General features: G+C 34.3%; 1 protein-coding gene and 1 long non-coding RNA gene across 7 annotated transcripts; one reads left to right on the forward strand and one right to left on the reverse strand.

Annotated features, from left to right (window-relative positions):
• The first annotated feature begins 6,827 nt into the window (after positions 1–6,827).
• LOC149539557 (uncharacterized) lies at positions 6,828–40,572 on the forward strand. Its single transcript, XR_016356256.1, has 2 exons — positions 6,828–7,272; positions 40,137–40,572. It is a non-coding gene; the product is annotated as an uncharacterized LOC149539557 (long non-coding RNA).
• On the reverse strand, positions 17,855–45,614 carry LOC149539558 (zinc finger protein CONSTANS-LIKE 14-like). 6 transcript variants are annotated; one of them, XM_089800784.1, is made up of 5 exons: positions 44,963–45,614; positions 44,146–44,433; positions 39,265–39,468; positions 18,608–18,945; positions 17,855–18,484 (listed from the first exon to the last, which is right to left on the reverse strand). In XM_089800784.1, exons 1-5 carry the CDS (start codon positions 45,476–45,478, stop codon positions 18,358–18,360), a joined length of 1,473 nt encoding a protein of 490 aa, XP_089656910.1. In that variant the 5' UTR covers positions 45,479–45,614; the 3' UTR covers positions 17,855–18,357. The 6 variants fall into 6 exon arrangements, with proteins under 6 accessions (XP_089656910.1, XP_089656908.1, XP_089656909.1 ...); XM_089800782.1 differs by having other exon boundaries at positions 39,265–39,489; XM_089800783.1 differs by having other exon boundaries at positions 44,146–44,436.
• Between the last annotated feature and the right edge of the window lie 26,475 nt (positions 45,615–72,089).

The raw sequence follows: 72,089 nt of genomic DNA on the forward strand, positions 1-72,089 counted from the left end.
GTATTGACTATAGATAGTTGAACAAAGTGACGATAAAGAATAGGTATCCTTTACCAAGGACTGACAATTTATTTGATCAGATCAAGGGAGCCACTATGTTGTCCAAGATTGATCTAAAGTCAAGATACCATTAGCTTTGCATTTAGGATGCTGACATTTTCAAGACCGCCTTCCGAACTCGCTATGGGCACTATGAGTTCACAGTAGTCCCATTTGGGTTGATGAATGCTCCATCAATTTTTATGTGTTTGATGAATGGAGTGTTTCGTTCCTATCTTGATCGATTTTTTCTTGTGTTCCTAGATGATATTTTGATATATTCTAGATCCTAGAAGGAACATGAAGAGCATCTACAATTGGTTTTGCAGTGCTTGAGAGATAATCGACTTTATGCCAACTCGACGAAGTGTGATTTCTTTCAAACAAATATACAATATTTAGGGCATATCATATTAGGTGATGGTATCTTTGTAGACCCTGTGAAGATCTAGGCAATGGTAGATAGGCTTGCACCCACTACCATGTTGGAAATTTGTAGCTTCATGGGTCTAGCTGGTTATTATCGTAGGTTCGTCTAGAACTTTTCTAGAGTAGTATATCCTATCACTTCCCTTCAGAGGAAAGGAAACAAGTTTATATGGACGGAGAAATGCGAGGAAGCATTTCAAAAGATTAAGGAGCTTTTGACCAGTGCACCAATATTATTAGTACTTGATCTAGTAGGTGAATTTATGGTGTGTACAGATGCTTCTCTAGAGGGGATTAGAGTAATATTGATGGACGATGGATGGGTGATTGCTTATGAATTGCACAAACTAAAGATCACGAGTTGAATTACCCTACACATGATCTTGAGTTAGCTGTGATAGTTCATGCCCTAGTGAGATGGAGACACTTCTTGTTGGGACACCGATTTGAACTTCATAGTGATCATCACAGTCTTCAATACATTTTCACACAACCTAATATGAATGCTAGGAAAAGGCATTGGATGGAGTTCCTTTATGAGTATGACTTCGAGGTGAAGTATATTCAGGGAAAGGAGAATGTGGTAGTTGACGATTTGAGTCGTAGGAGACATGTGACACTATCTTTGACTCTTAGTGTGGATCTGAGGAGCTATATACCTCAAGCACTTCCTACAGATACTTGGTATCAAGAGGTGAGCATGGAGATAGATTCAGGGAGACCATTGGAGGGAAGGTTTTGAGGTTATCTTTTGGAGTTAGATGGCCTTTTACGCTATTCAGGAAGGATCTATGTGCCACTACTGGATGAGCTTCATACATTGATCCTATCAGAGGCTCATCATGCACCTTAATCGACACATCCAGGTGTCAAGAAGATGCATGTAGATTTGTGACGTCTATACTTTTGGATAGGAATGAAGTGTGATATTGCTGATCTTGTGGCTAGGTATCTTGAGTGTCAAAGAGTCAAAGCAAAGCACCAGCACCCAGTAGGGATTTTACAACCTAATATTATTCCTTCATGGAAATGAGATATCATCTCTATGGATTTCATTGTAGGATTACCTTTGATTGCTCATCGTCATGATGCTATCATGGTCATCGTTGATCAGTTAACTAAGGTGGCACACTATTCACTGATGAGGTCATCCTACACAACAACTTTAATAGCTAATGTCTTCATGTGTGATATCATAAGATTGCATGGTATTCCCCAGAATATCATTTCGAATAGGGATTCTATATTCACATCCACATTTTAGACATCCTTGTAGCATGATCTTGGATTGTAGTTGAGCTTCAACTCAACTCATCACCCAGAGACAGATGGTCTGACCAAGAGAATGAATCAAGTTCTGGAGGATATGTTGAGGATTTATGTGATGGATAGACAAACTCTTTGGGAGGACTATCTTTACCTAGTGGAGTTTGCTTATAATAATGGGTATCACAGTTCTATTGGGATGGCATCGTATTAGGCTTTGTATGATTGTCCTTGTCATACACCTTTGAGTTGGGATAGTCTTGAGGATCGCATCTTGTTGGGTCCTAAGATGCTTCAAGATATGGAGCAACAGGTAGTGTGCATCCGTGAGCATGTGTCTACAACATAGGATAGATAGAAGAAGTATGTCGATGCTCATAGGACGGATAAGCAATTTGCAGTGGGTGAGAAAGTTTTCTTGAGAGTGCATCCGTAAAAGAGTCCGAACTGTTATGGAAAGGGTTCAAAGCTAACACCTCGCTTTGTGGGAACATTTGATATTCTTGAGCGGATAGGTCCAGTTGCCTACCATCTTGCATTGCCACCTAGCCTAGCTTTGGAGCCAACTCGCATGCTGCAGCAGCAGGATTTGACCCTCAGGGGTCAAACCATAGAGCAGGTAAGGGTCTAATGGGACCCTACTAATGAGTCATCAGCTACATGGGAGGATGCATCTAATTTATAGGATTTATACCCCCACTTGTTTATAGGCTTCCAGGAGTAAGCCTAAGTCTAGGGGGGTGGATGTAGTGCCTACCCCTAGTTTACTTTTCAGTTATTATTGTCGAACTCTTTTAGGCCAGCTTTATGATTATGTTTGATGATTAGTGGTATTTGCTTTCTAGATTGTTGGATATTATTTCTTGCTCAGTAGATTATATGATGAGATTACTTGGTACTAGTTATTTCATGTATGCATGATTATTCCTTGATGATGAGGATTGTTTACAGTTATTTCAGTTATTTCATGTTGGTTAGATGGATTATTTATACGTGTTTTTTATGGATACTTACCCCATACTTGCATGTGTATGGTGTACCTGTATGTTTTATTTTACGTATGATGTTTCTGGTATGGTTAAGGGAGGGAGTCATAGTTACTTGCTAATCGAGATCTACATGGTGTATCACTTCCTGCCATTGCCTGTTTAGTTTAGAATATATGTGTATGTACATGCATGAGTTTTATGCAGATTGTAGGTACCGAGTTTTGACTTTCCTAAATTTCTAGAATGAGTGTACCCTATCGCAATATCTCAATGGTAAGAGAGGGGAGATAACTCTTGAGTTTGAATCATATCCTTAAACCATTTGTCCTAAAAAGTAGGGCAAGAATCTAAGTTGTCTACCTTCTAAATTCATCAAGTGACGTAAATTTGTGATAATAGCCCTTGAGTTTGATCTAGTTTTATGTACTTTATTATGGGTTTTCTTTTTAGTCTTGTGGGTCTTTGGTGTATTTTTTGTTATAATTAAATCAATTTAATAGAATAATTAATGATTAAATTTAATGAAATTTTTATTAAGAAAGTTTGATATTTAATTATATTTAATTAATTGAGAAATTAATTAAATAAAAGAATTAAATTTAAAGATAAAGTTATAGTTCTAATTTTGGAGTGTAATAATATTAATTTAACTTAATAATAATATATAGGAGATCATTTTTAAATAAATGCTAAATATTATTATTGCTTAAGTTAATAAATATTCCTATCAAAAAATGCTTCAAAAATTAATTAAAAAGAGAAAGAAAATTAATTTAATAATGATATTTTAAATTGCAGAAGGTGTGCATGAAAATGTAAAAGCTAATAAAAATATTTAAAAGAATGATCAACGTGTTCGCTCGCGTGATTACACAATTAGAGCCCCAAATTAGGGGAGAACTCTTTATCAGAGATTTGGAGCTCACTCTGCAAGGACTGGGTTTTGAAGGAACAATTTTTGGGAAGAAGGGTTTAAGAAGAAAGAGGATTTCTTGTGTGCTTCATGCATTTGCGCATTAGCATGAGATTCAGGTAGAATCTTGTGCTTTATTGGCATTTCTGTTCTTCAAATTCCTGTCTTCTTCATGTTTGATAAATCTATTTTTCAAAGTTTTATTTAACATGAACCTTTTGTTGTATATTTTTATTGATATGCATATCAAATTTATCTATATTTGAGAAATTGAGTTTTTGGAACCCTCATTCTGTGAATTTTAAAAGTTGGGTATTTTTAATCGAGAAGGGTTTTGGAAAGAAATTGAATTATAACATGCAAATTCGATTGATTCATTAGGTTTTCCCTATCAGATTAAATCTTAAATTTTTTATTAAAAAAATTTAAAAATAAAATATTTGAGGGGGCATTTTTTTTTATAAAACAAAAAAGCTAAAATAATAATAATAAATTGGTGGGTGGAGGCCACCAACCCCCCCGCCGCCCCCCCGCCCTCCCCCCCTTACCATTTTCTTTTCCTTGCTCAACAAAGAGACCTACTGCCAGCGGCCATTTGAGTCACCACATGACAGACTGTTCTCATGATAGCAGGCAGTACCTATTGTCATGACAACAGAGTTGCCAGCTATAGCCTTTTCAGGCCAGGCTGACGGGCCTTTAAAATCGCAAGGACTTTGTTTTATTTTTTATTATTATTAAAATTTAATTTATTTAAAATTTGATGTATTTAAATTTTAAGTTATTAAATTTTTTAATTTAATTATTAATATGTTTGATTAATAGTTTTCTTTTAATTATTAAAGTACTTCAATTATTAAGTAGCTTCCTTAAAATACATGTTATTAGCAATTAATTTAAATAATTTGTTAATAGAACATTAGAAGGGAATTTATTAATGAAATTCATTTTAATATTTAATAATTATTATTTAAAATCTAAGATCCTTATAGAGACGCCGGTTTGGTGAGTTAGTGGTTTTGGGTGATCAAATTTAGAAGAGGATATGGGTTCTATTTTATGGGGATTTTATGAACTTTATCAAATCAAAAACTTATATCGAAAACTCTCAACAAAATGAAATCTCAAACCTTACTGTAAACTCAAACTGTGTGTTTTCAAAATCAAACAAAACTATGAAACTATACTGTTAATTGTATGTTTTCTTATGTTTTGGGTTTGGGGTTGACTTAAAGTGTTGACTAGTTTAGGACATCTATCAAAGGTCATGAGTTATTGTTTTGAGGATTACATACGATGACATGATTTGGTTTATGTATACTTTCTTAGATAAGTCCTATTGGGATGATCCTATTAGTGATGTGTGTACTTTGACCAATGATTCTAGTACTTGTCAGTTGCTTTTTTAAGAAGTGATGTATGGTATGTGGTCTTTTGAGATCTTTTTTCTTTATTGAGCTTAGGGTATGTTATCTATATGTAATGTCGGGAAGTGGCTTGCAATGGAGCCTGGAGCCCAAAGAGACTGCTTGGGCAACCCATTGTAGGTTGTTTAAATAAGTGATAACATTACATTAAATAAGAGTAAGATGAATTAACAAGAGTCATTGTTTTTCCTCACCCATGCCTTGAGTGCTAGTACATACTAGGATGGGAGTAGAAAGGATGCTTGGTTGCAACCTTGCTTCGTTAGTATGCCTTATCATTATGAAATGATACTAGTGCCACATAGAGTCACTAGGGGGCCGAAATCTAGTTAGGTTGCCAAGATAACCTTAGAGTTGACTCATGCGATGACACTTGCCCACTTACATAGTAGATATCCTACAAGTCAATGTTGCCTCTGGGTTTAGATGTCACTTGTGTCTTGGTACCCTAAATTAGATTGCTTTTAGGTTTTCCATTGACCTATATATTACTTTTGACTTTTGGGATAGTTATATCAAGTTTGGGACTTGAGACTATCTCCTCAGCGCGGTGGGAGTGGACCCTTTTCAGGTTACCACGACGTTGGGTGGTAGTGCCTTTTACTTTTACCATTGAGATCTGTCAGTTCAATGCCATGGCTGGAGTTCCTTGTTTTGCAAAGATTGAATTTAAGTTGCATTCAAATCAAAGTTGTATAAGGCAAAATAAAGTATAGTATCATATGTCAAATTTCAACATTTAAATGAAAAATTACAAAACTTATAATAAATTAGATGCATACTTAATATCAGTTTTTAAGCTAACAAAAATAATATTAATGAATTTTAAAATTTTATTTGAATTTATTTAAAATTGATTGAAAAAGATGCATTTCAACAAGAATTTGAAAAATATCTTTTAATTATGGGTAAGAAGATGTGGTTAAAACAAATGTTTAATTTTGATTTTAAAAGGAGGAGGAACAACAAGAGGTGGAGCGGGCGAAGGAGAAGGAGGAGAAGGAGGACGAGGAAGAAGGAGAAGAAGGAGAAGGATCAAAGAAGTAGAAGGAGGATGAGGAGGAGGAGAAGGAGAAATAGGAGGAGGAGAAGAAGTAGGAGAAGCAAAAGGAGAAGCAAAAGGAGAAGGAGAAGGAGAAGGAGGTGAAGGGAAAGAAAAAGGACGAAACAAAATGGAAGAAGAAGAAGAAAAATGAGGAGGAGAAGGAGGAGGAAGGCAAAGTAATATCGACAACTAATTCTACTTTAGTGAATTGGTTGGATTGCATCAAAATAATTTGTGAAGCCTCTCGAATGTCACCACAAATAGCTGAAATATTATGGATGGTGTAAGCCAAACAAACCACTCTATTCAAATTGTGCAAAATTGCGAAATTGAAATGGTAGAAGAGCTTGTACAAAAATATACCACACAACATGTGAGTTGTTGGAAATGCACTGCATTATACTGTGCAAATTAAAGTACAACAAGTATTAGAAAATGGAAACTTTGTCAACCTTGATATTAAATATTTACTTTTGACATAATCATTACACCTCTTTTTACATGTACTAATATAACGATAAATTATACTTAATAATATAATACAAAAAAATGATTAAAGTTATGATAATTATAAAATACTTTTAATATCTAGAAGGTTCATTAAGAGAGATCTAGTTTTTCATGTCTAGAATATTCGTAAGAGGGATCAATCCCTCTCATTTTAGTGTCTTCAAAATTCATACGGGGAATCGAGATTGAATGGTTTTGACTGAAAACAATTCAAACTTGGAAAAAGACAAATGAATTCTAATAGAGTTGAAGGTCCTAAAACGGATATAAAACTTTTAGAGACAAATGCGAAGGACGCGCTTTTTCACTCTAAACCTATGTGCGCTTAACTCATGAATCGATTAACCCAAAAAAAAAAATTTAAAAATGGTCAAATGACAGAATAAACACTGGAAGGATGACCAGATACTTGGAGGAATTGCTTGAATTTTCAGTGCACCCGTCGATTTTGCACTTGGCTTCAATTTTCCAGAGGACTTGAAGTAATTGCTTGAATTCTCACTAAAGCCATATTCATTCGAGGGGATTCAGATCGACCCGAATTTATCATCGTGAACCAGCAAAGGAAGGAATCGAGCTAATTTGATGAGAAGCATGAAGAGCGCCGAGTAAAGGAATTTAAGCAGAATTGAGAAGTCAGTTGTCGAAGTCTTGGTATGTATTCTTGAATTCCTGCGATCGCATGACAAATATTAAAATTAGAATCCTGGGTAAAATTGTCTTAGCAATTTACAAAAAACCCTAGGCAAACAAAACGTTTTATTTTGATTCAGGTCAAAAGTAGGGTCGTCTATAAATTGGGATTTTGAGTTAGAATTTGGCGATGCGTTATAAATTAAAGATTTATCAGAAACCCTTGGAAAGACAGGAAAGTGGTTTCGCATTAAATTCCTTTCAATCTTTATTCTGGCATTGAAATTGATTTATAGATCCATTGCGGTACCGAAAAAAAATAATGGTGTGAACGTCTAGAGTTTGAATTTAAGATTTAAAGGTCAAGAAATCATAAATCCATAAGAAAGCCGCGAACCCAAAGAGAAAACTTGTCAGGATTTATTTTTCCATGCTTCGTCTAGAAGTAATGAAAACCCCCATCATTGACATTTATAGTATGATCTTGGTAAAGTGAAGGTTCCAAGATGTTTATGCTACGTATAGAGTGGCAAGGGGCACTGCAGAAAAGTTTTGTTATACCTAAATGTACCAACTATATAGAAGCTCCTGAATAAGTGGCCACTCAAAACCAAATACATGTGAAGAAGTCCTCAGACTGGAACACAGAGTTGCAAAGGCATGTAATTTGTGCAGTCAGAAGGCCTTACATCCATAGAATATGGCTGATCACATGATAGATCCATTTACTATTGAGACTTTCAATGAAAACGAACTTAACAAGCTGTTGTCAAGGAGCAGCGGATTTGACAATACACTGATAGCTGAATAAGCCACTTTCGTTTCATGTGCAATTTAGTGCCTATACACATCCATGCTGCCTACAGTTTTGCTGGTTAAATATCTTATGATTTTGATGAGGAGTTAAAGATATTATGCGTCCAATATTTACAAATTTCATTCATAGGTTTGACAAAACGTTAGAGGTGAAAATATATGCATATGATGGAAGGGCATATTACTCGGAAGAAAATCCCCTTCGATTGCGGTTTAGGCGTATATTCGAAAACTATTTGTTACTCTCTAGCATAAAATAAAATTGTATTTGGGAGGGAACGGACAAAGATTGGGAAACACTACAGTTAAACTTAAGGGCCAATAACATTTAATAGTTCTAACAAATCTTAGCTAAAATTGGGTTAAGTATTGGTTGCATTTATATTACACAAATATTACCATTTATAGATCTAAGTGGCCCCTTTGGTATTGGCTCTACATAGTTATATGAGATATTTGTGTTTGGAACTTGTAAGATAGTTGTCATGAAGTATTAAGTGAGAATCGCTTCTATAATCAGGGTAGACCTTGAGCATAAATGGATACTCATTTGAAATGGAAATGAGCTCACCAATGTGTTTAAAGTTACTATGATAGTTAGATTTGTATTTTGTTTTATTTGAATTGGATTCTGGAAGCTACTTTATCAAGTTCACATATTTTTTAGGGCTTTTGTGGATAACTATTTTTGGGTCTTCTAAAGACATTTCACATGACTCCAACAAGCCCCCAAAATAATGTCATTTGCAAGAAGACAGAAAACACTGACAAAGGTGATAGTTTAGTCTTCGAGTATCCAATTTATGAGAAACACAAATTACATCCATTTATCTCAACTACTTTGGACACATAGGTGAGCTCATTTTTGTATTCCAATTGATTTTACTCGATAGATCTAAATTTGAATTTTTTAACAAGGTTATAAAAAATGTGGCATTGGTAGAAGAAAAACTCACCATGTAAAGGGGTTTGAGTGGAAATAGTCCTAATGTCATGTGCAAATATCACATTATAGTACAATTTTTAGATCGCATAAGATCTTTACACAATAGTTTTATCAAAAATGATATGGTAGAATTATGACAACCAACATGTTAAAATGTGCATACTACATACACACCCTTATTTATGTATGTGAAGGGTGCAAGCTAAAAATAAAGAGTTGTAGGTGGTTGATGGGAAACCTAATAAGATAATGTATGAACAAATAAAATATAAGACATTATTCATTCTAAGAAAACCTAACCTAGTGTTAAAAAAAGACAATTGCTTAATGTTAATTGGCCAACATTCTTCAAATGACCTCAGTTTTACAATAGCTTTGCACAAAGACAAGGATATTGAAAATGCATTGTCCTACGACATAAGATTGTTACATGATGAAAATTGGTTATGGCTACAAATTGGCCATAAGGGGTGCGTGGGTTATTAGTTGGATATTGGAGGCTAGTGACATAAAAGGAGTTTGGGCCAATATATTTTGAAACTAGGGGTATCCTTTAGTATGCCACATGCAAACTTGATATAACCTAGGCTTACTGAGTGAAACCTTATGTGCATTCAGCTCCTAAAATTGTGTGAGCTCCTAGACTGAAGGTTGATGCACCATCAAGGCATTCTCAATAAGGATTAGTCCATCAAGAGTAGAAAATTTGAAAGCTTTGTTATCGGCAATAGTCTTCAAAATGACAAGGGTGGTGTGCAAGTTATTGATGAGGCCAAATAATATGGTATTAGTAAAGTTGACCCTTACAACTTAACAGTAGAGGAAAGAGGGGGAATTGTTAGAAACTATGTTTTCTTATTATTAATAAGGTGGGTTCTTGTGTAAGAAATGGTTCTATATGACATGGTGTGATCAAATAACACCTGGAGTTTTAGGGTCAAGCCTTTACACAAAAAAACTACTAGAATTTTCATTGTGTGGATTTAAATGTGAATAGGTAAATGTTGGTAAAAACTAGTCTTCAACCCTATAAGATCTTTATGAATGCAATCTCTAAACACTACAAGATGTATTTATTCTTAAATGTTGGGGAATTAAATTATATATTTTTTAAATGTTGAGTTATTCAACTTAAGAGGGAAAAAATTGAAGTTGAGGAAAGGAGCAATGGATCTCACAAAAGCCCTTGGAAAAAGACAAAATTATCAAAGGGATAGGTCAACATCCTTAGATACACAAGATCCTTCTCCAACATCTCTTGTTAGAATTGGTCCAACTCTTTTTCTAGGCTTAAGGGGTTGGAATAAAAGTTAAGGATATTACTTAATAGAATATAATAGCTCTAAGGACAGAGAAATTTTTAATGGTGCAATATAAATTACCGCAAGGAGAAAAACAATCCCTTAAGTATCATTTCAAGGAGACCATGATTGGCATCCTAGAACCTAGCTTGTAAGAAACTTGAGATTGTGTTTACTCTTATGAAATTCATTCAAGGAAAGCCAGAAAGGATTCACGTGCAAGATAAAATGTCTAGCCAATAGTTTATGATTAAAGGTAAGAAGCCTCTTATATTTGGTTGATTACATATATATAACAAGTAGATCAACTTGGAGTTGGATGAGGATGTCTACAAAATGGTATACCTTTAAAGGTGAGAACTCAAAAAAAAAAAAAACTTAAGTCCATTGAAAAAAAATGTATGATACTAAGCAAAGTGGAGGCACACATTTCCTATATATTGGCAATGTTATAAATGAAAAAATTGATGTCATCGCTTATCTAATAAAATTGCCCGTATTAATGAAGTCCCTAAATCATGCATTTAACTAAAGAATGGGGAATCTTATTTTGATGATGTTGATGCTTCTTTACTTTGTCAACTGATTGTTCCCTCTTGCAGTGTAAGGTGTTTTCTACTTGGAGGAAAGATGCTAATGATTAACATTTGACTTTCTTGGCCTCTAATTCTTTTTGTAGTGAAGAATCACAAGCTAATAATGAGGATAAAGTTCACATTGTCAATTTGGGTGAAGCTCGTGTTGTGAATATGAATGATGCTCCTATTACAAACATGACCTCATCTATCGCTATGGATACTATTTCTCTTGCTCCTATTGATGTGGCCCCTTCTAGTTGTGTAGACCCTACTCAACTTTCTTGTCTCGCTCTTCTCCAAGCTTTAGCTTACAATGTACAATTGTCTTAGCCCTCTACCCCTTGTACTGATAGTTTTCCAAATAAGGTGTCACAAGTTGTTCCTTCTAGTGGTTGGGATCCCAATAATGACAATTGTCTAATGACATAGGAAAATTTGTCTATTAACATTTTCTTCTACTCCCCATGGTACGGGCGAGTTATCTAGTCACACTTAAGGTGGGCTACTTGCCTTCATACTAGTTTTGTTTATATTTTGTAATTGCCAACACCTTTACTGTTAGAGTGTTGTTAATCTCTTTTGACGCTTATGGGTTGTAATTATGTAAGGGTCACCATCCTTGTTATCCTAATGATCTTAATAAAATGATAACAAGTGATCTTCCAACATTTCTAGACTTGAACAATGCGACAGAAGTGATCATATGTTTACATTTCTCATTATCAATGGTATTTATGAAAATAATCAATTAATAGCTCTATGGAAAATGTCACTAAAAGGGATAATCAATGTTTAATGGAAAGGGTCACCACCCTTGTTATGCTAATGATTTTAATCAAAAAGTAACAAATGGCCTTCTAACATTTCTAGACATGAACAATGCACCAAAAGTGATCATATCTTTGAATTTTCAATTTTCAATGATATTAATGAAAATAATCAATTCAATAGCTCTATGGAAAATGCCATTGAGAAGGGATAATCAATGTTTAATGGCTATTGAATTCTCTTTTGATCTTGAGTGGGAGAATATGTTGACAATTTTTTTACATGAATAAGCATATACACCAAATGCAAGAGATTTTAGTCATTGTACTCTTCTCTCTCAATTTATTTATTTCTCATTCTTCTTTCGTTTAGAGTAACATGATTTGTATAGGCACACTAAAATGTAATAGAGTACTTGTATCATAATGTATAAAGTGTACAATGTGAATGTGTACCCATCATTGGTGCTTTAGAAAGTTGAGAACACGTTCCTAACTGTACACCTTAGTATCCACTTAGGGTTGTTTTCCAAAGAGGAATGTGTAAGGAGGGAAATAAAAGGGACAAATGTCAATTACCATTTTAAGAATTTCTCCCTCAATCTATAAATTGTTATCTCAATGTTGAGCTAATGATCAATTTTCACCACAATTGGATGAGGTTTGTCTTTTGCAAAAGGATTGTGAAGACTCATTTTCTCAAATTTTATGCTAATAAACCATAATTGTGTAGCTAAGAGTTTTATGTCAAAGTTAAATTAATGCAAATTGATATTTTCCATAAGGAATTGTCAATCATTGACCCCAACTCATTTATTTGTCTAGTTATTTTAAACTATGGCATTTTGGTAATTTTTACCATAGAATTGGATGTCCTTTGGTATGATATCTTTCACAAATGTTGTTCTACTTTGTTCTTCTCATAAGTAGTTTAAAAATTATCACAATTAGAGAAAATAGTTGGTGGGTAAGACAAATATGAGGTCTTTCAACATGTTTATTTATTTATTAAAGAATCTCAAGATGAAATAATAGAAACTCTTCAGGTAGTTCCACAAATTCATGGTTTAACTTAGACTTGTGTCATATTGCACTGTTAATTCAATTTGGATATCTCAAAATTCCAAGTTGCTAGCATTTAAGCATATGACAACAATAAATAAAACAATATTAATTAAAATGTGAAGTAAAAGAGGCAGAAATAATATTTCACAATAACATAGATTTGACACAGTTCACCAATGTTGGCTACATCAATAGAGAAGCAATAATCCACTTTCTTTTTATTATACAACAAAGAAACAAATTAAAATGTCAAGACTTTTACATTTCACAATCACGTATTCATTAAGCCTTGACGGTGGCTTACATACCAAAACAACAACTAAATCTATTAGTAAATAATGAGGAACCCCCTCCCCCTCAGATTAAATGATTTAGGGAAAAACACGAGTATCATAGTCACCACAATTGAAGCCCAATAACATGATCATTTTCCACCTACCAACAAAAGGAAAATATGGAGCTACATCACTGCAATGGAACACAAAAATTGTGTCATAATATTTAAGATGTCCATATCAATGGCCTATTAGTGGGAAATACTTGACACAAAATGGATATTGACTCAATTTCCATTTGGAATTCATTTTCTTGTGCTTTTTAGGATGAATGCCAACTCATTTATTAAGTTCTACACAATTGAATAATACCATGACTACTTTGGAACTCTCAAAATAACAAAAAAAAAAAAAAAAAAACGCTTCAATACATTAACTTACATTAAAACGCTTCAATCCACACTGATACATCATCATATCCTTCGTGTGTGGATCCAAAAAGTAGTGATGAGTACTCCTATTGCAGTCATGACTAAAATCTCCCTCGATCAAGCACTAGCTATCATAGTTTTGAATAAAACCTCTATTATCTTACTCATCACAACAACCCCTACAGTGGATGTAGCCATACAAGAACTTGGTGCAACTTGTGTTTATATATTGCTCTCAACAGATGCACTCATCCCAACTATATCAATTGTACTTATAACTGCAATAGATATAGCCACATCATCAACCTACTCAAACATAATCTATGGACATAAGAACATCACCAACTATGGCTATAGGAAATTTATCTATGTCTACAAATGGTAAAGACTATGTAATACTTAGCTAGGTGAGTGATCAACATTAACCTCAAAAGCGATATTCCATATGACAATGTTGCGTCCATCTCAAACAAAGGATTGTTGACAAAGAGAACTTCAATGGATGGATCCACTGGTAAGGAAGAAGTTGCTATTGATGTATTTCAAAGAATGAAAAGTGATAGAGATTATTAGTCTCACAATCACATTGAATTGTTGATATTATTGTATCTTCACACACTTCCAACGTAGTTTCATGTCCATCCCAATCCTAATCTTGGGACATATTACAAAGTTTCTGAGTGTTTGGATTTTCTCAAAAGACAATCTTCACAACACTACAAATCATAGCCTAACCTTTGTTGAGCTTGGGCAAGGTCCCTAACTATTTTTTCCAAGCTATTTTACTTTCCCATATCAACACAAAAAAAGTGTTTTGGACACACAAATATTAAGCATGTGAGCTCAACAATTTCTATTATTTCAAACCACTATGGTTGCATTGAAATAGTTCCCAACCCTCTAAGATGGAAGGAAATCACTTGGATACCACTATCCGAATCCTGATGGTTCTAGTTATGTTTCACAATCTCTAGGAGATATGGTTTATGCAAGTTTTATAGTTATTTTTTACTTGTCTAGATTTTTTGGCTTTTGTTTTTGTCTTTTGACAATATATGGTATTACCAAAATTCAAAGGCTAAGCAAACTATTTATTGAACAACCTTATTTCATCATCTCTCTATGAACTATTTACAACAACAAATATGTGCATCAACATTTAATTAATTTACAAAAGACAATGGAACATGTCACTATTCATGCGGAATCATAAACCTCCAAGTATGTATAGTAGCTCTTGGGAAATGAACTCAAGCTAACTGCTACCCAATAAACAATTGCTTCATGCCACCTACGTCTTTTCATTGAAGGTTGTACTCTTTGGAATGGTTGCAATGAGGTAACATCATGCAAGCAATATTACATTTTATTGAAGTAAGTGAAATGATAATTTCTTGATTGGATAGTGAAAAAAAAGTTGTACATATAGACAATCACAAGACTATGTTTCTAAAAGCGAATAGAAAACTAAAATATAAACTACATTTTATTGAAGTAAGTGAAATGATAATTTCTTGATTGGATAGTGAAAACAAAGTTGTACATATAGACAATCACAAGACTATGTTTCTAAAAGCAAATAGAAAACTAAAATATAAACTATGTACTAAAAGTAAAGTAAATACAACTAAATTATCATTAAATAATAATTAAATACTTTAATACATTTCCTTAATGGTCATCCTATCAACTACACCAAGATGCCCCCTAAATTTTACAAACTTGTTTGGGCTTAGAGACTTTGTGAGGATTTATGTAGTCTGATGTTTAGTTGGACCATATTGAAATAATATTGAAGCTTTGTTATAAGCTAGGGTTGCAATTGCACCAAAAGTTCAAAATGTTAATGCTCGATATAACCACTAGACTTATACAACACAAGAGGCGATTAAGTCATGTTACGAATCCCAAAGGTCTAGTAGTTGTAAGATAGATAAGGTTGGCAACCAGTTGGTGAATGTGGATTCATTCACTATGGGTGAATATGGTTTGGTTCTTAGTTTCAACCTGTTCTCCATAGGTGTAGATGAAGGTTTGCAAACATTCTTCCTTAGCTTATCTAGAAAAGACCTAGCATACTTTGATTAAGATATAAACATATTGCCACAAATCTACCAAACCTCTACACCAAGACAATAATGCATAAGTGTCAAATCTTTCATATCAAATGATTGGCACAAATTGTGTTTTAATTGTTCAATCTACACGAGCAACAATGATTAGGTAATCAACATAAATGACAAGGACACTACTAGTGCTCTTGATGTACAAGTTGGGATCGAAAGGACACCTCTAAAAGCCTTGCTTAACCAAGTACTTGCCAATTTTGGTGTACCATGCTCAAGGATCTTGATTGAGGCCATAAAGAGCCTTCACCACAAACATGAAACTTGACAGTTATGTCATGTATACGACTTCCTCTAAGGAACTCTTAACTTCCATCGATGGGCATTCCAACAAAACTCTATTGCAATGGATAGAACATGCCAAATAGTGCTCATCTTTGTTGTAGGAATAAAGGTTTCCTCATAGTCAATGTGTTCTTTCTACAAGAAGTGCTTGCTTACAAACTATCTTTGTACTTATCAAGAGTTCCATTGGCTTTGTACTTTAAAAATTTGTAGATGCATGTGTAGCCAATGGATTTCTTCCATGCTAGAAGATCTAACAAACCACAAGTGTTATTCTTCGAAAGACTGTGATGTTCAACTTTCATATCCTTTCTCATTCAAGTATTCATTAGACTTCTGAATACAACTCAGGCTCATAATCATTGTGAATGTTACCCATAAGATCAAAGTTAACCGTGTTCTTTCTCTTGCCATTGGATAATCTACCCTCAAAGAAGCTCATCTCATGAACATTGTTGATAAGATTTTCCCACCACAATTAGAGAGTAAAACCAGAGTAGAACAATTTGCTTATGATTGGGGTCACCAACAATAAACTCATCTTGATTTTGATCTAGGCTATAATGAGGAAATTCTAGTAAAACAATATCATGTTGAGGAGATTCGATAACATCTAATTAAAAATAATTAGAATCCCTCGCATCAAGTGGAGATAAAGGAAACCAAACACGCAAATCCTTAGCTTTTAAAAAATGACGCTTCTTAAAGGAGTATTGTGCCAAATATCGAATTACCTTGGTTATATTAGGTGTGTTAGATTACTCTTCCAACAAGACATGCAAACTTAAACAAAACTTGTCCATTCATCTTCATCAAATGTACAAAAAGAGAGACATGGAAATCTAGTAAAGTGCCCATCCCTAAGATTTTCTTCGCAAATGATGACAATTCAAATTTCAGTTTCCAAATGTGATATTTATTGGACTTGACATCACACTAATTGTCAATAAAATCAATTCTTCGGTGTGGATTCTCCAAGTGCAAGAGAGGCTTGCTTTTGTAAGTATGAAGCTTAACATCTTGTAAAAATGGATTTCCTTTCGTAATAACATTATATTTCAATTCCAAGATTGCCATTAGACTTTAGTGCAAAATAAGAAAAGGTAGAAGTCATGGGTAGCAAACTTGCCTGTTAATTTCCATGTGTGTTCAAAGTAAGAAGTCCAGGAAATCAAACCACTTCTCCTTGTCTGCTCCTTTGCCACACCCCCTCACCCATACTTCCCATGTGCATAAAACCAAGGAGAAAGAGTGATCACTAATTTCTAGGTTTGCATAAAGCAGTCTAACACAAATCACAGGATAGATCAATCTGAGTTATAAATATGGCTAAGCAATTCTTATTCAAAAGAGATCTAGAAGAGTTTTAAATTCCAACACTTATCTAAACCACTAAGCCAAGGATCTTTGCAAATAGATCCTCGCCTTCTAGAAAGAGTAGAAGACAAAACAACATTAAATGGACAAAAAAGCACATCAAGCAAAGATAATTGTTAGATAGACCTCACTATGAATTTTAGTGAGTGAAAATCTTTCCTAATGAAAACTTCTCATAAGCACAAACAGGATTAGAGGTGCATCCAAAAAAAATCTTGCTACTGTTGTCAATGTTATGCATATTGATTTTCAATTTAAACTTACATAGACATCTGTGCTTGATCATTTCAGATATTGTCACAAAATGGATGCCAACAACAAGAATTTGTGGACATAATGTTAAAACATCCATGGCAAGGGGGACGGCATTTTTAATGAAAATTAGGTAAATGCAACCTGCATTTGCAATGGAAAGATATTCCTACGTGCTTAAATAATGAGGCCAAAAGTCATTACTTTCCCTACACTTTACTAATCTGGAGCCCAAAGCAATGTCAAAAATCAACCATGTCATTAGCAATGTACCAAAAGACCTCAAATTCAAACAACTATCCTATTTGAAGTTGCATGACTGCTTAGATTTTGTTTTGACCTACATCTTTAAATTGGAAGCCTTAAACAGAATTCATGCAAAAGTTATTCCTACCCAATGTACCCGTGCCTCATAAAAATGATGAGTTATAATATTATTCAATAATAGCTGAGAAGGCTAACCCTCTGTGGAAATGGGATTTCAGCGCCTGTTGTCAAATAAGGCTTTCAAGGTTTCTCCTCTTAATAATGGATGAGAACAATTCAATGAAACACAACAAAATGAAATATTGCATCTTTCATCATGATCAGATACAACCATTATAAATGTTTATTACCATATAGAGATGATCAGCAAATGAAGATACTGTACACTGGGCTGACAGTACTAGTTGAGCACAATTTTTTTTGAAGACCACCAATTATGAGCCAAAGTTTTCAGTTCTGCTCCAAAAATCCATCGCACTGCATTTTCACATAACACAATCTCATTAAGGAATTCTGCCCAGAAAATTCCACCCCTTGAAATAAAATGCAATCTGGAATCACATCAATCAAATTCAACATGATTTGCACATGACACATAATTGCATCATAGCTGTGACTCTTCAACTGCTGGGCGCAACTGCATCATCATTCTTATGTTCTCTGTCTGCCTTGACAAAGCGACCCTTAACACGTTTCCTTACATCAGCTCGAGCCTTTCGTGATTCATAACGAATGTGTTTTTCATATCTGTTGACATAACCTTCATAAATCATTCTGATCTTAACATAAAAGCTATTAATGGATACTTTATTATACATAGGCAAAAAAACAACCATATTCGAGTTGGCTTACACTTTTTAAAAGACATACCTCCTTGTCTTTTTCTTCTCCTTGTACCGCAACATTGCATTACCTCTAGCTTGAGCTAATTCTTCAGTGCTCAGCTTGGTTGGGTTTCGTTCTGGGTCCCCTTTGAACAACAGGGAGAGCTCATTATCTTGGCTAGTTTCTATCCCAACCTTTGTTGAACTGGATGCCAAACCTGAGTTGTCTACCTTGACAAAAAATCTTGCATCGTGAGTATTCAGGTCCACTGAAGATCTTTCCAAACAAGCAGTTTGTAATGGAACCTTAGGCGAACCTGGGACTTGAACTCCAGGCCCAGCAAGACTGTCATGAAATTGTCGTGATGGATGTATCCCACTAGCCTGCAAAATGCAAATGAATGAAACTATAGGATCATTGGAGCTTCCAAATCGTTAAGTATTGGTATGCATATTCATCCTACAATAGCAAAGCATAATCAACAGAAAAAATATTTAAAAAAATTATAAACTTTATAAAAAAACATTCACATGCATATTTATCTAAGATACCGGTGCGCTCAGGAATTCCTCGGATGCTGGGGAGGATGCTTAAGGATGCACCGACGCATTTGGGTGCTGCACCAATGCTGACAGGAAGTTCTTTCAGCACCTGCGGATGTGTGCGGGATGCATCCAAGAGCATCCGGAGAGAACCCAGACAGCACCGGGGCACATCTGGAAAGCGCCCAAAGTTTTCCAACACCCAGTCACTTAAGTGACTTTGAAAAGCATGTGTTTAATTGAATTTTTTAATTATATTTTTGCCCCACAACCCCAAAACAACCCTAAAACAACTATGAATGGTGTAGTATCATGCTATGGAATGGTTTATTTTTGTATATTTCTTGCATTTCTTTGCATACATAAATTACTATATTTATATATATAATTTTTTATTTTTTATTTTTTTTAATATATATTTATATACGGACGCACCCAAACACATCCAAGTCCCCCCCACAAAATTGCTCATGCGTGCATCAGCACCCCACACCCGCATCAGCAGCAGTAACTTAGATTAAGATATGTATCATCAAACCACTCTAGGATTAGGAGAATTTCTTCAGATGCACCGGCATTTTTATGATCAAGTTTAAATACTTCAGATAGCACTAGCAAAGGAAATTTGTACATAGTGTTAAATAATAGAAATGGAAGTCTTGAGAAGCAAAAGTGTCACAGTTTGATCTTAGTCAAAGATTTCATTATAATCTTTAAGAGTTTAGGAAATGGGACAACGGCAGGAAGGAGGAAATGAATTATTAGCTTTAAGCAAGGGAAAAAAGATAAAGAAAAGCGGTTGAAATTAGTACAAAAGTCTCACGAGACTTAGAAATACCAAGAATGCAAAAAGCATCCTGAAAATCTGAGATTTTTTTTGTTTTCTGGTGAGATCCTAGAGATCTTCTTGTTCAAACAGTTACCAGGATAACCAGGGTGCTATTTAAACAAGCAAAGATACTAACAGATGAGGGGGGAAAGCATTATAGGGTAAACCAAAAAAGTCATGTAGTGTGTAGTGTGTACACTGAAAATCAGTATTCCAATCAATTATATATAAGAAAATAATTTCCTTTATTTTTTATATTAATAATCATTTACAAATATAATGCACATACAAGCATTAACATGAGACCAATACAAGCTCTTATGAGCACAACAATGAGCAATGAGACTAATGCTAGCTCCTTATGCGCAACCAAACTAAAACCACCCATGGGAGACCAAGAGTCACAACTTAGAAATTCACATATTTAAAAACCACCACCACTCTAGAAGCAAATGAAGAACAAAGAGCCACAACTTAGAAATTGAGATATTTAGAAACCACCTCCACACTAGAAGCCAACTATGGAACATCAAGAGTCACAATTTAGTATTCCATACTAGATGTCCCTTTGAGGATTTGAACTTAGGTCTCCACAATCAGAACTCAATGTTTCAACCAATTAATCTCCCTTGGTCAAAGGGCTTTTCATTTTACATATACATATTAACATAATATGAAAAAGCCTTTATATCATGACACTTTTGTATACCATCCAGATATTTTGTAGTTGATAGCAATCAAGCTCCCTTCAAGTAAATAACATGCGGCTGTCTCATATGTCTAAGGACTCTGCACAATTTCTATATATTCTATCCAAAGTAGAGTAAAATCTCTCAAAAAATTCCAACTGAACTCAGAACACCTATAGAAAACAAAATCAGTCACATGGTTTACAAAGAAGGAATGAGATGGGAAAAGCTAGAACGAAGGTATGTTTATTTTTTTCTTGCTTGTATACATTTTTCTAGTGATTAAAGGAAAATTCAAACCAAGTTCAACACACCCATAGAAAAAAAATCAATCACAATGTTTATAGAGAAGGAATGAAATGTAAAAGCTACGGTACGGGTTTTTCTAGCTTGTCAACATTTTCTAGAAATTAAAGGCCCTTTTTCTCTTGACTTCTCATTTTAAATAATCTAAAGAAGTGGTTTTTTTTTATCTAATGGGTTTTTCTAGCTTGTCAACATTTTCTAGAAAATTAAGGCCCTTTTCCTCTTGACTTCTCATTTTAAATAATCTAAAGAAGTGATATTTTTTTATCTAATGACTTTATCAAATCCCGATGGCTACCAGTTATATGCAAACTAAAACGCTTTCAAGAACTCCAACAATGCTAGATGTGTTAAACATCATAACCAGAAACATACAATGTACTGCCACAAACATTCATGTTCAAATTTTTGAAGCACTCTACATGATTATTTATCCTCGGAAAAGAAGATGCAAAGTTCAATTTACACTCTGTTCAAATTCAAATGTCATGTGTATCCATTTCAAACCAAGTGTGTGCTCTTGCTTTCTGATGTAAACTTCTATCAAAACTTCAGCACTGAAAATAATGAGCTTTGTTTGCTGTCGCAGCATATTTTGGAATTATCCATCATCATTTGCCATTAAATGTACAATAAGCGTATGCAAGATGGATGCTAGCATGCTCATAAGTTTGTAAGTTGTGCCAATGCAGGTTTGCCAAAGGGAGTTTTATTTGGAAAAAGTGAAGATGAATGGAAGGAACAAACTTTTAAAACCATATTGAACACGAAATATAACTATGTTACCCCTGTTGGTTCTGATGCTGATGCGGGTGTGGGTGGCTGATGCACGGATGCGGGAATTTTTTGGGGGGGACTTTGGATGCGTTTGCATGTCCATATATATAGTCATTCCAGGCCCATGCATGTTAGAGACAGTAGTGATAAAATTGATAGAACCTGAAATGGAGGAAACACCTGATAGATAAGGACTAGAAATTGCAGGATCAACGGCTCCTCCAGAATGATTGGTAATACCACTTAGGGGTGGATAGACCGTCCACCCAGTGCCACCACCACTTCTACCAAGGCTGGGGTTGATGGGGGTGACGGCAAAGGCTGAGACGACTGGGAGGGAATGTTATTCAATAGTGGAAATGCCATGTCAGCTATATATATATATATATATATATATACACTATAATTTATGTATGCAAAGAAATGCAAGAAACATACAAAAATAAACCATTCCATAGCATGATACTTCACCATTGATAGTCCAAATTGAAATAACAGTAATAGTCTAATTAGTAAATTACTAAAGTTTAAGATTCCAATGCAATTTGAATTACAAAATCAAAACATAGTTCACGGTTCAATGTTGATCAAACAATTAAACACATGTTTTTTAAAGTCACTTAAGTGACTGGACATTCAAAAAGTCCGGATGCTCTCTAGATATGCCCAGATGCTATCTGGATTCTCTCCGGATGCTCTCGGACACATCCTGCATGCATCCACAGGCGCTGAAACAGCTTCCTGCAAGCATCGGTGCATCACCCAAACACATCCGAGCATCCAAAAGCATCCACACCTGCATCCGAGGGTTTCTTGAGCGCATCGGTATCTTAGAAATATAATAATATAAATGGAAATTACAAAACAATTACTAGTAGAAATTGATCAGAATCAATCAAGCAAACCGTGCAGTTCAATTTAAGGAAAAACAAGTCGTAAACTTCTGAATGATTCCAACTTTCTAAATTTCAATTATGCCTACCCATGAAGAGAAATTTCCAAGCTCCAAGGTAATATTAAGAAAACTTATGATTGCTTTCACTCTAATTTCAATATTTAGTATTTACAGCCGAATAAACAACGCTTGAACAAGCTAAAATGGTGGGGTAATGTCTTATTGGCTTGCATGTGCTTCTTATAAATGACCCTTTTATGTGGTTATAGCCATTCATAGCTGTGTATTGCATAAGATTCTCTACAACACATCCTAAGTACAACTTGCATGTACATTTCAAGGGAATTACTCAGCTGTAGCAAGTAAATAGAGTTTCATTTGGCATGACCACAGATGCTTACCGGTCCAAGACATTCTAGACATTGGCAGTTCTAACTAGTTTTGCAGTATCTTGCAAGAAACCAGAAAAGTAAACATGATTGGAAATAGAAGCAGAGAGGTTTCTGGTAGAAAACAGATACATTTCAAATGTGAGAACACAATGCTTTTTCTATTTCAAAACCTCATATAAACAAACATAGGATTATCTCACACTATTGTCCACGGTGTCATAATTAATATAACATATATGAATAATTTAGTATAGGTCGATCATTGAATATAGTATAAATTTCAATCACTTAATATAGGTCAATTTGTTAAGATATGGTACCATCAGTCAGAATTCAAGGATAGACCTAGCAACTGTATGTGTGTGCATGTATGTATATCAGTTCACCATGTGAACTGATATACATACACACAGACATAAACATTATTCTTGCCATTAGCAAAATCATCCTTGTAATTAACCTTATTGATAAGTAGGAGATAATTTCCACAACTAGTCAAATTGTGATATGAATATCAGGATTTAACTGTGTGATTTTGAGTCAAATTCGATGACCCATGTTTCATGAGTAGTGATTCAACATGAATCCATCTCTCATGAGAATAAATGGAACACTTAGCACTCATTGTATCTAGGTGATGCTCACAGGGGTGAAGCACCGGGACTTCCCGGGAGGTCACCCATCCCAGTACTACTCCAGCCTGAGCGCGCTTAACTACAGAGTTTCCTCCATAGTTAAACCCAAAGCTTGCAACCCCATTTGCAAAACCTTCACCAAGTGTTGTGCCTTATGAACCTAAGTCACAAGGTTCGAATTTGAATTCGAGTTCGACGACTATAAAATTCGAATGAAGTTCGGCAAGAGAAAAAATTCGAAAAAATATTCGAATTAAATTCGTCTTATATAGTTTTAATTATTTTTTAAATATATGTAATATATCCCATAAATTATCAAAATAATTAAAATTGCCTAATAGATTTTAAAACTATAAAACATAATGACACATTTATAAAGTATAAAACATAGTATTTAATATTTATTAAGTATAAAACAAATTTTTTGTTTTACATTAATTTAATAAACTGATTAAATATATATCTAATGACCTATTACTCAAACATTTAAAATTTTAAAGAATCAATTATATTACTTAAAAATAATATATATTTTAAACATTTCATTTATAATCAACAAATTTAATAAAACAAAAACTTATTTATAATGAATAAATATAATATATGTATTATTACATTATAACGAAATAAACCTAAGATTCATGAATATTATTTCATTTGTACTAAATAAATTTTATATAACAAAGAATTCATTTATACGTTACAATGAAATGAACCTAATAAATACATTATTACATAACATTATTAAATAAAGTTAACAAAGACTATTACACTAAAATAAATTAAACAAAACTATTACGTTATTACATGAAATAAATTTAACTATATTATTACATGAAATAAATTTAAGAAGGACATTTGAGGACTTTGGAGATGCGGGAGCCGAAAAATTGCAAGCATAACGAAAACTGTTGTCATTTGCAAGAGCCTGTGCACACTCGTCTACAGGAGCTGGAGATATTGCATGTGCACACTGCACCGCTACAGGACTATACAAACCTCTGTTGCAACCTCTGTTGAATCCTTTGTTTTCAGAACTCTATGCGTTTCAGGGCCGAAAAAATGGTTCCAAAACCCTATAAAATATGTTTCCAAATGCCTATAATAGTAGTTTTCAAATATTTACAGCAATAAAAAAAATTCCCAATTTTTGCTGGCGAACATTGACAATTGTCATCGAATATTTTAGGAAAAATTAACATTCGGCAAAATCCGAATCTCATGCTTGGGATTCGCCGAATCCTGTGACTTAGTTATGAACCATTCATTAGAAAGCCCCTTAAGCTCATCAATTGATAAGTAGGAGATAATTTCCACAGCGAGTCAAATTGTGATATGAATATCAGGATTTAACTGTGTGATTTTGAGTCAAACTTGATTAACCTTATTGTCCATATAATGCCCAGTCTGAAATCTTAACAATCTTTCTTGAATCAAGCATTATTATTTTGCTAAATCGATCAAGCACTGTTCGAGTTTGTGGTCCTTGCTTTATACAGATCGGTGCCTATTTGTTTATCTAATAACACCTAATTAAGATCGGTGTTTATATACGTTTATTTGGTAAACTATAAAGACCCGATTAGGATCTGGGATTTGGAAATAACAAATCATTGTGTCTCTTCAGATTGAATAGACATGTCCGCCCTTGTTATGACCATTGGTGGGTGTATATATATGAACAAAGTCAAGATAAGAACCATCGAAATCAATAAATAGTTCTATCTCTGCCGATTGTACTTCAGATCATACCAGTAAATAAAATCATAAAGACTTATCTCTCAAATCTGAATATTATTTGGTGCATATACATTCTGAATTGCATTCATCTGCAAACAAAATACAACAGATTAATAATCTGGAAATAAGTAATATCACAGTCTGATATAAGTTTACCAGTAATTTGCACAATTATTTGATATATTTCAGTTTCGTATGATATTTGGCTATTTTTCCTTCTCTGGTTTTTCTAATATTTAAAGGTCTATTGATGGTTTATCAATACATTTTGAAAGGCTACATCAGCCTCATGCAACGCAAAACCATAGTCACATTATACATACACAGCAATGGCAAGGCAACTCAAAAGTGGAAATGTAATTCAATTACTTGGATTTACTGCAAATTGAAAGATGCCAAAATACCTAACAAAATACAACAACAAAAAACTGCAATTATTAATAGGTGAAAACCATTGGCTTTTTAGAATTGCGAAGACTGCCACATTTTGTTTAGTAAATATATAATTTATAATATTGAATATAAATATTAATACATCTATACATAAAGTAGAAGTAAAGCATATGTGATAACATATAACTAAATTATCAAAAAAGTTTTAAAATGTTTCAAGGGCATTTCAATTAAAATGAGTTATACAAATGACTGGAAGAGACAGGTATTATAAGCCTATAATATTATAAAAATGTCATAGCTACAGTAATAGACTTATCGTTGCATGTTATTTACAAACCTTAAAACAAACACAGCTTTTTGTTTATTATTTTTGACAACTAGTATTACACTTGTGTGGTACTTCACCAGGGTCTCAAGTTTGGCTTCCCTCACTGTCACATACATTCAGATCTGGCATAATGCCTTTCCCTAGTGTGGAATCTGCTGCCTATCAGACTGTGGCATGTGAAACCTACAAAACAACAAACGACGTTGTTGTTTAGGGTTCTTAAAAGGTCAGGAACTCAAAAAATAAAACAAATTTTATTTTATTTTTTAGAAATGTCTAGTAAACTTTATAACATAATCAGCGACACTGCCACAACATGCCTTCCGGTCTCACATGAACCACTTTCTGATCTGGAGCTATGAATTGGTGAGGCCACAAACAGGGCCCTCGTCCCTTTTGACAAAGCTAAGGCTCAAACCTCTGAGCACATTGGATCACTGAAGGCAGGAGCCCATGATCACAATGACACAGCAGGGGTTCAAACCTTGGTGGACATGACACTAGCACTGCCACTTAACCAGCATGCTAAGTGGTGAACCGCAAAACAAAATGTTTAAAATCGTCACGAAGTTTGGAATTAATTTTCTTTTGGTGTTGGTAGGGGCAGGGGGAATGAAGAAGTACGCAGATCTGGTTTATAACATGAACACTAGCACTGCCACTTAACCAGCATGCTAAGTGGTGAACCGCAAAACAAAATGTTTAAAATCGTCGCGAAGTTTGGAATTAATTTTCTTTTGGTGTTGGTAGGGGCAGGGGGAATGAAGAAGTACGCAGATCTGGTTTATAACATGATGAAGCAAGAGGCGGGTACATTTTAAATGTGGGTGCCTATGTTTTTTTCCCATTTTCTGTTGCTATTCAAACATCCTTAAACCAGCCTGAAATGGCTGCATAGCAGGGCTTTTCAGCAAATAAATTTCCAGACTAATGTTGCACAGACTATTTTGGTCATCCAAAGCTGACACACAACCAAAATGCTGCTTTTCTTGTAATGGACATTTTGCACAAGTACAATCTTAACTCCAGTGGGCGGGGTGAAGAGACTATAGTGGACACCCAGCCAATGGAAGAATAGTGTGTTTGGTCTCATCTTTTTTGGCTCTGACAAAATTTTGATTCATTGTGTTTGGCAAGCTCATCAGGTGACGGGAAGTACAGTTTTGTGACTGCGTGATGTGGTCTTCTTTTGTCGGAAATATCCCCTCTTTATGATATATCCTACGAGCAGCATGATAAAGTATATGTTACAGACTTACATATGTTTCGTGTAATATGTTGAAGGGTACATCACTTTTTTACCAGATCACTACTATTGTGGTATCAACATGAATGCATATTTGTGGTTATGGCCCCATCTCAACTTGTATTTTATAAATAAAAAAAGTTCATTGATTGAATTAATCCTATTCAATGGCAGTTGTACTTTTTCATACTGCTTTTTGCTATTATTAATAGTATTTGAATACTAAGGGGGTTGGTTATATTGTAAACAATTAGTTAAATTTCCCTCCTGAATTGTATTTGAGTTTGGTGGTGGGTCTCTTGTATCCATTAAGGTAACATTATTTGAACCTATATTTGTATTCGAGTAATGAATGAGGGATTCTTTCTGGTTCTTCCTCAAGAGCTCTTTTGAACAAATTTTATTTTAATATATTGTATAGTGGCCTTCCACTTTTGTCAATATATATATATATATATATATATATATATAAAGTTGGTAAGGAGATATAAAAAATTGTCGATTAAAGGATATGGTAAACTAATATTTAAGATGAAAACCAAGCTCTTGTGAACTGCAGGAGTCTATAATCAGTGTCACCAAGTATGCTCGATACTGGCTACTATGGACAATAGAAAACATATACATTACATAGCTTATCTATTAGAGGGATTGATAAGATTATCGGCAGCTCTAAGAACAATGACTTGCATGACCATCATTCTTCAGCAATATCTTATCAAGAGACGGCATTTATAATTGGAAGAATGATATATTAATGACTGAGACCCAAAACTAAGGATAATTGATATCATCTCTTTTGACAACAGTGATGTAGTAGTGTTTGGGAGGACATGGAAGCCATGTATGGTTGGCTCATGAAGAGTAACAATGATAAGGATCAGTATGGAACAGTGATCACATCTCAAAGAGAGGTGCAATATAATGAATGAATATCAACTATTACTATTAATTATTGGTAATCACAAGCAGCCAAATTAATAGGCACAACATGAATTAATTGACAGCAATTTAAAAGATAGAGTTTAGTGAAGGATGCAACTAGTATAAGGAGATGGTATAATAAATCAATTAGCTTCTGAAAATAATGATTCCCTTAACAAACTGATATAATGTAGAGATGTGGTTATGAAAAGACATAAGTTGTGCCTTTTGAAATACAATCCATCCCTTCAGTGACAAGGAGATATATGTTAGCATGAATGCTGATGGTATTCCTTTGAGGGAGTATCCTAAGCATTCGAGAGATTGTTAGTATGATTGACATGTTGCATTAATGACTGTGTTTGTCATTGAGGTCAACATAGTATTGTTTCTATGAAGATTGACACGGTATTAAACAGAGAACAAGGTCGTACGGATTGCATATTGATGATGAGGTCGTGCGCAATTGAGAACATATTCTACATTGTGTCCTAATGAAGTGGACAAGTGTGTGAACAAAGAGTCGAAGACATGCAAAAGTTATTCAAGAATTATAGAGGACAGTGAGCAGATGGAGTACTTGATAAGTGGTTTATGATGTTTGGATTGTATCTCTTAACAAGGATAGAATCGTGATGAGCACAATTAGATAGTGATAAAAGATAGCTTGATGATGACTTCAGCAAGTGCGCAAGGTCAAAGGTCGCATGTGTGAGAAGTTGTAAAGACTGTGTGTTGACAGTGTTGTATAATTGTAAAATAATTGTATTATCTTAATGAGGTCCTATTATAATTAATTGGTAAAGCCTCAAGGCTGTCTCAAGGAATTATTTTGAGGATATGGTATAAAGGAAGGTTACTTTCCTTGTGATGATATGAAAGTGTGTGAATTGTACAAGTGATATGCGAAATGCGTGTAAGCGATCCAAGGGATTATTTAGATGCGAAGTTGGTGATCTAGTATTCAGTTTAGAAGAGGATTGGTTCAGTCAAGAGGATTGAGGAGTTCGAAATTATTCATTTCTATTATTCTGCAAGGAATAATATAGAGACTAATTGGACAATGAGTTCGGTGGTCTTGCCCCTGAAGCTGTTTGGACAGTGGGTCCATCTATCTTCTACAACTCCTAACAAGGACTAATATGCACTGAATGTATTTCATTGGCTCATAACAGAGTCCATCCGCTTACAAGGAACTTATATATTAGTACATCATTTTGTGGGTACCATCCCCACCGGTATTTTCACTCTGATCAAGGGTTTCCCTAGTTAACATATCTGGTGTTATTGTGTATGTGTATCTTCTCATGGTTGCTAGTTATATTGTTCACATGGTTGAAGTTACATCCCAATTTTTGCTCTAAAATTTTAAACCGATTATAGCCGTTGAACCAAATTATTTCTTCATGTTCATATGAAATCGAATTAGTTCATTATAGCCATTGTTATAACATGTTAGTTTTAGTCGTTGCTTATTTCTTCATATGAAATTGAATTAGTTCATTATAGCCGTTGTTATAACATGTTAGTTATAGCCGTTGCTTATTCCTTCATGTTCATGTGAAATTGAATTAGTTAATTATAGCCGTTGTATCGATTTAATTATCATATGAAATTGAGTTAGTTAATTCTAGCCATTGTGTTAAATTATTCATGATCATGTGAAATAGAGTCAGTTAATTGTAGCCATTGTATATATATGATGAACAAGTTAGTTATTATAATATTGATAAAATTCCTAACGGTCACTTGATGATTTTAATTAACAATTTATAAATCTTGAATTGATGCCTTGGTGAGAATGTTGTTTTGAATGATTACAGGATGAAGACCAGAGAGAGAGGGGAAGCATTGCGAAACGAGGTCATCGGAAGGGGATGGTCATATGGTTCAATCATCAGAAGCGACATGTTTGACCTAAAACCATTCTGGCAAGGTTATTAGGAATTGGCAACATATTTCATGGTGGAACCGCATGAGCTATAAGTAAAAATGTTATAATAAAACAATGCAAAATGAACATAAGTTCTTACCTTTAAGAATTATCAAATATTAATATCATTTAAATATTATTTTATTATCTCAATTATGATCATATGTAAATAATAATAGTGGCACCATTACATTAAAAACATTAATCCAACGATGCCACCTTACCATTACGTACATATGAACATAATCAAGAAAATAAAACAATTATAAATAATATTAATTATTTAAAACTTTTCATCTTCTTCTCCTTCTCAACTTTTCCCTCCTTTCTTCTTTTTTTTTTAGCCGATTTGAACAAGTTTCAAATATGATCTTGTAATTGATGGTAACCATAAAGTCGGGCTCAAGATTATTATATGAACCCTCAAAACATAAATTGGCATTCATCCTTGTTTTCGACATTCCTTACATGCACCCTTGGACGGATTCTCATTTCCTGAGTATCAAATTCCTTGATCAGTGTTATTGTGCCATCAACACCCTGTTCTGATCCTTTATTTGTATCGACTCAAAACAACACTATCCACCATGGGACTCTAAGCAAGAAAGGCAAAATTAGCCAGCGTAGGCCCTTCTCAGACTATGGTGACAGAGAGTCACGTAAGATTTTATTTGAAATTGTTTTACTTTCCATTTCCATTATGAATGCTAAGTCGACCGTAAGATCAAAACCAATTTATGATCATGGTTATTTTTATTCATTACAAGCATGTTGTATTTCCTTTGCGTTAGAGACAACGACCTGTACTTGAAGCCAATTGTTTCTCATTTAAGTCTGTCATTCTTTTTATATAATGATATAAGACAATGATAAAAGTCGGATATAATATTTTCAAGTTCCTTGTAATCTTTTAAAAGTTCAATTGACTGCCATACGCTATATCATAGCAATGGTTCTTATCTAAGTTTGTCATTCTTTAGCATCCAAATATGTAACTTTTTGAATTCTTCTTGAAAAGCATCTTCTCAGATAAAAATTATTTTGCAAATCTGAATATAATGTTTGATAACTGAAAAAGAGATAATAAACCAGAGCACCAAGGAGGTCACCAGGCTAAATGCCCGAATATGGTGAAGAAGGTGCGAAGCATCTAAGTAAAGTTAATTTGAAGGCACTAGGGAATCACAGGCTTGATGGCCTGATTATGGTGGTGTAGATGGACCTGTAAAGCAAGAACAAAATTAGAATCAAATAAATAAATAATTAATTAATGCATTAGCTCATGCAAGTTCCACATGTGAAATAAGTTGTCAAGCTGAGTGGTGGAGATTGGGTTGTAAACCCACATTTTGAAGTCCTTGGCCAGGGTGGAATTAGACAGACTTGCCGGAACAATTGACCTTGTTGTTGTCCAGACGCTTCAGTTATTTTGTTGAATAACTGTTGAGGCCTCAACCCACCTCGATACTCTGATGGTTGGATCAATGAATATCCCAAGACCGATATCGGGGTAGGGAGGGTCGTTCTATTAAATTAGAAATTGTGGAGATAAGTAATGGCCTGCGGCTAGGAGGTTAAGCCTATGTCAATGCTTCTCCTCTCACCAAAGCTAGAGCTTGGACAACCATTAAAGGAAGTCACACAAATTAATATGTATGTTCTTTTAACCCTGTATGTTTAGTTATTTCTTTTCAAAAGTCATTTGCTTTAAAGATAGTTATTACGTTAAGGTAGTTAAATGATCATCTATAATTCGATCTAAATTTTCGTTCAAGAACATCTGTTCATTATTTTCAGTTGAAATATAAAAGTAGTTAAATATTTACTTTCAGCAGATCGAGTAAATTAATTTATAATGTTTTCAATTTGTATTCTTGGTAGTTCAGCATTGTAATTAGACTTATTCCAGTTTAAACAGTTGTTGGAAAACTTAGTCAAGTGAATAAGAGATAGAAATTAGTTCAGTTCAAGACTAAAATCAGTTAGTGAAAAATCCGTATGTTACAATTAAGGATTAATAAGGTTGATAAATGTTTAAATGATTGGATAACGTATTCATCCCCCCTAGTTATCTTGGTGGACTTTACTTTCTAACAATATAGAGATTGAATTCAGCCATTCAAGAGATCACTAAAAGGGAAAGAAGACAGACACATGTAATAAGAATAGACATATAACATACCATATTTATATTCTGCAATCTTTGGTATAAGTATTTTACAGAATAATGTTTTTTCTGAGTTCTATTAAGATAAGAGATTTGTTACTGTTGGATAATGTTGTCCATGATGTCACACAAATGTCATATCAGTCATTAGTCTCAAGTTCACCAAGCTCAGACAGTCTGCAATGCAATCTACAGTGCCAACCGAGCTCACTCGGTCATCAAAGGAAATGTGGAAGACAATGTTAACCGAGCTAACTCGGTCAACAAAGGAAAGGTGAAAGATAGTGTTCACCAAGCTCACTCGATCAATGAAGGAAATGTGAAAGTCAGTGTTAACCGAGCTTCACTCGGTCTCCAAAGGGTAGTTTCCACCGAGCTCACTCGGTCATCAAAGGAATCATGGATAAGTCAGTGTTAACCGAGCTTCACTCGGTCTCCAAAGCATAGTTTCCACCGAGCTCACTCGGTTATCTCAGGAAACTCAGTACTTATCGAGTTCTCCCGGCGATTGAAGGATTGTCACGAAGTTCGCTGTATTAACCGAGCTCAGTCGGTTAACACAGGAATTATTTTCTGAACAAAGTTTACCGTGCAGGGTCGACCAGTATAGGGATTTGCAAATTAATTACCTCTAGCCAACTGTTGTAATTGTTTGTTTAGTCAGTGATTCGAGCCGACTAAGATAACCTGAAAGGTATATATGGTCATTCAAGTTATGAATTAAAGTGTGTGTGATTGTGAAAAAGAAGTTATGAATGCGAATTATAGTATGAAATGAAAAGGCGAATGTTGAGCAAAGTCTGATGAAGGATCCGATGTGTCGAAGGAGCTGTAAAGTTGCATTTGATCAGTAAGGATCCAGTCAAGCATAACAGAGATCTGTAATCAACAAAGATAAGTTGCACATTATATCAGGTCACTTCATTGTTGCTTTCTAACCATTGTAACAGTGAATTCAAAATCTCTTAACAGAGTTGGTTTAACAGCCATTCAATAAATCCTCTAACAAGGTGACAGTTCAGTTGAATTGTTCTAAATACCTCTAGCAAGGCCACTCCTAACAGGGCGATTAAATCCTTTAACAGGGTCACACCTAACAGTGTGTTTTTGTAACCTTTAACAGGGTTGGCTCCTAACAGGGCTCACTTCAGAATAGTGAAAAACAGTATCTAGTTACATTGGTGGTTTTTCCCATATTGGGTTTCCACGTTAAAACTGGTGTCTCTTGTGTTCTTAATTGCTGAATTTCTTTGTGCATGATAACATATCAGTTCTTAATATTTATCATTTGCTGCATTATCAAGTTTCAGCATTTTATATTAATCAGATCAAGGGTATATTCAGACATCTTAGGGACCGTGGAAAGTTTTGTAGTAACTGATTCACCCCCTCCCCCTCTCAGTTACTCTATTCTCATTTCCAACAGTTACAAGACTCAAGAATTGGTAGATTAACGGATTTTTGGATGATTGATTTATTAACAAAGGAACAAATGTGTTCCTTATAAAGAATTACAAGGACGTTGTTTCTTTTACTGAAGAGGAAATCAGAGACAAAACTAAGATAGGATAGGAAACATTCCTATCTAGACTAAAAGACGGACTACAGACAAGTAGTTGACCATTATAGAAAGTATTTAACTAAGGAGATAATATCTTAATAAAGATATTAAAGATATTATCTTAATAGCCTCCCTTAATGGTCAACATATGGATGTCGGAACATTCTGGGATAATTGAGACCCTCCTTGGATCTATAGAATGTTGAAACCAAGAAGCTTTGTCAAAAGAGTGCTATGACTCAAAATAGATTGTAATTACAAAACTTCATTTTTGTGGAAAAAAACAATAAAACCTAGAATCTCACACAACCTTGCTTATTACAGACAACATGAAATGATTTTTGAGGAGAAAATCAACAAACCCAGAAAAACAGAAACAGATTCAGAAGGCGAAAAATGCACCTTCTCCTTGATCAGGAAGCTCGACAACTTGTGTTGTTGGCTTGGTCAAAGGTCGGACGAGTCTTTGTGCCTAGAACAAGCTCATCCAAATGATGATACTCGAAGATGGTTAACATGTGCTGCTTCCAGTGGTTATAATTGCAGCCATTGAATTGTAGACTGCCCTCCAACATCAAATTAGTCAAAGATGCCATTTCGAAGAATTCAAGTACAAACTTCAAGACTAAAATTCAATAGGCACAAATTTCAAGGCAAATTCTTAGCTGACCCAGAAAAAATCGACAAGTACCTAGAGGAACTGATACAAAACCCAAAAAGAATTTGAAGTTAGATTTCAAATCCATAGGCTCAAAAGTTGAGGCATGGAAAACAAGGCACGCACAAAAATCTGATGAAGACCCATTTGAGATCTTGAAAAACCCACCAAAAATATGTGTAAAGAAAAATTTTCCAAACCCAAAAATTAGGGTTTTGAACAAAAATGGGCCTGCTGCAAAAAACCACAAAAAATGATAGAAATGTGCAGAAAAAATAGACAGATCTGGATAAAAATGGGTTGCAAAACCGAACTAGAAGTTGGCAGATTCAAATCTCTTAGAACGAAAACCGTAGTCCGATTATAGAGGGAGTTGGAAGCAAATATGCATGTAAATGATTTTGAAAATAAAAGGCAAATAATTTCAACCAAGAAATTATAATTATTTTCGAAAAAATTTAGAGTATTGGCTCTGATACCATGTTACAAGATTAAAAAATTGGCAGATTAACGGATTTCGGGATGATTGATTTATTAACAGAGGAACAAATGTGTTCCTTATAAAGATACAAGGACGTTGTTTTTAAAAGAAACAATGTAGACTGAAGACGAAATTAGAAACAAAACTGAAGACAGGGTAGGAAACATTCTTATCTAGATTGAAAAATGGACTACATACAAGTAGTTGACCATCATAGAAAGTATTTAACTAAGGAGATAATATCTTAATAAAGATATTATCTTAATAAGATTCTTATATACACACACACACATAATATAACTAATATATAATTCTGATTTCATATATATATTCATAATACATAAATTAATGATATATGCTTGTTAATGTTTGGTAGCTTTAGTTGGATAAACCCATGAGACTAAACTAGAGATATATATATTATATATGTGAGATATTATATATATATATATATATATATATATATATATATATATGTATGTATGTATGTATGTATGTATGTATGTATGTATGTGTGTGTGTTGTGTGTGTGTGTGTGTGTGTGTAGTTAAATAATTAATTGTTAGACATGTCCCATGAAGGGACATCTCTCTTATATTGTATGTCTCTCCATGTGTTTTCCACGATATAAGAGACAAGATCGCTGCTCTTGCAAAACATATACCGAGGAGGCAATGTTAATACATTTGCAGTGATCCTAATACACCAACATACTATCAGAGCAGGTTCCTTTACTTGCCTGTGGGTTTTGTTGAGTAATAGATGTGGGCTGCCATGGCTTGATAATTAAAAGATAAATTTTAAATTTTAAAAGATTTTTTGGGAAGCAGTTTCCTTTGTGTAAGATGCACATAACCTGTGCTAAGTCAAAGACCGTGATTATTAACTCCATAATTTATTCGATGTATGCATCCCACCTTTTCAAACAAAATCAGAATGTTGAATACAACTTTAACCAAAGATCCTTTCTATTATATTTGAAGGGGATCACGGATTTGACATAATAGAGGCTGGAATTTAATGTTTATTCTCTGCAGTCCATGCCACAGATTCCAGGTTTTGCATGCATGAGGTTTGAATAACGAGAAGTGATGAAATGGACCATCGCAACGAATGTCTAAGCATTGAAACAATGTCAATGAAATTGGTGGGCATTCAAAGAAATCCATGTGGTGGAGTTTGTCACATCAGAAATATAAAGTTAAACTCATATTTCAATTTTACAGGATGCTTGTTCTATGTCCAGAACTGTAGCATGGCCATTTCACCTTGGTAAATATTTATCAGGAGTTGTCGTTTGTGGTTGTGTTAAAGAGTGTGATATAAACCCACTTCTGATAGGCTTTGTTAATGCTTGTGGGAGTATAAATTTTGCCGTCTTTAGTCTATTGAATGCAGTTGGGGATCCAAACTTCGCCATTGAATAAAGTCTAGAAAAATAACAATCTAGAGCACCTCAAAACATTTTTTTAACTGTGCGCTCTGTTCTCTTCCGTGTAGTGCTTCGCTGGCATGGGCCATGGGTGAATGAAGATTATTCTACAGTGAGAGGGATCTGTGTGGAGAAGTGGAACTCAAAGAAAGGCATGAATAGGACTACGTTCAGCATGGGTGGAAAAGGCTCCACAAGGATTGAGCTTAGGCATTGTGGGAGTACACAGATCGAGCGTGTAGTCTGTTTTGTTATGCATCTGTGGATGTCGTTGAGGCATTGTATGGATGGGCCTAGTTTGTCTTCTGCATGGAGTCACAATGGCCATGGCTAGGACTTGGCTGTGTGGGTCGATGATTCCACATGCTGTGGTAGCCAACTCATCTATGTGAAGGGCCCACTCCCCATTACCAAGCATAATATAATTGGCAAAGGTTGCAAATATTTTTATGGGTCATTGAGGGCAATGTTGAGGGATATGATAAGGGCAATTAATTGGAAGATATTTTTGAAAAGACTTTGTTTGGTTGGGAATAGAGCTATTGGAGACTGCAGTCAAGCTTAGTTCATTTAAATATTTGATGTGATATGTATTGGGATGATACAAGTACCGTGGGAATTGAGGATATATTATTTGCTCAAATTGATAAATATGAGGAAAACATTGCTTCAGTAGCAGCAAGAGATTCTATTGTGTTAAGTGGTTTTGGGATCCCTCAGTGGATGAAAGGACCAATCTGTAGTTTGGAAGCAGACCAATACTCAGAAGGAAGAAGCAGATTGCATCAGGAAGGATGTTATTGAGCATTTGCTCCAGAATAGTGAGATAAGTATTCTCTCTTGTGTAGTATGTTTTATTTGTAGTTAGTTTCTTATTTGTATCCCTGTATGTACTATAATAGTCATTTGCTTTGTAACGCTCTTGTATTCTTCCTTGGTCTGCGGTGATGTTCTTGCAGGAAAAGAGGGTGAAACTAATGGATTTGCTTCAGTTCACTGTCAAGGACCTTGATCGTATTCATTCAGAGGGAGCATGACAATTCATTAGAGACAACCTTGGACAAAGAGAGGGAGCACATAGAGGATATGTTTCAGTTAACCTGAGGTAGTCTGACATTTGACAGTTCATTAAGCAGTAACTTTGAACGAGGAGCTCAAAAGTTAATATCAGATAGAGGGAGTTTTGACACCTTATTGGAAGTAACCTTGACAAAGTGGTCAAAAGATTAGTGTTTCTTTGTGAAGAAATTCCAAGTGCAATCACTCATAATACATTCTTCTCTATGAGAGATAAGTTTGAGGTGAAAACCTTATTCTCTGATATGGTTTGTGGTGGATGTCATGACAACACCTTATGACAATATTTGTAGTTTGACTTCATGTAAACTTTTGATGTCATGTGTGTGACTGCCTGATTTTAATGGACTTGCCCATCGTGTACATCGTGAGTAAGTGACAACTTCCAAAAGATTATCACTTGTATTTGCAAAAGTTATTGGAAGGTGACTATCTTACAATAACTTAAATCATGATATACATTTTATGTAAATGTTGAATCAGATCATGATAAATTATCTAGTAAATCAACAACTAAGTGTTGGATGTCATTCACTTGATGGTCTATGAGTTGTTTGTACATATATATGATAGGTATTTGGTGGATATCACATGTTGATATTCTGCAGGCCACTTGCTTATTGAGTACTTGGTGATATCATATGTTGAGTACTCATGATATCAAATGTGATATCAAAACAGTGGAAATCTTCTGATTAAAGTTATCCTTAAATATATGTATGTATCTAAATCTATAGTATATATAATTAAATAGTAATGAATAGACATGTCCCATGAAGGGACATGTCTCTCTATGTGTTTTCCACAATATAAGAGAGAGATTGCTGCTCTTGGAAAACATATACCGAAGAGGCAACGTTAATACATTTGAAGCAATCCTAATACACCAACAATACTTAGCTAATTCCTTGATCACTCTCTAATACAGATGAGAAGATAGGGAGTTTGTGTACAAAGAGACAAAGTAATCGGTCACAACAGGAGGGTCCCAAGATGGATAAGAAGCTTGAGGGAGCCCACTTGCAGACTATTTTTATGACCTAGCACAGTTATTCCACCATCCTTCTTAAGGTTTTGATTAGGAGAGAAGTAAGAAATTAGGGCTTAAGTATGTATTGTGAATCAACAAGTGTTCCTTAATCTGATTTAAATGCATGATGATGTATGTCAATCATTGGGCATCGGCATTCACCTTGTAGGGAACGTTACAAGTTGCCATTCCCAAGTGCATTCAAACCCTAAATGGGTATTTCAGAACAAATTATGTAAAGTTCTAGTTGGGGACATTAAAATTAATTTACAAATTTGTTAAATGTTCAAATGAAGAATATTTGCCAAGTTTTTCCCTGAGATCTTGCCAAGCCCAAATCATGAAAATATTTGGATCCGACCAGTTATTGCTGGGTTCATTTTACTCTAATTAGCACCATAGAGATGTGTGTGTGTGTGTGTAAGTGCTGCACATGCTTGCATGCACATGGATGTGTGTACATGTGTGAATTTCCACTTTTTACGAACAACGATTCAAAGGGTCTATATCCTTCAAAGCTGCATTAGAGGAGTCCCTCACTTAGAAAATGCCAAAAGCTTGTTAAATTTTATAGCACATCATTTTGAATTTCCTTATATTGAATTCAATGCGAGAATAAACAAAATTCAAAGACATTGAAATTTGAAAACTATATATTACTTACATCTTGTGAAGCAAAGAACTGTAAGCATGGCTGAGAAGTATGATTTGGTGCAGAGGAGCATTCTCCAGTGCTGGTTTCCTCAAACTGTTTTGCTGAATTTTTGCAGGCATTTTTTACCAAGTCATTATAATCATTAAACTTCAACTTCACATTAGCTGCACTGTATCCATCCCCTGGCTCCTGAACTTCAAAGTTTGTCGTGCTCTGTGTGTTCAGACCCCAAGCCTGCAAAGATGTTGGTTACCAAAGATGCAAAACATCACCCCCAACGAAAAAAAATAACTAGCTAGGAAGTCTGCAAAATTGTTTAGTGCATTGCATTTGCAGACAAAATTTATTTATTGACGAGTTTTACAGAGCCGCAGTCTTGCCCTCATAAGGAGGTAGGGATCATGTGTTCTCAAGATTACTTGGGGATCAAACTGAGAGGCCTTGGTTCAACAGTAATCTCTAAGCTACCCTGATTTAATGGCATGCAATGTAGAGTGCTGAGGTTAGGTGCAATCCCTGGGCAACTTACATGCAACACATATTGACAGGCCTTGCAATTACGCTTGGTTTTTGCCATGCAGCTGAACCTTTCAGATTAGGTTCTGGAAGCTGCTGATAGAGGAAGAATTTAGAAAAGACAAATAGCTCTGTCTTATATGTGAAAAAGTGAGAGATAACTTTAATGTCCCAGACTTTTTAGTAATAATTGGTTAAATTAGTTTTAATTTAGGTTACAAAATGAAAGAAACATTCAAATGGTATCTTTTAACCAAATAATGGTAAAACAATAAAATGTTATTAGATGTCTCTTTGTTAAATAAAGTTCTCTAAACTTAATTAAGTCAGCCTAAACTTTAGATTCTTCTTGGAGTTTTTGATAGGGAAGCAGCATGGAAGAAATAAAGCATGCTTAAATCTGGTAAAGAATTTGGAATTTCTGCAAAGGTCTGATAGGAGAGCCAAGCAAAAAGGTGGTTCTTCCAGAGGGGTGGATTCTCAATGGAGTCTACATCTATGCCAAATTTGTGAAGCCTCCATTGGGGACAAATTTGTATGGTTTGAAGGCTTGTTTCAGAAATAAGACATGCGTATCTATTTTTGTATAAGAAATAAACTTATAAGATTTTACGGGTTATTTCAGAAATAATGGACTTTGTACTGACAATCATATTACAATATTCTGAATATTCATGTGGAGTTTAATTAAGATATTCTGGCTGTAGCTATTATCAAATTTTAGAAAAACAACTATTAAGTGCCAAAATCATATCTGACATTAGTTCTCTAAAGCTCGTAATTGCCATATTTGGCTAACTATACTAAGGTTTTGCAATGTCTATTGAATGATGATTGCCATGAGAAGTTTTTGCTGAGATTTCAGGGATTTTTGTCAAAGACATGATACTATAGGAATAATTGTCAAAGACACTATAGAGCCATGAATATCAAGAGTCTGGTGTCCAAGCATTTGGTTATCACAGAACGTACAGGAGGGCATAATTGTGGCTTGAGTAGACGGATTTAATTACAGTGCCATAGTATCCTCCACATAAAGGAAAAGTTCAAGTGGTTTTGCAGTTCAAGGTATGAAGACAACATGGCTATTGCACCTCGTCTTTGAATGGTTTGACATTTTGAACCCTTGACTAGAGTTTACTACTGCTCTGTGTGGAGCCAACTTCTGATTGAGAGCCTGATATCTTCTAGAAACGCAAGCTTTATTAATTTTTAAGCATAGCAACCTCTAATGCAAGTTTCATCTAGTTACATTTATATTCCTTGACAGGCCAAGTATTTGATGACTACTTGGCATACTGATTAATGTGTAAGCTAAATACTTTGTCCCTTGCAAAATTCCGATAATGGATGGAAATCTGTGATCAAATTAGCGATTGAATATAATGAAGTCTCTGAAGTATGTGGTATATTGCTAGTATCTTATCTTTGGTTACTTAATTTCTTGTTCAACCTGACATCTTACGACAATTAATTGAAAACTGGAATAAGTTTTGACTCTTAATTTGAGGTGTTGAAAGAAAATTCTTAGGACAGACATATAGGGGTTCTTTCAATAACACAGTTTCCTGACATCTGATCATGAATTTATTTTCCTTTCAAGCCATAACCTGTTGTCGATGCCACAGCAATTGAATCATTAGATCCCAAACCCATTAGACAACTGACAAAATGAGGACAGCCCCTTTTTAACCAGCGGACTGAGTTGTAAGGACAGCTGTATACATGTGATAGGGGCAGTAAACATGTGGTAGGGTGGATACTAAATACACAAAATATTCTATTAGACTGAATCTTAAAATACAGAACACACACACTTCCTTTACTCAAGCTACTAACAAAATACACACTTTTACAGCTTTCATGTAAGGATGCCAATTAAAACTAATTTTAACAATAGACATCTTTAATTAAACCACAAGAATTCAAGCTAATTAGTTATAATTATATGATAGTAATTTGAAAATTCCAATTTTCAGAAAAGAAATAAAACAGACTTGGCAAGAACTGACAGGTTCCCTTTGCCTTGGTTCCATATAAAAATGAGTTGAAGACCGCTTAATTTACAAAGACTGGTACCAAATCCATAATGCTGTATACATGTGGTAGGGTGGATACTAAATACACAAAATATTCTATTAGACTGAATCTTAAAATACAGAACACACACACTTCCTTTACTCAAGCTACTAACAAAATACACACTTTTACAGCTTTCATGTAAGGATGCCAATTAAAACTAATTTTAACAATAGACATCTTTAATTAAACCACAAGAATTCAAGCTAATTAGTTATAATTATATGATAGTAATTTGAAAATTCCAATTTTCAGAAAAGAAATAAAACAGACTTGGCAAGAACTGACAAGTTCCCTTTGCCTTGGTTCCATATAAAAATGAGTTGAAGACCGCTTAATTTACAAAGACTGGTACCAAATCCATAATGCTGTATACATGTGATAGGGGCAGTAAACATGTGGTAGGGTGGATACTAAATACACAAAATATTCTATTAGACTGAATCTTAAAATACAGAACACACACACTTCCTTTACTCAAGCTACTAACAAAATACACACTTTTACAGCTTTCATGTAAGGATGCCAATTAAAACTAATTTTAACAATAGACATCTTTAATTAAACCACAAGAATTCAAGCTAATTAGTTATAATTATATGATAGTAATTTGAAAATTCCAATTTTCAGAAAAGAAATAAAACAGACTTGGCAAGAACTGACAAGTTCCCTTTGCCTTGGTTCCATATAAAAATGAGTTGAAGACCGCTTAATTTACAAAGACTGGTACCAAATCCATAATGGCTAAAAGTGCAGAAGCAATATTTTTTGCGACATTCCTTCATGCTAAAATGAACTTATCATTTTTTCAATTTGGACTCTGTGTGGTTCGTTTTTGGTCAGATGAGTTCAACATTGCACGAGCTTATGTCTATTTTGATTTCTATAAGAATAAAGAATCGGTAGTTTTTGTTTGGAGCACTTTTCAATTGGCTAGGAATGGTCGGATGAATTGCATTAATCATGACAATGTAAAACTTATATGTCAAAAGCCCCGTGCCTTAAGCCCTCAATACGAGGTAACTTAGTCATAGCATAGTTCAAGAGCCCAGCTAGGAAATAAGACATGTATCTAATCTAGGAAATTTGTAAGGTTTGAAGGCTTGTTTCAGAAATACGACACGTATCTATTCTTGTATAAGAAAATAACTTACAAGGTTTTTGGGTTATTTCAGAAATAATGGACTTTGTATTGAAGATCATATTATAATATTCTGAATATTTATGTGGAGTTTAGTTAAGATATTCTGGCCACAGCTATTTTCAAAGTTTAGAAAAATAACTGTTAAGTGGCAAAATCATATCTGGCATTAGTTCTCTAAAGCTCGTAATTGTCGTATCTGGCTAACTCCTCTAAGGTTTTGCATTTCTATTGAATGAGGATTGCCGTGAGAAGTATTTGCTGAGATTAGAGGGATTTTGGTTAAAGACATGAGACTATATGGATTATTGTCAAAGACACTATAGAGCCATGAATATCAAGAGTCTGGTGTCTGAGCATTTGGGTATCACAGAAATTTCAGGAGGGCATAATTGTGGGTTGAGTAATCAGATTTAATTACTGTGCTATAGCATCCTCCACATAAAGGAAAAGTTCAACTGGTTGTGCAGTTCAAGGCATGAAGACAACATGGCTACTGCACCTCATCTTTGAATGGTCTGAACCCTTGACTAGAGTTTACTACTGCTGTCTGTGGAGCCAACCTCTGATTGAGAGCCTGATACTTCTAGAAACTTTCATTGTTTGTGTGTTTACTGTTAAGCATAACGACCTCTAACCTGAGCTTCATCTAGTTACATCGATATTCCTTGACAGGCCACATATTTCATTACCACTTGGCATACTGATTAAGGTGCAAGCTAAATACTTTGTCCCTTGCAAAATTCTCATAATGGTTGGAAATCTGTGTTCTGGTTAGTGATTGAATATAATGAAGTCTGTATGTGGTATATTTCTCGTATCTTATCTTTGGTTACTTAATTTTCTTGTTCAACCTGACATCTTATGACAATTAATTGCAAACTGGAATAAGCTTTGAATCTTAATTTGAGGTGTTGAAAGAAAATTCTCAGGACGGGCAGATAGGGCTTATTTCAATAACACAATTTCCTGACATCTGATCATGAGTTTATTCTCCTTTCAAACCATAACCTGTTATCAATGCCCATTTTCCAAGTGTCGCCACTTCTTTTAAAATCCTTCACTCGTATACATTAGAGGCGATCACAAAGTGAGGAACACAAGCACCTTCAGTAATATCGGAACTAAAAAGTATGTAAAGATTGTCAACGGACCTGTGCCGTTTGGCCTGTGGAAGTATTCCCATGGCTCCACATCATTTCCAACGACAAACAACACTGTGCTGCATCTCTATCCTGTGATTGATTATTGCTACCAATGTCCACTGATTGATTGTGGCTTCCAATGTCCACATCCGCAGCCACAGGAAGATTATTTTGTATTGGAGTACCTGGTGTGGAAACAATGAGAGTTTCATCTGTGCTCTCCTCCTCCTTGGCCAGATTCAGCAGCTGCTCAAACATCGCTTGCTTTTGCCTCCCGCACAGAGATTGAGCATTTTGCTGCTAATCCAATTAAACCAAGCTTAGTCACAGAAAGAAAAAGAAAAATCTACTAGAGCATCATCATAATTGAATGGGACAAGAAAAAGTAAGTAACGAGAATGGATCAGGCCTAAGTTTATGCCACGGGCGATATCATGTTAAATACTGCAGGCTGGTCACAGCATAGCTGACTGGACAAGGTCAGGTGCAAGTACCAGATGAATTTGACAGGACTAATGAAAATGCTACTCGGAGTCTGACAACTCGTTCTAGTCCACTCCAAGAAGGTGCAAAGAATAAACAATACTAGGGAATCATCATAATAGAATGGGCCAAGGTCAAATGGACAGCGAAAATGTCCCAACACAGACACATTCAAAAGTCGATAGCAGGTTAAATACAGCAACCAGGAATACGTACTACGTGAGCTCGGCAGGAGAGATAGAACTATCCCAGGGGTGTAACAACTCGACCCAATATACTCCAATTAGGAGCATAAAACAAAAACAAAACGCAACACTTCATCAATGAGCAATAATATAGGTACCTTGGCAGGAAGAGGGTACATAGTGGACGAAATGTTTGTATTAGGTACGAGAAAATCTTGAGGCGTGCAGAGCCATGAATCCACATTAAGACGACCGGCGGAAATGAGAGAGTCGAGAGAGTCATCGACAAGTGAAGGGCATAGGAGGGAAGAGGCGTTGTCGACTTGGGGTTTGTCGGTGAGATCGAAACCCCATCTGAGGGCAAGCTCTTGCGCAGATGGGCAGCCATCGAATACCTCAACAGAATGGCGCTGGTGCTGCGTTGATCCACTGTGTTCCTCCCAATCACAATCTTGGCAGAGCACCGCATTGTCGGTGGAGCACCGGATTGACACTGCGTCGTTACTACACTTGTCGCAGAGCTGAGATCTCACGTGCTTCTTCGCCAATGAATTTGCCGAATGCACCTGTTGGTCACATGAAAGGCACAGCTTTGCACTGTCTGCTCGGCAGTAAAGAAGCGCACAGCCCTCGCCGCAAAAATCACAGAGCGGAGCAACTTTCCACTCTTCCATTCGTGCTAACCAACCGTTTTTCGAGCACCCACTAGCACTTGTCAAACAAGCGATCCATTTGCCAAGGCTGTAATGAAGACTGCCTTCGAATGGCCATCAATGGCGCCGCTCACAGTAGATTGGTGAAAAGATTCGTGGGAAAACAAAAATGTCGGCCTAGAAATTTATGGAAACTCAGGACATTGAGAGCGTGGCAGGCATTTTGACCACTAAGGAGAGAAGCTAAGATATTTTTGGGCTCGTGGGGCCGGTGGATTCTGGAATAAATGCTACGGCTGCCTTATCACTCTTGTAAGATTTTCTCACGGACCCACGATGTCTAATCCAGCATGATCGATGCACTTTTAGGGGGGAAAATGACTATTATTGGCAAGTAAGTGCATCCAACATGTTGAGAGGCTGATACACACGAGTTACATGCTAACACGTTTTTCTGATTTTTAATTACTTGTGAACATAAAAAATCTGTTTTTAAACTGTTTGACATTTTTCTCCACAGATAAATTGGAAGCGAACATTAAAAAAAATTCGACTGTTTGACGATTTTGTCCACAGATAAATTGGAAGTGACACAGGGTAAGAGGCCATCATTATCTATTTAGAGAAAACTGTATAAAAATAATAATAATAATAATAAAATGTCTACGATTGTATTGTTTATTGTTTAAACTTTATAGACATGGGGTTGAAAAGGTATTGTATTGAAGTGTTATATATTGTTTGAAATTTATAGAAAGATGGTTGAAAAGCTATTGTATTCAAGTGTTATATATATAATTTATTTATTTAGTTGATGATAATTTTAATGTAGCAATGTTATAATAAATGTCAATTGTAAAGTATAAGAAGAATTAGTCTATTAAAAGAACTTAAAGATTTATTTTTTTAATAACATTTTTTTGTGATGATTTGGAGATAGTCATGTTAAGGTATATTATTTAGGAAATTAAATAAAGTATAATAATATATGGTAATTATCAAAGAGAGTATATTTATGGATAGGTATGTTAAAATATATTATTTAATGAATTAAAATAAAATATAATAGTAGAGGTTATTATCAAGTGGAATACACTTATAAAACAAGAAAGGTATTCTAACATAAATATAAAAAAGTATTAGTTATCACAAGAGAAAAAGATCTATCATAACAAAGACATCTAAAATATTGTGAAAAAGAGAGGCAAATAAATGTACATGTTGCATAAATATCATGCAAAGAAAAGGAATCATGATAGGATATTCACAAAGATTATTGTGAGCAATACTTTATGGTATCATTTGATGGGTAAGCATTCCTTGGTCTAGAACAATCATGCATCTCTCAAAAAAAAATGTTATTTTTATTTTCTATTATAGGTAGGTGGTTAATAATAAATGTGAGAGTATTTAGTCTTTGTGAAGAAAAGAGCCCATGAGGACATAGGAGAGTGAATATATATTAAATTTGTGACTCGCGTTCAATAAGTCATAATTTTCAAGGTGTGCCTTTTTTCTATCATCTAGAATGCTAAAATAATAAAATACCCTTCTTGACATTGGAATAAGGATGGGGACGAGTAATGCACTCATATTTATCGAGTGGTTACAAGAAAAAAATTTAAAGGAAAATGCAACCTTTTAGGCAGCCATTTTGGAAGATTGAAAATACACTTCTTAAGAGGGAATTTGAAAGGTTATTTGTTGGCTGTGTTGATAGTCATTTATTGTACATCAAGGGGCGAGTGGGATTTGTAGGACGCACAAGTAGGCAACGGTTAGGGCCTGTTTGGTAGCTAGAATTAGAATGGAATTGGCATTTGGATTTCTAAAAAATTTATAATCCATTGTTTGGTTCCGTACAATCAGAATTGAAATTGGGAAAAAGTAGAATCTGGTATCCCCATTTGACCCCCAAAACAAGAATTCCAAATTCCTTCAAAATGCTTGTTATTTGGAATTCCCATTTTAATTCCCATTTTAAATCTCATTTTTTGAAAATGAGGATTGCAACTAAAGTAAAATTTAATTGGGTTTGACATCTGGATGCCCATTTGGGGCACCTATGTTTGCACAAATTTTTGAAATTTAATCTTTTTAAATGGGGGAAAAAAATTCAGCTATTACTTTCTCATATGTTTATTGGGTCTGGTTGTTGATTCATTCCATCACTATATAGGAGACTCCCAAATTTTTTCAGATCTGACCATTTATTAGTGTCATTTTCCACTAGATCCACAATCTGGTAATCAATGTTTCTCTATTTGAAAATGTGAAGTAGGGATGTTGTGAAAACAAGGAATTTGGCATCTGGTTGAGAATCTACCTTCAATTTGTCCTTTTGCTCTCTATTTTCATGGCAAAGGATTTTGTTTGCATCCACCTGTGTTCATTGTGAAGGAGAAGAAAGGTCATTTTGATGTGTGTTTTGGAAATCATTTGGGCGTGCATTAATGATTCGACGAGAGACTAGTTGAAACACAATTAAAGCTTTAGCTGTGGCAATGGCGGTGCTAGTGAGAATCATAGCTAGTCACAATAGAAATGAAAAGAGATTTATTTCATTTTTACAGTTTAAAATGGGGATGATTTGGATTTTGATCTACAATGGAAATGGAAAATATTTTTTTTTCGATTGTAATGAGAGATGATAATTTTTTAGATTTCTAAATCATTAGAGGATACAAATTATCGTGTAATTCCAAGATGTTAGAATCATTTAATTGTGTAATTTGTGTGTTAGTTTGGCTAGTATTCCATTTCCACATTGTACAACCAAACGGAGGAAATTTGCATTCTCACAATGAATTCTTGGTCAACCAAACAATCCCAAATTGAATTCCCTAATCATAATCTAGATTCCAAATTCCAGAATCCCAAAGCCAACATTTCGAATGCCAATGCTTAATTTATATTTCAACAACCAAATGGGCCTTTAGAGTTTATCCATTTAGAGTAGAGTTTGTTTATTCATTGATGACAAGTAGGAAGGAGTGTTGAAAATCAACTTCTAGCTCCATCTTGCAAAGTTGTAAAGCCTAAATAGATAATATATTATAATTAGAGAACATGTATTTATTTTATTGAATTTAAAGTGCATGTGTGATTTTTCATTTAATTAAGAAATAGAAGGCAAGTTATTTCCTGTAATTTTTGGATTGATTCTCTTTGTTATGTTATGCATGAATGTTAGATGGAGTAATTGTTAATTGTGATGTAGCACAAACAACATCAAGAGAGTCACGCAAGTCTCCTCTCTTGAAAAGTTAGATACACACTTTAAGGCTACTAAAGGCTAGATATTAGTCATGAGGGAAATATCAATTGGAAAAATGTGATTATTTGACTATGGGTATCTGTTCTTTATGTTGCATGCTCTAGCTAGATTGATAATTTTATATTTGGTTCATTCTCATTGTAAGGGGTCTACAGACCAGGCTGACTTGGCTGCACAAGTTACCTTATTAGAGTTGGTCAACCAGGTGATTTATTTGTTCAACTGGGTTAAGCAAGCCGACTTGAACCTTCACACTTAGCAATGCACGAGTATGAAGTCGACCTGCTTGACACTTCCGCAAGGATATTATCAAGTGGAATACACTTCTAAAATAAGACAGGTATTATAACATAAATATTAAAAATTATTAGTTATCTAGAAAAGAAAAATAATCCATCCTAACAAAGACATCTAAAATATTATGAAAAAGAGAGGTGAATAAATGTACTTGTTGCATAATTATCATGCAAAGAAAAGGAATCAATGATAGAATATTCACAAAGATTATTGTGAGCAATTCCTTGGTCTAGAACGAGCATGCATCTCTCAAATTTTATTTTATTTTAAATTTTCTATTATGGGTAGGTGGTTAATAATAAATGTGAGAATATTTAGTCTTTGTGAAGAAAGAGCATAAGAGGACATAGCAGGGTGAAATTATATAATATTTGTGACTCACATTCAATAAGTCATAATTTTCAAGTTGTGTCTTTTTCTGTATCATTGAGAATGCTAAAATAATAAAATACCCTTCTTGACATGGGAATATGGGGAAGAGTCATGTGCTCATATTTATTGAGTGCTCACAAAAAAAGAGAGGAAAATGCAACCTTTTAGGCACCCATTTTGGAAGTTTGAAAAGACACTTCTTAGGAGCCCTCCTAGGGAAGTTGAAAGGTTATTTATTGGCTATGTTAGTCATCTATTGTACATTAAGGGGCGAGTGAGATTTGTAGGAGGCACAAGGAGGCAAGGGTTAGAGTTTATCCATTTAGAGTAGAGTTTGTTTGTTCATTGATGAAGAATAGGAAGGAGTGTTGAAGAATAACTTCTAGCTCCATCTTGCAAAGTTGTAAAGCCTAAATAGATGATTTATTATAATTAGAGAACATGTATTTATTTTATTGAATTTAAAGCATGTTAGTGAATTTTCATCTAATTGAGAAATAGAAGGCAAGTTATTTCTAGCAATTTTTTGATTGATTGTCTTTGTTATGCTATGCATGAATATTAGATGGAGTAATTGTTAATTGGGACTTAGCACAAAAAACAGGAGAGTCAAACAAATCTCCTCTCTTAAAAAGTTAGATGTGCACTTCAAGTCTATCAAAGGCTAGATATTAGTCATGAGGGAAAGGTCAATTGAAGATAATATGCAAGAAAACTAATCTAAATGAGAATTGCAATTTATCTTAACTTAATCTAACATGGTACCAGAGCCTCGTGACATGTCTAAGATTGATCGCCTCAGTACACAAATATGTATTCTTTTGTGCATCTTGATTATGGTTCCTTTACATGCAATTTTTTGGCCCACTTTTTCTAGTTGCTTGTCACCTTACCCTTGTCCACATTAAGGGGGGTTCTTCTGTTGGTTCTTATGCTTCCTTGGTTCAATGGAGTGAGCTATGTATTCAGTATTTGTTCCTATGTACTATGCGAACACAGTGGTTGGGTACCTATGCATTTCAGTGAGATGGATCATTTACCATATAGACACTTTTCTTTTCGTTCCTACTTTGGTTGTAGCCTTCCATGTTCAGGTTTTGGTGTTTCATGTCATATGTATCTTCGAGTTCAATTGTTTGCCTTTGTGTGCCTCCTGATTCGAGTAGTGTCTTTCAAGAGCACTCATGCAGATTACAGTCTTCTCTACCTAGTCAGGTTCTATTCTAATGGAGGTTCTTTATATCAACAGTTAGTTTTGATAGAGCTTTGCAGCTTCAACATGCTTCAATGGTGTTTTTTATGATCATCTTTTTGTTCCTATCTTCTAGGACATTCCCTAGTTTGGAGGCTTCTTCAATCCTTCACTAATTTTTTAGCATTTTTTCCATCTCTTTTTGGAGTAGGGTTTTTCTCACGTGGTTTTCTCTATTTCTCCTCTTTAGAGAGATTTGGTTGTGCTTGAGTACCTCATTAAGCCTTGTTGTCAGGATCCAAATCTACTTTCAGTAGTAGTGTCTAGGTTTTTAGCTACTCCCTAAGTTTATCTGAAGGGGGGTGTTAGAGTAATTAGACATTTTCTAATTAACTCTATTTTACTTAAACTAAACTTTAGGCATCTAATAATTAATTATTTAATTACTTATTATAATGTAGCCTAGGTTTTACCTTTTAGGGTTTTGATCTCTTTTATAAGGATTGATCTCCTTCTAATTATTTAATTCATTCAATACAATTTGCAATTCTTTTTTGTGCATTAAGAATGTTTCATCTATAGATTTGAGAATTCCAACCTACATAAATTTTGCTTCTCTTTGTGTGAAATATGTTTACATGTAGGTGATTCTTGTAACCTATGGGGTTGAGCTTTCATCAACTTCAACACGAAGAAAGACACATGTAATTAGCAATACCATCTATAAAATTGTTTGAAAATAATGTAATAATGAATAGTTATAAATATGATTTTTATTCAAACTCTCAATGTTCTGCAATAATATACACAGTAAAATTGCAACACCATTTGATTGTAATTTTTGCATAAAGAATTTTCAACCCTTATCAAAGTGAAATCTATAGTTTAAGTATTTTTTCATATACACAAATGTCAAAGCTAAAACTAAGGTTTATGGGTGTGATCGTGGATTGAACAAAAATGGAATACAAATAAACTCAATCAACATATTCCATAACTAATGCAATGACAATGAGACATTTGCAAAAAGTTAAGCATCATATCAGAGCTTCAAAAGGCTCAAAGTGTACCCTAAAATGGTGAATTGAATTACTTTTATGGGTACTAAACCAATATGTTATTTTTTGGGTCAAACTAGAGGTTATAATGCATCCCTTGTTTGCCTTTATGGAGTCTTTATCTCTCTATATCAAAGTGTGAGTTGCTTCCTCATTTTCTACTATCTCCCCCTTCATTTTTTTTTATTGGTAATGGGATGTAACCTAGATTGGTTATTATTATTTATTGTAATTAATCGTTTTTATGTGTTAAACTCAAGTAGACTCAAACCCAAGACCTCCCACATAAGAGGTTCACAAATTATCATTGTCTTGTAGGCTCTTGCCTTATCTTCCCCTTCATTTTGTTATAGGTAATGATCACTAGTTTAATCACCTTTATCGAATCCATTATCATCTTTTTATCCAAAACTATTGACATGAGTAGCTTCTTTTTATATATCTACTTTTATCTACAAAGTTGGGATATAATCTTCCCACATAAGGATATCACCATTGACGTTAGCAATGACTTCCTCTCTCATTATCATGTTATATAAAATCCTTAGTTTACTTATAATTACTTGATAAAACTTAAAGTCTTTTAGATTACCTCTTCTCCTAGGGTCTAAATATCATGTCAACACTCTAGTGTGGCCAAAATAAATGTATGGTTGCCCTAGAATTTTGGTTTCATCCTTAAGATATCTTGCAAGCTAGTAAATGTAGTGGATAAATCTAAGGGTCCAATGAGATGACAAATACATTTCTACAATTATTGGTGTTTTTATCTTTCTACATCCTTTTGAAAGCTATTGTTAATGGTTCTTGTAATAAATGTTTCTCCTTCTTTAGCTTGTACACTAAGGTCAACCTTTTGTGTATAGTAGTCTCGATTTTACACCTTCTTCAAGATTATTCATTATGGGTACTATAATTTGATTTTGTAACTGAACATGTGCATTTGTGGTCATTCTAGGTATTTTTCTTTCCCTTTTCTTGGCCATAAGAGTCATGAAGGCTTCCTTAAGGGTGTTGAGATATTCCTTATTCACTTCCTTGTATCTCCTTTTCCTTATATGAATTTTCTAGGTACATAGGGATTGAATAAGAGATTATTAGTGAAGTGATTTTTATTTCAGCGCATTTTCTTCTTCCTCCTAGAATGAGGTGGTGCTACAATCATTTGAGGTGATATTTGTCCAATATATTATATTCTTCATTAAATAATTTCTCCTATTCATTTCATGTTTTTCCTCCTCAAGACATTCATATTCACATTGTTTTAGAGGCTCTCTCCCTTAGGTTCTCGAATCTTTTCCTACTCATGTTTTTCATGCTAACATCCATGGGCCTCTTTTGTCTCCAAGATCAAACTTCCCTTCATGAAACTTTTGAGAATTTATTCTTCCTTTTTACCTTAGGGAGTTTGTTGGTGTTGGATTTCATCGTCATAATCTTTATCAATACCTCTCCCTCCAAGTATTGAGTGTAAAGGTTCTTCAATTTCCTTCTTAAGTGCATCTATGTTTACTACTAAAATGTCACCCTTATCTTCTCAACCACCTAACGTACCTATATCTTCTTCTTGTATATAGAATTCAACAAGACAATCTTCTATTGTAGCTCATCTTCTACTACCCTTTCATCTTCTATATTGGTCCCTAAAACATCAACCTTTCAACCTCCTCTTCTATGTTAGTTATATTTGCATGATTTTGTTCCATGTTTCCTTACTTACGAATGGCGTCTAGAAACTTATGGATAGGAGTGCTCCCTTTAAATATTATGGATGTTCTGGGAGGAGATGTTGATTCCCTTTAGGTGGGAGGAGTCAAAGCATCTTATCTTTGTAACCAAGTTCTTGTAAGATCGTCTTCTTCCTCATAATTAATGATTATCTTCCTCTTCCTCTCATTAAAGACCCAATTAATGTTTTTTTAGGACTTTTTAAATTATTTTATAAACCCTTGGGATATCATTGGGTTTGTCCTTAGTTCATTCTTTGTCCTTGACAATCTTCGTCCTTTGATGAATTGAGGAAGGTGTTGGGGAAAATAATTACGGTAGAAGCAATATACATTCTCTTTTATAGTTTTCTCTTTCTAGTTGAATGGTTATTTTAGTCTTTCTACCTACTTTTTAAAATTCCTTATGTATTTTAGTAGGAAATTTCTTTTTAACAACTCTTTATTGTCATGTTGGATGAGTGAAATGAATTGGTTTAGCAAAAGAGGAAACCTTCTTTCCTTTTGAGGTGCTTTCATGTTCATTTTTTAGTAACCTTCTACTTGGGGAACATGAAGCATTTATTAAGGCTTGTAAATTCATTGTTTTGCCCATTTTAATACATACCTAGCCCTATGTTGCATAGCCTCCCACTCCACAAGGTTTACCTCTACATTTTGTATAATTATATCAAAAATCTATTTTAAATTTTATGATGGATCATGTAATTTATTTTCATGTAATTTGGCTCTTGCCTTATCCAAGATCTACATTCTTGAGGTTTGGCTTGCTAAGTCTAAATTTATCATATAAAAATGTCTTCCTTTTGTTAATCTCAGATTGGTTTTGACAAGTGAGTGTCTATACACTTAAGTCATTTACTTAGTTCATGTTGAACAAGTAACATATGCCAAGCACAACATAAAAGATAGAGCATACCGAGTAAATAGTGAGTGCCAAGCCACTCAAGTGCCAAGCCAAGCAGATAGTATGTACTGAGTGATTCAGGTGTCAAGCAAGCAGTGCATGCCGAGTCATTCAGATGTCGAGTAACACAATTTTGACATAGTTGTTTGTATTGGCACAAACTACTATGTAAACCATTTTAAAGCCAACTTAAGTATTTATTTATGATCTTTTGTTGATAAGGATGAATCTTAAGTGTGAATCCCTGTGTATTACATGCATCCAATCAAAAAAAGGGAAGGTTTATCTGGCAATATGGGTGAAGCACAGTCATTGATTCATACCTAATCCTAAGTCACCTAAGTCTTCTTAAGGAGGACAAACCCTAAATGTTCTAACAGAGAAGTGTAGAGAGGGAGAGTTTGCATGCGCAAATAAGACATTCATGGTGACCAAGGTATTATGATTTGAGTATCATTTGCAGAATCAATTAGAGGTGAACAAAGGAAAGGAAACAATGAACAACAAAGAGACATCTGATAAGAAAGGATCAAGTAAATATCAATATAGAGGTGATTTGACATCAAACAACATAGTGATAATCACATGATCATTGCTGAGACATTCTAACAGGTGAATCAGTTAAATCTCTTAACATAGTAGTCCTAATAGGTTGTATTGAAATCCTCTAACAAAGTGCTTACTTGATTGTGAATTAAAGTCCTTTAATCGGGCACACTTCTAACAGGGTGTTGAAATCCTTTAATAGGGCAAGACCTAACAGCCTTTGCAATCTTTTAATAGGGTAGACCTTTCATAGGGTAGATCATGTTTCATGATCAAACATTGTAACCTTCATTGGATACACTTTATTACTACAATAGTGAAGATTTGTGGGTGTCATCACCACCCCATTTTCACCTTCTCATTGGAGGGTTTCTGGGTAATCATATCTTGTGTCATACATGTGTGAATTCTTACTTGTTTACATACTTTAGATGTATATGCTTTATATGGTTTTTCAATTTACTTGTTGAATTGTGAGATGGATGTATGGTGAATATTTTTATGGGTACAAGTTTGAAGCACTGATTCACCCCCCCATTTACCTTTCCTATTGTAATTCCAACACCTTTAACCTTGTATTCATTGATCAAGTTTCCTAATAGAATTCAAATCAGTATGACTAGATTGCGTAGCAATTTCCTTACCTTTAACTCTTAGATGCAACGATTCACCTAGCCCCCTTCGGTTTACCTTTCCTATTGTAATTCCAACACCTTTAATCTTGCATTCATTGATCAAGTTTCCTAATAGAATTCAAATCAATATGACTAGATTGCATAGCAATTTCCTTACCTTTACCTCTTGGATGCAATGATGTGATGTCCCATGTCGAAATTACCAAAATTTAGTCCTGTTGGCACTCACTTCCATCATAAAAAATATGATTAGCAACCATGTTCAATAATGTATCTTTCTCTAGTTTCATGATTGACATATATTATTAAGACTCTTATCAGTAGATATGTAATACATGCAATGTCTATGCTGACATCAAAACAACTATTTCCATGTTTTTAATAATTAAATTAAAATTTTCAATGCAGTTGTAAACTGATTTTAAATTTCATTATTAAAAATAGGAATATATCTCTGCCAAAGTCATGTTGTAATAATTCATTCTTATTTATATCTAATTTGTTATCCCCTGGTTATATGTGTTCTACTCACTACCTTACTAAAACCTATGTTTATTATGTGCATCCTGCAATTGATAATTAGAAAGCTGCTACATTAGTCTACAAGCCTCTTATTGATACTTGAAGTACTGAATGGATCCCCACATTCTCTTGACAGTAATATGTTTAAAATGTCTCTGAATTTGTAATTATATTTATTGGATTTCTCTTTCTGGATAGAAACGCTGCCTTTGGACTTTATCACCAAAACAATATATAAAGATGGTGTTATCAACTAGTTATTGCTTAATGTTGGGGACTCGACTATTATCACTAATAATACTAATCAAAACTTTTCCTTGCATTATAAATATTCTCATTGATTCCAGATTCAATTGGAGTACTCATTGTTAGAGTAATGAATAATAATGTTGCACATGTGACAACTCAAGTTTGAGTTGTTGGAAGCAAGAGTCCAGTTTAATTGTAGTTGTGTCATAGGGTTCCAATTAGACAAATGACTAACTGTAGATTTTTCTCTTAGATCCAGTTAGTTATATAGAGTAGTCCACTTGTCCATTATTCTTGTTGTGGTGTCAAGTCCTCTTACTGTGTAGTCAAACTCTTAACAGTTTGTTGTCAATCTCCTTTGTAACATTTGAAGAATGTAGGTTGTCCATTCATTTGTATAAATAAGCTTACATTATTCAATATTATCAAGTTGCTTGTTCTTCTTCTCTTGTTTATTTTTTTCTTGTGTATTGCATCTATGCTTTTCAATATACTATCAGAGCCAAGTCTAAGATTCATTTAGTGGTGTTGTCAAAATTCTTTGGAGTGTTGAAGATGCAATATGTTTGCAAAAGAAGGAGCTAGTGCAAGTTATATCAGCTAGTGTGCTAATCTAATTGGTGATATTGGGAAAGAGTACTCATTGTGATAGTACTCTCAAGTGTAAGAATTTTTTTGTTGGTAAAAATTTCTTGTTAGTTTTCTCTTGTTATGGCCAATCTTGTAGATTCTTATCTAATTGAATCAAATAAGTTAGTTGGTAGCAATTATGTTAATTAAAAGTTTAAGATGCAAACTCTAATGAAGAGGCAGAATGTTTGGGCCATTGTAAATGGAAAAGAGGCAAAACCCACATCACCTACAACGACACCAGTTGTTGTTCAAGATTGGGAGAAAAGATAACTAAAAGCCAAGATTCTCTTGTGCATGTCAGTAAAAGACTTAGTTATCCCTCACATAAGAGACATTACTACTTCTAGTGGTATATGATCAGCTTTGAAAGGTTTGTATGAGATTACAAACTCAAAGAGAATTTTATTTTTAAAGAGCAAGCTATTGTCTATCAAAATGGAAGTAAATAAAAGTGTTAGTGAATTTCTGTCAAGAGTTAAGGAATTGAGGGGTAAATTAGTTGATGTTGGTAAACAAGTATCTAGTAATGATCTAGTAATAGTTACTTTGGATGGAATGGTTAGTGACTATCAAGTTTTCATTAATGGTTTGGTTACAAGAGAATATACACCTTCTTTTGAGAATTTTGCAGGTATCCTTCGATAGGAAGAGGAGAGAAAGAAGCATGTGAATAACAAATCTCAAAGTGTAGAGTTAGCTTTGATGGTGAAAGACAAGAATCCATATAAAGGAAAGCAATGGTCAAAGAACAAAGGATGGGGTAATTTTGACAACCAAAAGAACAAAGAAGAAATCAGGTATCATGATGGGGAAGCATCAAAATCAAATGTAAAGAAAAATAAGAATTGTAATTATTGTAGAAAACTTGGTCATTAAATGTTACAAAAAGAAAATAATGAGTCCAAAAACAAAAAATATCAATGTAATTTTGTGGATAGTGATGATACAATAAGTGATAACTTTCATCATTTAAAGTTGGTTGTCTCTGATTATGCCCTTTCAACTGAATCAAGTGGTTGTAATTATTGGTTTCTAGTTTCAGGGGTATCAATCCACATGTCATGTCATAGAAATTTGTTTATAAAAATTCAAGAGAAAGATGATGGTAGAAAGATATATTTAGGAGATAATAGGTCACATGATGTAAAAGGATGGATGATATAAGTGTACAACTACCTAATGGTCATGTAAAGAAACTTTCTGATATTATGTATGTCTCAAGAATTAAGAAGAATTTGATTTTAATTTTAACATTTGTTGGTCAAGGTCTAAAAGTTGAATTCTTGAAGACAGGTTGTCAAGTTAAAGATATGGAAAATTAGAATAATGTGATTTATGAAGGAATCTGGATGGGAGGTTTGTATAAACTTGGTGTCAAAATGGAAAGTCATTATGCAATGACTGCTACATGTGTATCTATTGATTAGCTATGGCATAAGAGGTATGGTCATTTAAATTAAAAAGATCTGATTTCTCTACAAAGAAAAGAAATGGTGCAAGGTCTTCCAATATTTAAGGATGAACAAATCAGTTGCGATGGATGTGCATTAGACAAACAACATAGAAAATATTTTCCAATAAGAACCAATGTGAAGGAAAAAACTATTCTTGCATTAGTGCATTCAGATGTGTGTGGTCCTACACAAACTCAATCACTTGGGGAACATCTTACTTTCTTATGGTTGTTGATGATTGCACTAGATACACTTGGGTATATTTCTTAAGGAATAAGAGTGAAGCATTTGAATGTTTCAAAGAATTCAAAACAATGGTAGAAAAACAAACTACTCACAATGTTAATATTCTTAGATCATATTGGGGGGGGGGGGTGTGGTGGGGGAATATACTTCTGATATTTTTGTTAAATATTGCAAAGATAGTGGCATTCTTAAGTGATATGTGGCTGCCCATAGTCCTCAACAAAATGGTGTAGCTGAAAGAAAAAATAGAACAATTGTTGAATGTGCCAAGAGTATGTTGAAAGAAAAGAATCTCCCTAATAATATATGGGTTGAAGTAGTTAATACAACTGTGTATTTGTTAAATAGAAGACTTGCCAAGTATTTTGCAAACAAAACTGTTTATGAAACTCTTCTTGGAAGTAAGCCAATTGTTACTCATTTCAGAATTTTTGGAAGTAAACCAATTGTTACTCATCTGAGAATTTTTGGAAGTAAGCATATTATCATATTCCAAAAGAGAATAGAAGAAATCTTGATACAAAGTCATTCAAATGTATATTTTTTGGTTATTGTATTGATCACAAGGCATATATGATGTATAATCCTATGAGATCTTGTATTTCATGAATTTGCAGATGATGTTCAAGAAGAAGAAAAGGTGGACAAAACCATTTCATTGAGACTACTTGAAGAAGACAATGAAAGTTCAAATATTGTAGATCAACAAACTCACATCAAAGTGGGCATGAGACAAGTCAAGTTGAGGTCACTCCATCCAATAATGAAGCAATAAGAAGATCTACAAGGCAAATCAAGGCACCAATCATGTATAATGGTTATGCTTTAATGTCTCAAGTAATGAGTGTAGATGAACCTCAAAATTTTGAAGAAGATAAGAATTATAAAGAATGGATGAATGCAATGCATGAAGAATATGTTTAAATTATGAATAATGACACTTGAGAACTAATTAAACTACCAACAAGTAAAATTCCTATTGGCAGTAAATGGTTGTTCAAAACAAAGTTTAATGCCAATGGCATTGTTGATAGATTCAAAACTAGATTAGTTGCAAAAGGTTACTCACAAAAGGAAGAAATTGATCATGAAGATAATTTTGTGCTAGTAGCTAAAATGAATACTATTAGACTACTGACTACACTTGCTATTAAAAATTTATTAGTTTCTTCATCAAATGGATGTTAAATCAACATTTCTAAATGGTGATTTAAGAGAAGAAATTTATCTTGTTTAACCTGAAGGTTTTGTAAAAAAGGGAAAAGAGCATTTGGTATATAAGTAAAAAAAGAAATTATATGTTCTCAAATAAGCACCAAGATCATGGTATGAGAAAATTGATAAATTTTTCTTTCAAGAAGGATAAAACAAGAGTAAAAATGATCCAAACTTGTACATAAAGAATGACGAGCATGGAAATGTTGTTTTGATTTCTTTGTATGTGGATGACTTAAACATTATAGGAAGTCCTATAGAGTTGATTGATGCAATCAAGTTAACTCTATCATAGGTATTTGAAATGAATGATCTTGGAAAAATGCATTATTGCTTATGAATTGAAGTGTGGAAACAAAATGCTAAGACTTTTATTACTCAAAGTAAGTATGCAAATAAGTTAATCCAAAAGTTTAATATGCAAGATTGTAAAGAAACATGTACTCCATTGCAATAAAATTTCAAGTTCTCTTGTGATAGTGACACTTTAGAACTCAATGGGACATTATACAGGTAGATGGTGGAAAGTCTAAACTACTTGACCACTTCAAGACCTAATATTATATATTCTATTAGCATACCTAGCCAATTCATGGTTAATCCTCTTGAGGTCCATTGGAATGCAACAAAAGAGTTCTTGGATACATACAAGGAACCATATATTTTTGCATTGAATATACTAACCATTTGAATGTATAGTTGACAGGTTACTCTAATTCTGATTGGGCAAGAGATCTAGATGATTGTAAATCAACAACTCGTTATGCATTCAACATAGGACCGGTTGTCCAACCAAATATTTCTCTTTCATCTACTGAAGCTGTGTACAAAGCATTATGCAGTGCTACCTATGAAACAATTTGGCTAAGGAGAATTCTTGAAGATATGGGACAAAAGAAAAAAGAACCTACTTCAATCAAGTGTGACAATTGAAGTATAATCAAACTTGTAAGCAATCGTATTTATCATGCAAGATCAAAGCATATTAAAACACAACATCATTTTGTAAGAGAGAAAATTCAATCTCAAGAAATAGAGTTTAACTATAGTAATACCATTGATAATATAACTGATATATTCACCAAGTCATTGGAAAAAATAAAGTTTGTAACATTTAGAGAGATGTTAGTGGTCAAACAAAATTTGGTTAATTTATTAAGGGGGAGTGTTAGAGTAATGAATAACAATGTTGCACATGTGGCAACTCAAGTTTGAGTTATTGGCAGCAACAATCTAGTTTAATTGTAGTTGTATCATAGAGTTTCAATTAGAAAAAATGAATAAATGTAGATCTTTCTCTTAGATCCAATTAGTTGTCTAGAGTAGTCCACTTGTCCATTACTCTTCTTGTGGTGTCAAATCCTCTTAGTGTGTTGTCAAGCTCTTAACAGTTTGTTGTCAATCTCCTTTGCAATATTTTAGAAATGTAGGTTGTTCATTCAGTTTTATAAATAGGCTTCAATTATTGATGCGATAGATTATATATTAGAAATAGAAAATACTAAGAGGGGGTGGGGGGTGAATTAGTATTTTACAAACTTTAGTTCGAAATTAGATATTATTAATAACCTTATAACTTGCATATGAAAGTAAACTAATTATGCTAAACACCAAACATAATTGTACAACAAGAGAACTCATAATACCATATTTTGTTAACTGGGGAAACCCTGGCCAAGGGAAAACCTCAGTGGGGATGGTACCCACAAAATGATCTACTAATCAAAAGTATCTGGTTAAAGATATTGACCCCAATAGGAGTCTATTACATTTATATAGTGTCTCAGTCCTTGTTAGAAGCCTCAACCTTGTTAGGATTTGTTATACACAAATACAAATGTATGCAAGATGATCGCACTGCCCAAACATGCAATATACAATGTGGTTCCTTAGTACAAAGAGTTGGATACAAAAACCTCTTTCACATTGTTGTTGATATCTTCAATATTTGATATTGCCTTTGCTGCTCAACACAAAAATTTAGTTCACATTCCTTTAATCATACATCAGAATTCACATATCACATGTATTCCACACTTTAACTTCACATTTTCAATCTTTCCTTTATACCTTAATAATTACAATATTATTGCCCAGTCGGCCTTCATGCATTTACACACTTTACAAAGTGTATTATTATAACTTTCTAACTTAGGGTTAACATCTAGGATGTTGTCTCCAATTAGTTAAATAATTGTTTCATAAACAAAATAATTCCTTAACCCAAAATACCCATTTCTTTATTATGCTTTGTTCTACTTGTATACTACTGTAACTGGTAATCTGCTCATAACTTTGTCCCTACTATCAAGTAGACTTGCATACATCATCATCGTACTCTGTATTATCATTCCTCAAGTGTGCACGTGCTAATATGACTTCTGTGAAGCTCACCAACCAAAACTCTATATGTTCTGCCAAATAATCTATATGATACTTAGATAATTTTCTAAGTATGAATGCCATAACTTAATCTTCAAGGTCTTCCTTCTTCATACTAAAGATAATGTTGCCATAAATGACAACATCCAATGTCTACCTTAGCCAAATCCTTTGGCATTAATGACAACATATGGAAAATTGGCTAAGTCCCAAAAACTTGCAATTTCAAAACTTTAGAAAAAAATTGGCCTTATCAAAATTTACAAAATGTCAGAACTTGTGGATCATTACATTTGAACCATCTTTCCTTATATCTCCTTATTACATTATATAGATCCCTCTTTAACTAATCTTCCTTTCATACATATCTATATAATATACAATCTATTTTCCTTATCTTTTTCTCCCATTATCTTTATCCTTCTATGTACCTACATCTATACAACTTCCTTATCTTTCTCTTCCCCTTTGACATCAATGAAAAAGGTCCCAAACTTATGTATAGATCAAAAATTGTATTACCTCATCTTCATGCCAAATTTGAGACTCTAGATATACAATCTACAAAGCTTGTCTTCAAGCTCTCAATTTTTTTTCTACCAGGTGTCCTTACTACCTCTGATATGCTGAGAAATGTGCATAGGCCATAGGATGACACCTCTACTGCATTCAAATATGTATACACAAATTTCTTATATGATTCCTTGGCTATAAGACATTCTTTAAGCTGCTTTTGCACATTACTGAACTTCAACGTCAAGTACTCTATTAACAAAGATAATATATCACTCTCTCTTTCCTCAATTCAATGATTCTAATGTCATCATGACCTTGTGCAATCTCTACCTCAAGATCCTCAATGATTATGTTTGGTTGTTGCAGTCTCATTGCTAAAACTTGTAGCTCATTCAGTTTGACATTAAACTCATCATTTATGTCCTTAATGTGATTGTATGACAAGGTACATTGTCCACACATTTTCTTTCCTTCCTCTAGACATCTTCTCAACTCCTTGATGCAAGCATCAAATGTCTACAAATCATTCCTCACATTTGTACACACAGTATCAAATAGTTGTGCATCATGTTTTATTTGTGCTTGACTGGCTACTACCTCTACTAACTAATTAAGTTCATTATCAAATGTATTTATCGGCTTGACTGCTCTCTCTTGGGGATCAATATCCATTATCCTAAAATGTACAACTTCTTGCAAATTTTTTGATACTTTGGTTAAGGTTCTTTCTAAACTCTTTACCTTCTTATTTCTCTCAAATAACTTACTTAAAGATGATATTAAACCTTGTTGGTCATCATTGTCAACTAAGTTTTCTAGAGTTGTTACTAAAGTCATCTTACCTTTCTCATGTGCCTTTTCTTCTTCTTCTTCTCCTTCTTCTTTTTTCTTCTTTCTTCTTTTCTTCTTCCTTTCTTTTATCTTATTCTTTCTATATTTTCTTTTGTTCTTCCTCTATTTTTTTTGTTCTTCCTCCTTTGTCTTTTCGTCTTCTTCTTCCAAGCGCTTCTTTTCATCTTCTTCTTTCTTCTTCTTGTACTTATCCTTTTCAAATTTCTTCTTCTTCTTTGCTTCTAACTTTTCTTCCTCTTAATTTCTCTTCTTATCTTCTACTTCTGTATTCTTCTTCTCTTCCTCTTCTTTTCTCTTTTTCTCCTCTTCCTCTAATTTCTTTTACTTTTCAACTTTTAACTTCCTCTTTTCTTCTTCCTTCTTTTTGTCTTTTGCCTTCTTCTTCTTCTTCATTCTTAGAGCTGGTGCAGCTCACTAAATTGTCAACATTAGTGCTACAGTCTTTAAATGGATCCTCTATAGTGTCTAAAGTGATCCTTGTACTATCCACTTGCATAGTATCAATACCAATAGAGACTCGCAAAGTTGATTTTGATATTGTTGTTGCTGTTGCTACTACTCCTTGTTCTTGTTTTGATGTGGAGGTCATAAATTTTACAATAGCTTGCTCAATTGCTTTGTTCATCTCCTCATAATTTCCACCCATTAGAAAAATAAAATCTCCTTTTGTTTCTTAACAAAGGCTCAATACCTTTCACTATTCTCTCCATATAATCATCACTGTTAACTTCGCAAAATTTTATGATCATATTTTTTTCTAATTCTTTTATCTTCATCTGCTAATCTTCTTCTCCTGTTAATCAATATATTATACAAATCTTGTGGTATATCCTTCAATATATCTTCAAAATTCTTATTTCTTAGGATCATATGCCTAACTACAACATTCTCGAACTACAATATGTCCATGTTGCTATAATGATCATAAAACTTATTCAACTGTAAAAAATTGTTGTTGATAATTTGAACATTTAAGTTCTCAACCTTTGGCTTCCATGATTTCTTCCAGAAGGTGTTTTCACCTCTTTCTTTGGTTGCTCTACCTCCCTTTCCTTTGTTTCATCTTCCTCTAATTCCTCAAATTCAACTATTAGAGTCTTTCTTCTTTATCCTCGTCCACTAGCCATCTGCTTGGTCCTTTTCTTGGGTTGTGGCTTAGCTAATTCTTGTTTCACTTCTGTTAGTCTTGCTAATCTCCTGGTGCTAGTAGGGATTGTTGTCTAGACTCTTATTACGCTTACCTCCTCTTCACTTTTCTCCTTTTTCATGAGTTGTACAATTGTAGGTTGTACTTGAGAGATTGCAACATAGGGTATAGCTATTGTGTTGGAAATGATTGAAAAGATCATAAGGAAGATTGTTGGAATGATCATATGGAACTGGTAAAGAATGTTCTCAATCATTGTTTTGTCATTGATGTCAAATTTGCTACTTGCAAGAATGACAATTGATTTAGTGATCCAAATACTATCAATTAGTTGATTAACAAGGAGGATGAAATCAATAAGATGTAACTAGAACACCTAGAGAAAGGTTGAAGTTATGATGTTGGAATGAAGTAGAAGGATCAGTCAAGCCATTGATGAAATTATGTACTGATGACATACTCTAAGACACAGAGAATGGACATACTGAAACATATCAAAGATATAAGGTTTTAGTTAAGACATCTGTAATGCCTAACTAAAGTTCATTAGAGAGAAGGAGCCGAGCAAGCTAGTAGGTGTCGAACAGATTCCTAGTTGAAGCCGAGCAAGTTCAACTTCAAGTGTCGAGTGAACTTTAGATGCCGAGTGATATAGAGTTTATCAAGTGCTGAGTGATATCAAGTACCGAGTGATCCAGAGTAATCAGGTGCTGAGTGATACAGTTTTATTAAGGTGCCGAGCTATCCAGGAAACAGATGCTGAGCATCAGAAAACCAATAGTGCCGAGTAACACAGAGATGTCGAGCATCAGTAAACCAATAATGCCGAGTTGCTGCATTATTTCGATAATAAAAAATTTGCCAGATCTAAGACGACAAGGTTGTTATCTAGAAGTCTGTCAATTAAATGGAAGATAAGAATGATGAGTTGGTGGCACAGAACACCATGTAGAACGTTTTTGAGGTTACAACTGGAACCTAGACGAAGTCTCTAGATAAGAACAAGATATGAGGTAGATACATTGTATCCTACCTAATCCATTTGAAACCCTACAAATTGGAGAGGTATAATTGAGTGGAAAAGGAAAATTAGATTTCTATTTAAGGAGTCATAAGGTCATGAAGGAAAGAGAGAGAGGTGGTCAAGCATGAAAGCATAATTGCTGAAGAAGGTGCTAAGGAGAAGAAAGCACAGAAATACTATTTGGATAGATGATCACAAGGATGATTGCATTGGCATGATGAGTAAAGAGACTCAAGGAGACGAAGCTTGAGAGGAAGACAAGCTGTCAGAGTTGAAATGATTAAAGCCAAGCAATAGGACTGAACTGAAGAAGTGATCTGAAATCTGCAAAGTATGTTGTAAGTTGTATCAGATCAAAAAGCCATTATTGTTACTCTCTAGCAATTATAACAGATAGTTTAAATCCTATGGACTTAGGTTGGTTTAATAGCAATGAGGTAAATCCTTTAACAGGATGACATTTCAAGTGAATGTTCAGAAGTCCTTTAACCAGGCCCATTCCTAACAGTTTGGTGAAATCCTCTAACAAGGTCACATTTAACAGTGTGTTGTAAGCCTTTAACAGGGTAGGCTTTTAACAGGGCATCACTTTAGAAGAGTGAAAATCAAGTAGCATGTTACTGGTGGTTTTTCTCAAATTGGGTTTCCACGTAAATCATTGTGTCATGTGTTGATCTTGCATGTTTTATCTCTGCATGTTGATTTACTGTAACTTGCTAATATGGTTGATTTAAGTTTGGATGAATGAAAAGTGTATGGATTCATTAAAAGTAGTGAAAAAGTGTTATTAGGGCATTTGGACCTTGGATAACTGATTCACCCCCCCCTCTCTCAGTTATTCTAAAAGAATTCTAACAATTGGTATCAGAGCTAAACTGTTGATTCAGTTTAAAGGGACTATAAGCAGAAAAGATCAAAATGCCTAAGAGAGAAGTTTCCAAGCTCAACAAAGACAACTTTGTTGCATGGAAAAGTTTGATGAAGCTACATCTTGGATCCATAGGAGATTATGCCCAAAATTCAATTGTTATTGAACATGTTGATCCGACAGGTACTCTTATTGCAGAAGATATGAAAAAAAATAAGGAACATAATCAGACAATGCTGGAGATTGCTTCTGCACTCAACTATGCTGAATTTGATGATATCAAAGGATGTGACACTGCATTCAAAATGTGGAAAGCACTATCAGACATCTATGGAGGAGATCAGAATGTACAAAGAGCAAAAAGGGAAAGTCTCAAAGGAAAGTTTGATGATATGAAAATGGAGGAAAATGAGAATGCTGCTCAATATGGCGCAAAAATAAAGGAAGTGGTAAGTGCAATAAGATGCTTTAGTGGTCAATTGGATGAAGATACTGTTAATAGTAAGTTTTTAAGAACCTTGCTCCCTATCTATGCTATTAGAGTATCAGCAATACAAGAGTTAAGATGTATACCAGGAAACAATCTATGTTTTGAAGGTATAGTGGGTAGACTCATTGCATTTGAGTTATCTAATTTTGACAACTACAGACCTGAGAATGTTGAATTTGCATTCAAGGCCAAGCTATCACTGAAAGATGTTGAACAGATGAAATCAAAGAAAGGAAGAAAGATGAAATATGTATCCAGTGACAGTAGCACTGATGAGGAAGATGTAGAAAAATTGGAAGCACTACTTGCTAGAAGATTTCACAGAGGTAAAGGAAAATTCAAAGGTAAGATGCGTATCATTTGTTTCAATTGCAATGAAGTAGGTCATATTGCTGCCAAGTGTACACAGAAAAAGGATTACAAGGAAGGCAACAAATTCAGAAGAGAAGATAACAAGAGAGATTACAATGACAAAGGTAAGAAGTGTTATATTGTTGAAGAAAATTCTGATGATAATGATGATGAAGTTGTTTATGTAGCCATGAAGGACCAATCTGATGAAGAAGAGCCCACATCACTGGTAACATGTATGAACAAGAATGACAGGTGGATCATAGACAGTGGATGCTCACATCACATGACAGGAGACAAAAGTAAGTTTGTTAACTTTACTCAGTATGATGGAAATAGTGTCAGATTTGGTAATGATGCTCCATGTCAAATCAAAGGAAAAGGTTCCATTAAGCTCACAGAGAAAATTTCATGTGATAATGCATACTATGTTGAAGGATTATACTACAATTTGCTGAGTGTCTCACAGTTAGGCAATATAGGATGCAAAGTAGAATTTGGAAACAAAAATGCAAAAATCTATGATACTGATGGTAAACAGATAGGAAAAGGAGATCAAACAAGAAGTAATTTGTTTTATCTTGATATGGATGATGTTTCTTGTCTCATTGCAAAATTTGATGATGAATGGTTATGGCATAGAAGGCTATGTCATGTCAACTTTGAAAATTTGGTCAATATCAGTAAAATGAAGAAAGTCAGAGGTTTACCAAAATTGAAGAAACCTGACAATATCATGTGCAAACAATTTCAGCTAGGAAAGATGAAAAAGTCAAGTTTCAAAAGCAAAAACTATACATCTAGAGAAGTACTTGAGTTAGTTCATACTGACTTATGTGGTCCAATGGAAGTACAAAGCTATAAAGGAGATAAGTACATAATGTTGTTTGTTGATGACTATTCCAGGATGATGACTGTTATGTTTTTAAAGCAAAAATATGATGCTTTTCAAATGTTTAAGTGGTATATGGCTAGAGTTGAAAAGGAAACAGGAAAGAGCTTGAAATGCCTAAGATCAGACAGAGGTGGTGAATCCACATCAAATGAATTTGAGATATTTTGTAATGATAAAGGAATCAACAGACAAACGTTAGCTTCTAGAACTCCCCCATAGAATGGAATTACTGAAAGAAGAAATAGATCTGTGATTGACTGTGCCAGAATATTAATGATGGAAAAGACTGTTGCTCTAAAATACTTGAGAGAAGCTATAAGTGTAGTTGTTCATACACTGAACCGAGTACAAGTCAAGAAAGGTACAAATACAACACCTTTTGAATTATGGTATGGTCACTCACCCAATGTAAAAAATTTCAAAGTATTTGGTTGCAAATGCTTTATCCTTAAAGATGCTAGAAATAGAAAATTTGATGCAAAAAGTGATGAAGGCATATTCCTTGGTTATTCCACTAGAAGTAAGGCATACAAGTGTTTGAATACTAACACTAACAAAATTGTGGAAAGTGCAAATGTAAACTTTGATGAACATACAGAAGTTCAAGCTGAAGAACCAAAGAGAATGGATGAATACATAACCTTTGTGTATTCTTATGAATGAATGACTGTTGATGAGGATGATGTCAATCAAATTGAAACTCAACAACAAGTTTCAGTTTCAGCCGACTCACAACCAGTGAATGTCGAGTTGCATTCAGAAGTCGAGTTGTAGAATGAAGGAATTACACAATCTGATTCTGAAGTTAGTACACATGAAAGAGATGAAGAAAAACCTGACAACTTGGTGCATAGTGACCCTGAATCAAAAAGATCAAACATGGAAACAAGGACAGAACCCAGATTATCCAAATATGTAAAAAGACATCACCCTGCTGAACAGATAATTGGTGACAAAGATGCAAGACTAATGACAAGGAACAGACTGAGACATAAATCATGTCTGATTAGAAAATCTGAACCTAAGACAATATATGGTGCATTACAAGATGATGACTAGTATAAAGCTGTGGAAGAAGAGATTAATCAAATAAAGAAGAACAAAACTTGGAGTTTGGTTCCTAGACCAGTTGACAAAAATGTGATTGGCACCAAGTGGGTATTCAAAAATAAGCTAGATGAGAATGGTGAGATTACCAGAAACAAAGCTAGACTAGTATGCAAGGGTTATGCTCAAGAAGAAGGACTAGACTTTCGGGAAACATTCGCCCCTGTTTCTAGAATGGAAAGAGTAAGAACTTTACTTGCATATGCTGCATATAAAAATTTTAAAGTCTATCAGATGGATGTAAAGTCTGCTTTTTTAAATAGAATACTAGAGGAAAAAGTCTACATTGAACAACCAGAGGGATTTGTTGATGAGAACAACAGGGATATGGTTTGTAAGCTACATAAAGCACTCTATCGTTTGAAACAAGCACCTAGAGCATGGTATGAGAGACTTCACAAGTATCTAGTGCAAATAGGATTTGAAAGAACTGATGATAATAGCAACATGTACATCAAAGCAGAAGAAGGTAATGATATTATTGTATCTGAAATCTTTGTGGATGACATAGTGTTTGGTGGAAAGGAAGTGCTTTGCAAAGGCTTTGCTGACAAAATTAAACATGAATTTGAGATGTCTATGTTTGGAGAAATCAAATTTTTTGTTGGATTGCAAGTACATCAACTCAAACATGGTATATTTGTGACACAATCAAAGTACATCAAAGAGATTCTTAAAACGTTTGGATTGGAGGAGTCCAAACCAGTCAGCACACCAATAGCAACAGGAAATAAGCTATCCAAAAATGATGAATCAGCTGAAGTCAATCAAACAATGTACAGATCCATGATTGAAAAACTACAATATGTTGTACATAGTAGACCAAACAAAGCATTAGTAGTTGGAATAGTGGCTAGATTCTCTGCTAATCCCAAAGAAAATCATCTCATAGCAGTAAAAAGAATAATAAAATATCTTAAAGGAACTGATAACTTTGGTCTATACTATAAAAAGAATGGAAAGTTTGAGCTCAATGCATATACAGATGCAGATTGGGGAGGCAACATTGATGATAGAAAAAGTCCAAGTGGAGGTGCATTATTTCTAGGCAAAAGGCTAGTTACTTGGACTAGCAAGAAACAAACATGCACATCCCAGTCCACTGCAGAATCATAATATGTGGCAGCAGTAGTCAATTGCACAAACATTGTGTGGCACACATCTATTGAAAGGAATGAAAGAAGAGGTAACAAAACCTGTGATATTTTATTGTGATAACACAAGTGCTATAAACATATCCAAAAATCCAGTAATGCATGCAAAAACCAAGCACATCTCAATCAAGTATCATTATGTTAGAGAATTAGTAGAAGACAAACAAGTGAAGTTGGAATACATTCACACAAAGGAACAAACTGCAGATATCTTCACGAAACCATTGCCCAAGGATGCTTATGAATATCTTAGAGGCAAGTTGGGGGTAATACCCCTAACTCAAGCAGTTTAAAGCAACAAGGATGTTGCCCTGCATCAACAGGAACAAATCATTGAAATATCAAAAGAATGATGCAGAGGATGACATCAGGAGCAAAAACTCCAAATCAGTCACAAGCATGGTGACAGAGGGAGAAGACATCAAGAAGCCAAAGCTTATATTTTGCATGATAAAGATGCTACATCTTTGGCATTTATGACAAAGAGGGAGAAATATGCAGAAACCTGATTAATACAAAGCAAGAGGGAGATATATGAGATCAATAGTAAGGATGCAGCAGCCAAGAAACATAGTAGACAACATATACAATCTTGGTGGTAACTAAGTTGATCAATTGATTAGTTTGGTTTGCCATCAATGCCAAAGAGGGAGATTGTTGGAAATGATTGAAAAGATCATAAGGAAGATTGTTGGAATGATCATATGGAATTGGTAAAGAATGTTCTCAATCATTGTTTTGTCATTGATGTCAAACTTGCTACTTGCAAGAATGACAATTGCTTTAGTGATCCAAATACTATCAATTAGTTGATTAACAAAGAGGAGGAAATCAATAAGATGTAACTAGAACACCTAGAAAAAGGTTGAAGTTATGATGTTGGAATGAAGTAGAAGGATCAATCAAGCCATTGATGAAATAATGTACTGATGACATACTCTAAGACACAAAGAATGGGCACACTGAAACATATCAAAGATATAAGGTTTTAGCTAAGACATCTGTAATGCCTAACTAAAGTTCATTAGAGAGAAGGAGTAGAGCAAGCTAGTCGGTGCCGAACAGATTCTTAGTTGAAGCCGAGCAAGTTCAACTTCAAGTGCCGAGTGAACTTTAGATGCCGAGTGATACAGAGTTTATCAAGGGCTGAGTGATATCCAGTGCCGAGTGATCCAGAGTAATCGAGTGCCAAGTGATACAGTTTTAGTTAGGTGCCAAGCGATCCAGGAAATAGATGCCGAGCATCAAAAAACTAGTAGTGTTGAGTAACACAAAGATGTCGAGCATCAGTAAACCAATAATGTCGAGTTGTTGCATTATTTCGATAATCGAAGATTTTTCAGATCTAAGCTGACAAGGTTGTTATCTAGAAGTCTGTGAATTAAATGGAAGATAAGAATGATGAGCTTGTGGCACAGAACACCATGTGGAGCATTTTTGAGGTTACAACTAGAACCTAGATGAAGTCTCTAGATAAGAACAAGATATGAGGTAGATACATTGTATCCTACCTAAT

The sequence above is a fragment of the Cupressus sempervirens genome, chromosome 9, assembly GCF_028749045.1.
Source record: "Cupressus sempervirens isolate cs-2001-9-10 chromosome 9, ASM2874904v1, whole genome shotgun sequence".
Lineage (NCBI taxonomy): Eukaryota > Viridiplantae > Streptophyta > Pinopsida > Cupressales > Cupressaceae > Cupressus > Cupressus sempervirens.

Coding starts and splice junctions, on each gene's coding strand:
- LOC149539558 (XM_089800781.1), bottom strand. CDS start 45,478: ATGGAAGAGTGGAAAGTTGCTCCGCTCTGTGATTTTTGCGGCGAGGGC. Junction 18,946..39,264: donor AGTTCTTTGCTTCACAAGAT/GTAAGTAATATA, acceptor TGCATTTTGCAG/GCTAGTGGGATACATCCATC. Junction 18,485..18,607: donor GAGAAGAAAAAGACAAGGAG/GTATGTCTTTTA, acceptor TTATGTCAACAG/ATATGAAAAACACATTCGTT.